At 46.5% G+C, this 71,227-nt stretch overlaps 5 protein-coding genes and 1 long non-coding RNA gene across 6 annotated transcripts in view; 3 read left to right on the plus strand and 3 right to left on the minus strand.

The window, feature by feature from the left end:
- The window catches only part of LOC120648032 (peroxidase 57-like), an 8,520-nt gene extending 5,228 nt beyond the window's left edge, over positions 1 to 3,292 (minus strand). The window contains exon 1 of the mRNA XM_039924815.1: positions 3,164 to 3,292. Coding sequence (XP_039780749.1) covers positions 3,164 to 3,292 — 129 coding nt within the window. The remainder of the gene's footprint in view (positions 1 to 3,163) is intronic.
- A 9,528-nt stretch (positions 3,293 to 12,820) lies between these two features.
- On the plus strand, positions 12,821 to 15,148 carry LOC120648725 (peroxidase 57-like). Its single transcript, XM_039925408.1, has 4 exons — positions 12,821 to 13,045; positions 13,165 to 13,344; positions 13,705 to 13,867; positions 14,715 to 15,148. The coding sequence occupies exons 1-4, from the start codon at positions 12,821 to 12,823 to the stop codon at positions 15,122 to 15,124; spliced, it is 978 nt and encodes a 325-aa protein (XP_039781342.1). The 3' UTR covers positions 15,125 to 15,148.
- Positions 15,149 to 43,012: 27,864 nt separating this feature from the next.
- Positions 43,013 to 44,349, plus strand: LOC120648726 (peroxidase 57-like). Its single transcript, XM_039925409.1, has 2 exons — positions 43,013 to 43,295; positions 43,406 to 44,349. The coding sequence occupies exons 1-2, from the start codon at positions 43,065 to 43,067 to the stop codon at positions 44,165 to 44,167; spliced, it is 993 nt and encodes a 330-aa protein (XP_039781343.1). The 5' UTR covers positions 43,013 to 43,064; the 3' UTR covers positions 44,168 to 44,349.
- Positions 44,350 to 46,902: 2,553 nt separating this feature from the next.
- On the minus strand, positions 46,903 to 53,935 carry LOC120651618 (10 kDa chaperonin 1, chloroplastic-like). The gene is made up of 6 exons (XM_039929185.1): positions 53,636 to 53,935; positions 53,476 to 53,526; positions 48,215 to 48,280; positions 48,084 to 48,131; positions 47,239 to 47,268; positions 46,903 to 47,158 (listed from the first exon to the last, which is right to left on the minus strand). The coding sequence occupies exons 1-6, from the start codon at positions 53,777 to 53,779 to the stop codon at positions 47,090 to 47,092; spliced, it is 408 nt and encodes a 135-aa protein (XP_039785119.1). The 5' UTR covers positions 53,780 to 53,935; the 3' UTR covers positions 46,903 to 47,089.
- On the plus strand, positions 50,838 to 53,108 carry LOC120651619. Its single transcript, XR_005666259.1, has 2 exons — positions 50,838 to 51,450; positions 51,593 to 53,108. It is a non-coding gene; the product is annotated as an uncharacterized LOC120651619 (long non-coding RNA).
- A 5,631-nt stretch (positions 53,936 to 59,566) lies between the features above and the next one.
- On the minus strand, positions 59,567 to 61,572 carry LOC120651620 (E3 ubiquitin-protein ligase EL5-like). The gene has a single exon (XM_039929186.1). It carries the CDS (start codon positions 61,438 to 61,440, stop codon positions 60,274 to 60,276), a length of 1,167 nt encoding a protein of 388 aa, XP_039785120.1. The 5' UTR covers positions 61,441 to 61,572; the 3' UTR covers positions 59,567 to 60,273.
- Positions 61,573 to 71,227: the final 9,655 nt, after the last annotated feature.

Here is a 71,227-nt window from a genome sequence, read left to right on the forward strand (position 1 = left end):
TAATAATCAATTCCAAAAAGTAAGGAAATTTCATCACATAATAAATGCATTTATTATTCTTATCATTATTTACTAAGGCATGATAAAAGATCTTTAAACTTTAAACATAAAATAACAATCATAATCATAATATTTAAAAGTGAAACAATATTTATAATTTAAAACAACATTATCTTAGCCCATCAATTCATCAGGCCCATCACTATGCAGCCCAACACTTATTTCATAATTTTGCATGAAAAACATCAAAGAAATTTGGCCCAAAGCCCCTTTTCAGAGCTAGGCCGATTTCGGTCTGGCCCATTTAGCCGCACAGCCTTCCCTCTCGGCCTATTTGGCCTGTGGGGGCGGCCTGCTGCCTCACGCCATTGGATGGCGATCCAACGGCGGAGGACACGCCCGCGGCAACCAAAACCGCGGCAGTCGCTCGCCCCCGGTAACCCTAGCCCTCCCTTATCACCTCCCCTTTCTCTCTCTCTCTCTCTCTCTCTCTCTCTCTCTCTCTCTCTCTCCTTCCTCTCTCTCACCCGATGGCGGCGGGCGAGCAGGGTCACGGCGCGGTGGCGCGCATGAGCCCCAGAGCGGAGGGAGTCAGTGGCGCGGCCGAGCTCCACTCGCCGGAGCTGCTAGCCGCCTTTGCAGGAGTGCAGTTCCGTCGAGCGCGGCTCGACGGCGCCCTAAGGGCCCCGGCCACACGCAATCCACGGCGGTGATGGGGAGGAAGGAGCAGATCCGGCCAGTGGCTGGCCCCTCAAGGAGGCCGGCGCCAAACCGGTGCGGCAGGGACAGTGAGGCCACTCGGGGCGAAGTGCCCGAGCGCGCACTCGATTCAGAGGTGCCAACCACGGCGGCGCTATGATCTGCGTCGGTGACGGTGGCCCTCAGGTACGTCCTCTGCCCATTATCTCATTAGGGTTAGGGTTACTAATTGGGGACTTGGCTTTGGGTTTGCTTAATTGATCCAATTCCCCACTTCTTGATGCATAAACCGAAGAACCCTAGGTCTTTAATTCACTGGTGCGGCCGGTTTGCATAATTAGGCCAAAGAACTTAGGGATTTAGGGCTAACAGAGACATAATCTCAGCCTAATCGTGATGAACAACATGAATAACTCATGATATTGGACATGAATAACTTGCACAGAACATGAACTAAAGGCAAGACACTACTACAAAACATGGATATAGTAACACCAACTTGTGCTACTATATGTCACTAAAAGTGTTACTAGGTCTCTTGGTAACACATGTTGTTTGTGTTCCTATTCTTGATGTTACTATAGTCTGATCTATTATAACACAAGACATGTGTTCTTTTACATATAAAAAAGTGTTACTGTGATTCTGTAGTGTCACATATTATTTTAACTCTAGTAACACTTCTACATTATGGTAGTAACATCTTGTAAAAATATAATTCGGAACTTTTGGATCATACGGTTTGTAACACATTGGATTTTTATTAAAAAAAAATATTATTATACGCTTGCACACTACTACAGATTCGGCCTTTTGTCCCAGTTCCAAACTGGCTTTTGTCCCGGTTTTGGAACCGGGACATGGCTTCCAGGACAAAAGCCTCGAGGCTTTTGTCCCGGGTGGCAAAACCGGGACAAAATGTCCCTGACGCTAAAAATTTTTTCGCACCCTGTGGGATTCGATTCCAAGACTTCTTGCCTAGCGTATGGTTTCCTTGCCAACTCACCTAAGTAGTACATGTGACTCAGTATAGAATAACTTACTTTTGAACTATCACTTGGAGGGGCCTTTTGTCCCGGGTGGAGCCACCAACTGGGACAAAAGGCCCCTATCCCTCCCGCTGGCCCGTCTAGCCGTTGGATCCGGGACAAAAGCCACATTTTGTCCCGGGCCCAAAGGCAGCCGGGACAAATGGCATGAAACAAAGGCCTGTTCTGTAGTAGTGGCCTAAGCTATAAATGTCAGCATGAAACTTTTTAGGGCACATCACATATTACAGAATGACACAAACCATAAATATCAATAATCGTAGTAAGCTGCATTGATCGTTGGAAGAAAACAAATGTATTACTTGTTTATATTATGTGATAGTACATACACATATATAACGGCATGATTGTATAGAGAAAATGTATAGCAGTGGAAGTAAGGTCGTAGCACTATAAATAAAATGTAAATAGCTAGTATTCTTCTAATCTACTGCATCTTGATCCACTGTTGTGCGCATCAAATAAATACAGATCAACCCTTGATTCAACCTGCATAGAGAAGTCTAGTTGTAACATCGATCATTTTAACCAAAACATAGATATAGATATAATTGGAATGCTACATATGTAGAAAGTTAGCTATAACATACACAAATCGAAGGCCAAATAATTGGTCCTCTTTTGGCATGTGCATCAGCAATGATGCTGTGGCTGGTCATCAGCCTTACCAGTGGCTCATCTTCTGCAATAGGATGATTGATACACATTTTCTAGAATTGGCCCTATCTTGGTTTACAGTTATCCTAGAGCATGATTATCGACTGAATCTCAAGTTTACTAAATTCCATGGATTACAATTATGCAAATAAAGACTTTGTATAAAAGTTATTAATCTTTTCATTAAAAACTTGCTGATATCTTACGCTTAATGGACCGTAGTGCAGAAAAATGAGACATTAATATAGTAAGTGCATGTGCGTTCATGTAAAGCTAATGCGGAGTAGTATTTGAGTTCATAAATTCATTATACACATAGTACCTAGAAATACACTGATTAATAGTGTAAGAATAAAAAATTTAGAAAAAATAAACAAGTTCGTAGTAAATCACCATCTCAAAGTGCAGGAAACAGACCATCTCAAGTATTCATAAATGTCTTTTGTAACTACCAATTATAATACTTCATTAACCATAATATATAATATACGGATCAAGCCCTCTCGGCATCTTTAGTCTATATGCCACAAAAGGATACATAAGCGCATTAATTTAACACACTCCCTTGTACTCCCTCCGCCCCAAAATACAATTTGTTTTGTCTTTTCTAGGTTCATATATACTAATATGCATCTAGATACTGTAGCATCAGATCTGGTTCGTTCGCGGGAAAAATAGATGGCTCAGATCACGTGCAGTCCTTAAGTTAAGCGACTGCATTTGATCTACGTCGGGGCGGACGATGGGGTCTTGCGCACGAACCAGGACTTGACTATGCCCCGCACCACCGCCTCCACGTCGGTGCCGTTGCATTTGCCCTTGTAGAACCCTTGCTGCAGCTGGGCGCTGCCGGCGGTGGCCAGGGACAGCATGGCGACGGCCGCCATTACCGCCGCCGCTGCACCACTGCGCGCCGCTGAGGCCATACCGATCCTTTATTTGACTAGTTAGCTTATACTTTACTAATTTGCTCTATGGAGTAGTCCTGCTCAGATCGGTATGGTGAGAAGGAAATGGAGCTTGGCTGCCTATTTATATCCTTGGGAAGATGATCGATTGACTCACGACAGGGGTGATGCGAGCTTAGTAGTTTATATACTGTTTTCATGGCCATGGAGATCACGTATACTCGCAGCGCAGCCTCGGTCTTTCTTCTTTTTTTTTAAGGAAAGAAAAGGGCAGTGCTAGAAAGAATGATGCAATATATGATTGTCTGTTTTTTTGTTGTTGAATTGAGCTGGAATTCAGGGTTTTAAATTTGCGCGCTGTCCGATGTTAATTGACCAGCATATGCGCTAGATAGATACTGCATTAGTGGGTTTGCACTAACCCACTCACACGAACAGGATGCTGAACATCATCGTGTAGCAGTACATACGTACTCTTCAGAGCCGGATATTTTCAAACATTATTTTTTTCACGGTTTTTTGAAATAAGCAATCTGCATTCAAAATTCCTGAAGACAATATAGAAGAAAAAAGTAGTTGATAGCATGCACTTTACATTTTTTTTGTCGTTCTTTTAAGTTATCCTGGGTAAATTAGTCCTTCTATTCCTTGTAGGAAACATGTATATACTATTACTATTGTAATATGAGAAGTGGAGTCAAAACCGTGTATGCGGAGAAAAATGCCGCTGATTTATATTCACGTTCAACCGAACAACAATCTGAACCATTCAATCTGGATAACTCATCTTTTGTTTGCATCTGCACAGCTGTTGGACAGTGTTTAAGTTTTCTTTATTTGTTAGACAATGTTTGCTCAATATGTCAACTAAAGAAGAGGGACAGAGTTAGCCCAACGGGTTGGGTTGCGCTATAGCAAAGCCTGCGACCTGCCCGCCGGGACTTGACACCACCACCGCAGCACCGCCACCCTCGCTGCTCGCTGGTGCTCTTAGAATGCGTTTGATTGAAGAGTGAGGTGGAACAGAATAATTTTATTATATTCTTAATTTTAGAGATGGAACAGTTCTATTCTTATGTTTAGTTAGGGAGATGGAATAGTTTCATTCTATCGTTTGGTGCACGTCCTGGAAAGTTTGGCTTGGACATGGAGGTGAGGTGGAACTCTACCTACCTCATGTTTAAGCATGTCGTCCTTATAAGGACACATGTAGTGTGTTCCTCCAAACTCACTATCCCAAGGGAATGGCGATCCTATGCTCTTGACTGAAGAACATTGGTATGTTGGTGAGAAGATCTTAGAAATTCTTGAACTTTGGTATGATTCAAATTGCACTCTCTGGTGTTTATTATCCTACATCTCTACTAATACTGCATCATATAACTCTCATTGCTAGTCACCTAAATACTTGTGAGAATGATAACTTGCTTAGAAATGTTGTAGTCCTTGTGAAGATAAATACCTGAAGTACTGGAGAGACATTCCCATCCTTTATTTTGTTGCATTCATCTTGAATCCTAGAGGTAAATAAGGAGTTTCAACAATATAATGTTTTAATGCTGTTAGCTAAACTAACTGGTACTGATTATTCTACTTACTTCGCTAAGGTAAGAGTTGAGCTTGCAATCATATTTAAAAAGTATGATAGTAAGTTCGGTGCAGTGAGATTGCAGATTTCTACACAACAACCATCTTCTGGGTAAGAAGAAAACAACTTGCGATAAGATTTTTGCATCTGATGGTGCTGTTGCTTCAAGTTCATCGACTGGTATTGGTACTGGTACTTCCTCCACCTCTCCCTCTCTAGCTAGAAGAACCTCAACAAGTGCCTTGTTGCATGTAGCAAGCACTACTGTTGGCCTTGGTATTGGATTTGAATTGTCTTCATATTTAGATAAGGACACCGTGGCCTAACATGAAGATGATGATTTCAACATCTTAACCTGGTGGCATGAACACAAACTAACTTATCCAGTGCTTTCAATCTTAGCTAGAGATGTTTTGATTGTTCCTGTTTCTACCATCTCTTCAGAATTTGCATTTAGTCTTACTAGCAGGATGATTGAAGAAAGGCGGCGTCGACTGGCCCTAGAGATGGCGGAGATGCTCTCCTACATCAAGGATTGGGATGCTGACGAAGCAAGGGCCCAACACTCAATGGAGAACAAGGATCTTGAAGCTTTATTAAGAGAACTTATCTTGATTTTTAAACTTGTAATATTCATGCTGGTGCTCTAACCGTACTGTAATGTGATTGAACTTGAATTATATTTCACTTGAGCTGGGCCATACTCTTTTCTATCTAAGGTTTTCTCATGAGGTGTGAGTTTTTACCTAGGAATGAGGCAACCATCGCACTAAGATCAATAATATTCAGTATTTGTATAATCTCTTATCTCTATGCCTTTGTGTGATCTGTCTTTGTTTCTTTTTTCCTTTGAATTTTAAATTTATTTGATCAGGTATTATAAAACTGTGTGAACGATTGGTACATAGAACATGAGTTGAATGTGTGGTGATTTGTGGCATAGTGCCTGACCGGCACGGGCACGAAGGGCCCGGCATGCCGAGTGTCCCGGCCCGGCCTTTTTATGGGGGCTTATGGTCGTGCCTAGGCCGCTAAGTCAGCATGCATGCGGCCAGACTAAGTCATCGTGCCGGATAGGGCCGGGCTGTATCGTGCCTGAGCTGAGCCGCGCTAGGGCCGGGTAGTGCCGGGTGGCCCGTTTAGCCAACTATCTCCTGTCACCCGCGGCTGCCCAACCTCGCAACAGTCCTGCAGCACAAGCCCTCGCTGAAGTCACACCTACTCGCCCCCCTCGTGCTCGAGCCTTGTTGAAGCGAATCTTCTTGACCTTGCCGCGCTCATGTCTCGCCCTGACTGTGCTGTGAGGAGGGTCTCGCTGAATGCCGGGACATCTTGTGCATCCCCTGCCTCATCCTGCGCACGTAGCTGGGGTAGCCCCCAAATGCAGGAGTGAGAGAGCGGCGCTGGGCATGCGGTCTAGCTCGGAAGGGGCGAGTACGGACTGCAGGAGAAAGGAGATGCCGAGATCTCGAGATTGAAGGCAACAGCGTCAAACTCGGATGGACTCGTTCGGCTAATTTTTTTGAATAAGTTCATCCCGAATCTACTAGGAATACTCTTTATCTAGGATGATCCAATTCTCGCCTTACTCCAACCAAACACTATGAAAATTGGGATAAAATAGCTTCATTCCAACTCATCCCACCAACCAAACACTACCTTAGTGGCCTCGCTATATCATTTCCTCCCTTCGTACTTTATCAGCACCCGTTAACCTTCACCGCGCGCCCACACCGCCATGCCTTGCCGTCAACATGTAGATCGGCCCTTGTGCTGTATGTGGCTCCAATGGCACTTAGTTGCGTTGCTACATCGTTTCCTCTCTTCACTCTGTTGGCGCTTCGTTGGCTCACGCCACTAACTACTCGTGCCACATTGTCACCATGCCTTTAGCTCCGGTGGCGTCTTTGCTGCTTCGCTGCACCTGCACTGATACGTTGCAGTCGCCGCTTTAGGCGGCATACGCTGGTGAGTGGAGACCTCAAATCCCCAATAACCCATAGTCCTAAGACGAGTAACGGTGTAAGCACTAAGAATAAGAAAATTTTGAAAGTCGCTAGATTATGAAAGCAGTAGAACTGTCTCTGAAATCGGTACAAAGCTTTCTGCCACTTCTGTTTTTCTTATTGAGATCACAATTATGGGAGATAATTGGAAAATGAACCCCAAAACAAGAATATACTACTACACGTCAGCACGTTAGGGTACCATCAAAAATAGAGTAGTGACTCTGTTTCTCATGGGCTCTGTTCAGGTGGGCTGACTCCGGCCTATATATATCCCGGCAAACGGGCCTTTAGGGCCTATATATTCCAAGTAACAAAACGGACTTTTTATCTTTCAAGTAATGTGATCACCAAGCCCGATACCTGTCCGGTCCAGCCCATTTCAATCAAATTTTCTCCCTCTTGCGAGTCCGCGTGAGATTCCTTGTTGGGCGTCCGTTTGACTTGGCGACTCCGTGGCACATGACAGTGTTGCTTAACCTGCAATGCTCTTTGACTTGTCCAGCAGCTAGCAGGTAGGTGTGGCTTAGATCAGAGGCTTGAACAGATCCAGCGCATGAGAATATATGTGCGCAGCTGATCGCTCCGGTTTGTATGGCCATCACCAACTGAATGTCTGGTTGCTTCAACTGCAGAAAGCTTTTCTCACAGCATGCCTCAGGTCAATTCAGATCAAGGTAGAGGTAGGTAGGTAGGTAGGTAGGTAGAGCCCTAGGATATATAGGAGAATAGCTTCCAGACTAGATAACATATGAATTGAAGCAAGCTGCAAATGGGAACGGTAGCTAGTAGAGGAGGTATCACTTCAGTTCACAACAATGGGATGTTAGGAACATGCCCTGCCGTCTTCTACCCATCTGTTGTAACATGCCTACGGTCGATTTATCTAATTAAGTTTGGCTCAAATCCTGAATCCTCGTTTGTTCTTAATGGAGAGGATTTATCAGATCAACCATGGTCGTCTCTAGAGCCATCTTTCTTTTTATAGAAAAAAAGTAGTACTAAAAACATAATCACTTGCTAGCTAGCTGAAAGTTCTGCAGGCAGACTTTGGATGATCTTCCTGCTGCGTACGGTGGCATCAACTGGCCGGCCAGGCTGCATGGTGCTGTCGGCTCGCCATGAAAAGGAAATGCTGGAGGTCCGAATGAAGCAAAGTTTTCAGCGCAACTTTCTGTTTAAAGAATCCTACGGCTTTCTGAAAGATTGAGAACGAAGTCAGAAAAGGACACGCTTTACAGTGCAACAGCTAGCATGCGATGATTCTATCCTTGAGTTGGAGAGGAACTCGCGGCAATCTAGGTGGTAAACGTGACCAGACCTTGAACTACTTCAGAATACGATGAGGGCTAGTAGCTATAGACTCACAAGTCACCTACAAATCAACCACAGGCACAAAACAGGCCACCCCTCTCTCTTTGGGAGCTGCATAATGTATACGCCAGCGCATCGGAAGGGTCGGTCCATGTCTTGAATCTGAGCACATGCCCAGCCAATGGAGCCATTATTTGATCATATATCACATGTTTTGTGGTTACTGCTGAGCTACGAGCGAGACCTCTCTCTTCGATGAATGCGGAATCCATATGTAACCATTTGACTACAAGGATTTTTTAAAGCATCCTTAGATAATTAAAAAGTTCCAAGCGAATGCATAGTTGCATTAGCAGTAAGGGCTTTGTCTGCTCAAGTGCTTATTAATCAGATCCATTAGCTACTACTTGCATAGTGGGGTTGTAACACCCTGCCTCGCGGACAGTCCGCTTGGGGCAGCGGACGGTCCGCGACGGCCCTGTTTCAACCACTCCGAGACCGAGGTTCGTTGGTCGCCGCCACATGCCGACCGTCGAGCTCGTCCCTGCCCATCCCCGTACGCCGCATTGAAGTCGCGCACCGCCCTTCACCCACCCCGCGCCCAAGCCCTCGTTCTCTCTCTCTCTCTCGGTTCACTCTCTCTCCCTCCCGACGCCATGGACGACGTTTGAGCGACTCCCGTTCGCCGGCCGATTCCGCGAGCTCCCCTCCATGGATTTCAAATCCACCGCACCTGAAGCTTGACCACCTCCATAGCTCCCTCCTCAACCCCTCCAACCACCGCCACAACCCCCACCTCGCCGGGAATCTCGGATTCCCCGGCCGTCAGTTCGAGTTTCGCCCAAACTCGACCTCACCGTGGAACTCCATCGTCCAGGCACCGTTTCTTCCGTCCAAGGGCTCGAATCGACTGTAAGTGAGCCACTCATGCTCGTGCTCCCCTCGTTCCTCCACGTTCATATTGTTTCCACGCACGTTCTCGACGAAGACATTCTTACCGCCACGGGCCGCACGTCGCCGACTAGGTTCGGCTTGATCTCCTCGTGTGCGTCACCCATGCCCGTGTGCGCCTTTTCGAGTAGATGGATCTCCTCGCGTGCGTCACCCATGCCCGTGTGCGCCTTTTCGAGTAGATGGGGTAGTGCTAGCCTCGCCGTCGGTCGGGCTACCGTCGGCGGGAACGGCGCGCCGCGCCGCCGCGTTAGGCTCACTGGTGGCGGCGCGCGGCGTCAAAAGACAGGAATCGCGGACGGTCCGCCTAGGAGGGCCGGACAGTCTGCAGGTCAGGATAGAAGTTGTCCAGAGACGATGTTGTCTCTGATGGGTTTTGCAGAATTTAACTGCGGACGGTCCGCTAATGGTGAGCGGACAGTCCGCCGTAGAGTTCAAAATTTGTCCAGAGACGATGTTGTCTCTGGTGGGTTTCGCAGGGTTGAACCGCGGACGGTCCGCTATTGGAGAGCGGACAGTCCGCCGTATAGTCTAAAATTTTGTCCAGAGACGTTGTCGTCTCTAGTGGATTGACAGAGTAAACTGCAGACGGTCCGGCAAGGAGGGCCGAACGGTCCGCCGGTAGGATTAGAAATCTGTCCAGAGACATTGTTGTCTCTGGTGGATTGGCGTAGGTGTATTGCGGACAGTCCGCTAAGGGTGAGCGGGCAGTCCGCCAACCAGTATAGAAATTCTCCAAAAACATTGGTGGTTCTGGTGGGTCTGCCGAGTTGAACCGCGGACGGTCCGCCACTTGGGCGCGGACAGTCCGCAGTACATTTCATTTCGAAGTAGTAATTATATAGTTGGATTGCACTCAATTATTTTATATGCATTCGTGTAGCATCCGCAGTTGAGGACGTCATGTATGATGTGATTGCAGCACCACAGGAGCAGCCGGAGCAAGCCCAGGACGAGAGACGTGAGAACCCGGCCCAAGGCCCGTCTGACCCCAGTTCTGAGCAGCAGCCCGAAGGCAAGCCCCGGTGCATGCTCTATTATTTCAAATTTATGACACCTATATATATTTCTATTACTTGTGCATTAGGTTTAGGAATTATTTGAAACCCTAGTTGCATGATCCCTAGGTTCCCTGGAGTTATACTAGTATGTATAGGACGATAGAAATGTTATGCTTAATAAGATCTCGGTAGAAGTCGAGTGGTTTCTGGTCACTCGCGAGATATAGGATATCTCGTTATTTTGAGTATATGGAATATTAGAATAGGTTAGAGAAGGAAAAGAAATTGGAGACCGGGCGGGGAAAGGCTAGCCCCGTCTGTGTCAGTTAAGGACCGTTCGTTGTCTGGCCCTGTGATCGAGTTTGAATTGTACTAACCGCATGCCGGGAGTAGGAGGTAGTCGAAACCGGTAAGCCTAGTACTGCCTCGCTCCGAAAGTACAGAACTTCTACCCACCCCTTAGGGTAGTCGAGTGGCCGCGGAGAATTGGGATGCAAATGTTTACTTTTTGTGGTCTCTCGTAGAGCTCGGCTGACTATATGCAGGTGGGGCAGTTCTGTAGTTCGCGGCGGGGAGGAGAATGGTTGGCTCGTATCGTCTGACGGGACAATTGTGTGCCGTGTTGGTTAGGTCCACCTTGCAAGGTTAAAACAGATCGATTCGCCGTCAGTCGCTCTCGGATATGAGCACCTTGATCGCAGCACCGCATCGTAGTAATGCTTTATGGAACATAAGTGATGCTTGGAAATTGTTTATCTTGAATTAATATCCTATGTTTGATATGGTTGCTTAGAAGATGCAAATACTAGTCGATGATTTAAATATATAGAATATGGAGCTAAAAGTTGAAATTAAGGATTCACTTTAGAGGCTTTTATGCAAAATAACCACCAGCCAAATACCTTGCATGTCTAGGTATGTGAGTTAAGTTATACCCACTTGTCGGGTAAGTCTTGCTGAGTATTAGTTGCTCAGGTCTTTTGTTGAAACATTATTTCAGGACACACAGACGTAGACTTCTGTCCATGCTGCGTTAAGTTCATCCGTCGGGACGCGGAGGGATGGGAGATTGTGAAGCCAGACTCTTAGTTAGGGGACTCCTCGGTGTACATTTGTGTTAGTTGTAGGTCTTTTCCCCTCTATTCGAACCTGAGTTTCGGTAATGTAAAGGTTATAAATTATGTATATATTCAAATTTGATTTGTAAAACTTATGGCAGAGTCTTGTGGATATTGCTGTATTTTCAATTATATATCGTGTTTGTACCATCTGCGCTCATCTTCGCGTAGGATTATCGGTGTTGTTTCGATTGAGACGTGGGCTGAGAAAGGGCTGTCAAATTAAACCATTGTGCTAATGCGCCCGATGTGTTCAAATGACGGCCATTACGCTTAATTAAGAGTTTTAATTTGGCGGTTCCGTCACATGGGTCATGTGGTTTTGGTTTTATTTTGCTGATCTGGCTACGGCGATGGGAATATATACTGCATATGCTATGCAGAAGGGATTAGCTAGATAGCACGTACATGATCGATCGATCGATCGACTATCATTTGTTCCTTCATTCGCGGATCTTATGCGTACATACAGTACATGGGTCAAATGATTAGGGGATTTTGCATCAGATGTATTCATGTTGAGGCGCTGGTGTCCAATGAGGTGCCTGGAAAGTGCATCTTGGGAAAGGGCACCGGTGAAATGGAGAGAAAATGGTCAATGGAAGAGCATCAACCAGTAGGAAAAAAAAACAGGACATTGTTATTATTATTATTATTATTATTATTATTATTATTATTATTATTATTATTATTATTATTATTATTATTCCCCACGCGATTGATCTTATTCAGCTGTATTACGCCGGGTATTACTAGTGCTATGTTTGCACCAAGATCTAAGTTGTTAAACTATGGGCATTTTTAAACGAATTAATTAGGGCAACACACACACACATATAAGCATCAAGTGTGGTAGTATTACAGCTGGATTGTTAGTCGTTTTAGCAAATAAATCTAGATATATACATATACATAGTTTTTTTTATTGTATGTCAAGTTATAACGTTTATCTAGTTTAGAGGTACTGGGACTGACGATGGAGCAGCTAGTACTCCTGCCAAGCCGGCGGCACCGGCGGCGTGTGGCGGCACGGCTACTCAAGCGCAAGCGCACTGAGCCCTACGTGCACAGCCAGCCGCACAAGATCCAAACGACGCCGCACGACTCACTACGCAATCTCACTCTGTCCCCCTGGTCCGCGCGCGATATCTATGCCATGCCTTGCCAGCTTCTTCTCTGCCAGCAGGTCCGATCCTGCTAGTCTGAGAGCTAGTCCTCGACCTATATAGCCCACCACCATTCTGCGTGCGGCTTCTTGAGTCCTCGCTCATCACCTCAAAGAGAGAGAGAGGCAGAGGAGAGAGAGCGAGAGAAGAGCAGAACAGAGCTGGAAAGAAATTAAAGAGAGGAGAGAGAGAGAGAGAGCCGCCCACCAATAATCTCCCTGCCGATCGAAGGCCTGATCGAAGTGCTATAGGCTGCACTGTGCTGTGCTGGCCTGAGAGGATACAGTTCTATTCTCTCTCCAGTACGGTCAAGATCGAGTACTCCAGCTGTAGAATAGCGCAGCCACCGACGGCCGACCGGAGATGCAGCCGGCCCGCTCCGCCGCGCTGCTCGCCGCCTTCGTCGTCGTCGTGCTGGCCTCCGCCGCGAGCTGCCGCGCCCAGCTGGCCAACAACTACTACGCCGGCAAGTGCGGCAACGCCAGCGTGGAGGCCATCATCCACGACGCCGTCAAGGCCCGCCTCGCCTGGGACAAGAGGATGGTCGCCGGCCTCCTCCACATGCTCTTCCACGACTGCTTCGTCGCCGTACGCACGCACACACCACTACTGCCTGCTAGCTAGCTAGTTAGTAGCTTCTTCAGTCGTGCCATCAGTTTGATTTGATTTTGTTACTGATGATGATTTGATTCTGTTACAAATTAAAGGGGTGCGACGCGTCGCTCCTGCTGGACGGGCCCAACACGGAGAAGACGGCGCTGCAGAACAACGGCCTCTTCGGCTACGATTTGATCGACGACATCAAGACGACGCTCGAGAATGCGTGCCCCGGCGTTGTCTCCTGCGCCGACATCATCGTCGCCGCAACAAGGGACGCCGTTGGCATGGTGAGTCGCTCACGCATTTAAGTAATTTAATTTGTATGCTATGCGAGCTGTGATGAGTAAAGCAATGCCGATTGGTTTTCATTTTGAGGAATAGAAATGTCGAACAATGGCTTCATGTTCCTTGGCACTTGCCTTTTCTTTTCAATTTGCTCTCTTGTCAATCTCACTAGTGCAAATGTTGCTTTTGCTAAGAGGAAGAGAATAATGACTGTAGTATCTAAACCATTAGGCTATATATATACATCACACTGCCATTAATTTGTATTGTCTGTTTTACTTCTATTTCAAGGAGTGATCTGTGAACAAATTATCAATGTTTCTAATTAATATATAATTAATCTATCTGTGCATCAAGTACAGTGCGGAGGGCCGACCTACCAAGTGCAACTGGGAAGAAGGGACGGCATGGTGTCACAAGCGTCCATGGCGAGCATTCTACCAGGCCCCAATGTCGACATCCCCACCGCCATTGATCTATTCTCGAAGAAGGGCCTCAACAGCTTCGACATGGCCATCCTCATGGGTATGCCGCTGCCTACGCCGCTACGCTGCCATTTCTTAATAAATCCGATGACTTAGAAAATTAACAAAAAGCCGCTACTTAGCTTGTTTTAATTACTAGCCGTATATTTATATATAGTGCTGCTGAAAGTTTTTACCATGACCCATGTGTCGTCCTCTTCGGCTACATCACCAAGACCGTGGTTTTACAAAGTTAGCCTCCTGACCTAGAACACAGCTAAGCTGCTTATTGATTCAATGTGCATAGATCAAGAGGCTCAACACATGGAATGTCACGTCCACCAGTGTTGGCATACATAAAATAACAGTTTGGCATATTTAGATATGCGTTAGTTTATTGACCTGCGTGCAGGTCCTAACGTTATACTAGTAGGAGTACTACGCGGATATATATCATATTTATTACGTTTCCCCTCCTTCCAATGTACCATTATGATGACCTGCCAGATTCGTACTCATATATGCGCTAAATCGATCAGGTCGACAGATGGAGATCTCAACACATTTGAAACGCATAAATAAATAGGTGAAACTAAGCTTTAGTCCGAATTTGGCAGGTTCTATATATGAACTAATGAACTAGACTTTAGTTGGGATGAAACTAAACTTTAGCCCAAAGTTTAGTCCACCTGCAGTTTGGATCGCCTGACGGACTAAACGTTAATTAATTTAGACCTAAAGCTTAGTCCATGGACCCAAACGGGATCTAAGAACTAAGCACAACGCGCCAATAATTAATAATCACGACCAACACAAAGCTACTAGGCAGTGGGCACAATGCAACTTATAGCTAGCAGCTAACAAAAAAAGTTCGGTGATCCAAACATTCTTGTTTTTTTCCATTACAGGCGCGCACACGGTTGGGGTGACACACTGCTCAGTGATCCACGACCGGCTGTACAACTTCAATGGGACGGGGTCGCCGGACCCGGCCATGGACCCGCTGTACGTTTGGATCCTGACGAAGTTCGCCTGCCCCCAGGGTCAGACCTTCGACAACATCGTCTACCTGGACGACCCCTCCAGCATCCTCGTCGTCGACAAGAGCTACTACGCGCAGATCATGAAGCGCCACGGCGTGCTCTCCGTGGACCAGGCGCTGGGCGACCACAGCTCCACGGCGTGGATGGTGAACTTCCTGGCCACCACCGACTTCTTCCCCTCCATGTTCAGCTACGCATTGAACAAGCTGTCCGCGCTCGACGTCTTGACCGGCAACGCCGGCGAGATCAGGAGAAACTGCCGGAGGACCAACTGATAATGATCTGGCAGATAATATACACAAAACTAGGTTAATTACCAGCAGTGCGCTAGCTAGATACTGCTGCAAGAAACAGAGAAAGAAAGAGGAGAAGAGCATATATACATGGCAAACTAAAATTAAAAACGTACGATATGATCGAGAGCATTGTCAGTGATAGCATATGGTCTTATACCATAGTTAATTGAGTAAAGATTCAATTTACTGGAGTAGTACAAGGATCAGTTTCTCTTTTTTTTCGCGTGTGTACTTTGATTCTTTTGTACGTGGCTCGTATAAAAATAAACGTTCCATGCATGATGTAACATTACACTAGCTTGTCTTTTTTCCCCATAAGAGGGCATATATATACAGCACTAGTTTATATTAGGATTTTCAAACGAGAAATATTTGGAGTTCCAATATAATAAAAGGAGAAATTGATTTTCCTAGAGTGCTGCAATAAAAATAAAAAGAATGTAAACTTGAAGGTTTCAGGCTTTCTCCCATCAGTTTCTTATAAAGGGTTAATATTCAGATGCGAGCATATATAATTAAGGCGCAGCAGTTAGGTCAAATGAGCACCTTGGAGAGAGCGTCAGCCAGCCTATGACAAAGCAGGGTAGAGTGCATCCCGAGAGGGCTTTGCCCCCTCTCCGGGATGCCGATGGGCTCCTGTTTCGTGCAGCTCTCTCTCTCTCTCTCTGCAAGCTCTGGAATCTTCGGCCTCACGGAAGATCAGGGCAGTTTCTTATTATTATTAATTCCAAGTCGCCTTGAACCAGCCGCCGCCTGCGGCATGGCATCCTGCTACAGTGCCAGCAGCAGTATTCCCTCCGCTTCTCTGTACGTCAATTTTCCACTTCTCACCTCCCCTTTTCCATGTGTGCTCGCCGTGACGCTGCTGCTCGGTGACGGCGGCAGCGTGCTCACCACCACCTTCGGTCACCAGTGGAGGCTTTGTGGCTCCCTCCGCGGCCGCTGCTCCCGCCCCTGTCAGCCACCTAACTGCCTCGTCCACGGCACGGCCTCCCGGCTCCCTCCCCCGGCCCGTCGGCCACCAACAGGGCCTCGTCCATGGTGCGGCCTCGCAGCTCCCCCATCTGCAACCAGGAAACAAAAAAGAAAAACAAACCAACCTAGGATAAACTAGATGGCTTCATATACATTAAAAAGAACATTGGAACCGAAATGGCTCGGCTTTATATACCAACCTAGGAGATGAACCCAAATGGCTTCCGAATATACAAAAAAACCTTCTGCAATATGCTTTGAGGTCATGCAGAAAATCTAGAGCCCGTTTGGTTGGATGCCAATTTTTACCTAGCTAAAATCATGGCAAGCCAATATCACGGCTTGCCAAAACTATGGCGTGTCGAAGTGCGGGAACTTTAAATATTTACTAGAAAATTAATGAACCTAATTTTTTTAATGTCCATCATGATAACTTCATTAGATTCATGATTCACCATCACTTTTACAGTATAATTTGGTGCATTTTAGTTGCTAGTCATTTAAGTATTCATCATGTATTTTCTCATTTTAGATTGTCATTTTCTGAGAGCTATAAAAAAACTGGAACAAGTGTGATGTGAACGATATAACCTGTCACAGTTTATTCGTTACCCATCCTTTAATGGTCCTTTATTCCTTACAGGATTCCCCCACAGTAGTTGATCATTTTTTGATTTCTTTCTCTGACTTCATTCAACTGGTTTTTTCGGATTAAATACAATAAGTGATGAGGATAAAAGTAACCCGTGCTACTAAACCACCGGTTACAGACTAAATCCTCGTTAGCAATCCAATACATAGGCCGAGACAGCGAATGTCAGCCCAAAACACACAGGCGGCCCAACACCACTAAAGGGCCCGCACCCTGACGAGGAGCGAGCTCGTCCGACCTCTGGAGGATGGTTCGCCTCGCCCGACTCCTGCGTGGGAGTTCCGCCTCACCCGACCCTTGCGGGAGCCGCCTCGTTCCGCCCAACTCGGGAGAGGCCTGCACTGCCACATAGCAGCCAGCCGACCCCAAGCCAAAGGGGGACGACGTCCCCCAGTCAATGAGGGGTCCGCCACTGAGCGGTCGCGTTGGACAATGAAGGGCATGACCACCCACGATGATACCCACTCCCCGGTACGGACCGTGATGACAATAGAGGTGACGGGGCGCTGCCCAGCGGCGTGCAACGGGAAGCGCGCTGACCGACAAGACAAGGATGAGACGGAGCACCCACTCCCTACGGAAGGAGACGTCATCAACAGTCAACCCCCCATCCCGGGCAGCCACGACCCGAACAGTGCCAGAGATGGGGCCGCACGACCCGTGTCGCCATCAGTCAACCCCCCATCCCGGGCAACCGGCGACGAGGGAGAAGGGGGTCGGACTTCATCCGACCCCTAGGCTTTCCTTTTATCTTATTCCACTCACTTTTGTATCCGACTCCTCCCTCTCCCTTGAGCTATAAAAGGGAGAGGGTGTATCCCTGACAGAAGGAGGAGGGACTCCGAGCGGCTCCACGCAACCAGAACAGACCCATTTGAACCACACTCACTCGCACAACAAGAGACTTGGGAACTCATCCCTCTCTCGCCCGTTTATACCCCTACTGCAAACTGAGTGAAAGAACACGAGCGACCCAAACTGGACGTAGGAACATTCAGTCCGAACTAGTATAATCCTTGTGTCTCCCCTTGAATTATCATCTGGACCCGTGACGTGCACATGTTAATAATCTGCTCGCCGGCTATACGGAACGCCGAGAATAAGGTTGGGCAGAGAGTAGGTTAGTACAGACAGGAGAACTGAGGCTGGGAAGGTGATAGAGAGGATGCGGTAGAATAGGTGACTAGGAATAGGTCCCGATTACAATTTTCTCCACAGCTATCTACTCAATTCCTTCTACTTATACATACTCACACGTGCACGCACATTACTGGATTTGGCCCATCTACACTATTTAACCTGATCTGAAGTCTGAACCAAGGTGATTAGAGTTAGGGTGACTGGCATGCCTTTTAGTTACTATTGCCTCCAAGGCTTGTGGTCCTGTCAGTGGCGTCTGGAGTCGCTGATAGAAACACTGTCATGGCAAAAATCTTACATCAGTGGTGTCATAATAAACCTCAACGCCTTTGGGGACGTTCTTGAGTTATGTCAGAAAGCCCTTGAAGTTTCAGAGCGGTAGAACTTAAACAATACATCAATTTTCTTTCAACTCTTTTATTAGAAATTTCCTTTCAGCACCTTTGAGCAATACATAACATAGTAAGTAACAGGATGGTTATACTCTCGGTTAAGTAATGGCTTTGTTGTATGTCATGCATCATATTTTGCTTAAAAAATTTACTGTATATATCTTGCTAGGATGTTTATTATGAAGCATCCTGTTTGGCATATGTGTTTGCTTTATCGTCCCAGATAATCATTTTGAGGTAAAATGTGGCCAGGTTGACTTGTTGACTGTTCATACCTTTAAAGGTTAGTTCAAAAGATAATTATTAATACAGACCACTTAGCTGAAACTGTGCAACACTTTAAAGCATGCTTTCGTTAGGCCAACTTCACATTTGAGTTTGAGAAAGTGAAAAGTTTGATAGCTTTGATGAGTTTGTTTTTCCTATAGACAACCTTTGGGTGTCCAACATTTCAGATATAGTATCATAATACACTACTGGATAGTTGCCTGATATAATTCTTGTAAATATTATTATGTTCTTTTGGCATTTCCCCTTGAAACAGTTAGCAAAACTGTTAACAGTACCTCTGTTCTTCTATGTGCAGGTACTGGGTTGATAAAGTGTAGCTTGGAGTTCTGATGTCAACTCATGACTATGGTATTTTGCAGCTACCAAGTAAATTTAGCATTGTAGTGACCCTTTTGTCTGTCTTTTGCCGCCTACTTGTATCTGGAGATGACGCGGCAGCTATCTTCATCTTGTTATCTAGTATATTGGTAAGCTTAATGCCTAGCAAGGAGACTTTTAGTAGTAGGTTTATTCACTACGGGAAACGCCTCAGTTGCCGTGTGCCCTCTATTTTGCCGTGAGCCAAAACGCGGGCACACGGCAAAAGGCTTGTTTGCCGAGGCAGGCACACGGCAAACGGCCCATTTGCCGTGTGCTGGCCAATAAAGCACACGATAAACTAAATACACACGGCAAAATTTCGTGCTTGTCGAGTGCCTACTTTATGGCACACGGCAAATAGGCCATACGAGGAGGAATGACACATGGCTCTTGCATTTGCCGTGTGCCCCATCGCGGCACATGGCAAACCCAAATATTTGCCGTGTGTTTTTCTTTTTTGCCGTGTGCCTTGGTTGCTGCACACGGCAAATCATTTAGAAATTTTTTGATTCTACACTCCGTACTTTTTGTGGTGTCTATACATTTTACGTGGGACTCTAAATTAAGTTTTTGTATTTTTCTCTGCTAATTTAATATGTTTAACTACTTTATTTCATATAAAGGATTTGTTGGGAATAAATCAAATTTGAACTGCAAGTATTATTAGTAATGTAACATAATTAATGAAAAAAATGGCATTCATGTTATGGAGTTCAATGTGAGGCCATATCCTGGAAATGAGAAAAAATTTCGAAGATCTTGGTGACGAACCATGAGCATGAACGTCTGGTCCTATTGTTTTAAAATTGTAAAAAAAGCATTTGAAGTCTAAAAATCACAAGATTTGTTAGGACATCATGATTTCATACGTGTATGCTTAGATAAAAAAAATTGGGAAAGATTCGCACAAGTTGTCACGTACGCTGCTTACAACTTGAACCATTTCTGTAGAAGATCCAAAGAGTTTAGAAGTAGTGATTAAGATTTCAATTCAAAGTGGCAGGCAAAGTGAGGTTTGACTTCAAAAAAAATTTATATGCAATGGACAACTTAATTTATGTCATGCTAAATTTTGGTTAATTTTCGGATCTGTTTGATAATTCTTATTTTTCTTGCAAGTAAACAATAGCATGTGATATATACATTGAAATTTAGGTGTAACTACATGAAATAAAGATTTTTTTAGATAAAATCATGAATCATGAATTGTTGAGTGATTTTGCAAGGTATTTAAAGTATTTATTCAACCAAATTTAGGTTATGAAAACATGAAATAAAAGCATATGTAAAAAATGCAAAGAAAAAACAGAAAATAGTGTTTGCCGTGTGCCATTGAGCAGAGCACACGGCAAAGAACTGATTTGCCGTGTGCCCTGGATCCTGGCACACGGCAAAGGGGAGCTTTACCGTGTATTTTGAATCTAGGCATACGGCAAACGGTCGGGTCCCAACGGTCATGTACTTTGCCATTTCTTCTTGAACTATCGTTCCGACAACCACTACCTCCACGCCACCGCCACGCCGCGCTGCCGCCCCGCCTCCACGCTCGCCTGCGCCGCCGCCCCGCCTCCACGCCGCCAGGCCCGGCGCCTGCCCGCCCCAGCCCCGGCGCTCGCTCGCCCCGGAGCCCCCCACACCGCCCGGCCAACGTCCTGTCGCCCGGCCGCCCCGTCGCCCGCCTCGCCGCCTCGGCCCCGGTGCAGAAGCACCGCGCCGCCACGCGCGACGCCGGGCCGTGCCGCGGCGGCCCGCGCGCCCCCGCCCCGTCGCGCCGTGCCCGGTGCTCACCTCGGCGCCCCAGGCCCGGTGCCAACCCCGACGCTCCGGCGGCGGCGACGCGAGCTCCGGCACGTAGATAAGGTAATCCCCCTGTTAATCTGCTGGCCTCAGCAGCTAGCATGCCTCAGTACTGTGTGGACTGTCTCAGTGACTGTGGTAGGAGTAGTGGTTGTTGCTGCTAAATTAGCTTTTGCATTGTGTTGTGTGCTGTCTCGTTTGTGGTTCGCTGATGCTTAAGTGTAACTTCATCTAACGCGAGCTCCGGCGGCGGCGCTCCGGGGCGGCTTGGCGACGGCGCGCAAGGGCGCTCCGGCTGCGGCGCTTCGGGGCGGCTTGGCGACGGCGCGCAAGGGCGAGGTGCAGGTCGGTGCGTCGGCGCGAAGAGAGCACGAAGCGCAGGGAACGGCGGCGAAGCCCGGGACGGCTCGAGCTCCGGCGTGGCCTGCAGGCGGTGGGCTGTTTTTTATTTTTATTTTTTCACAAAATTATTTGCCGTGAGTCAAACTAGCACGAGAAAAAGCACACGGAAAACCTCGATTTGCCGGCCGCTGTATGCCGTGAGGATTTTGCCGAGTGCAACACACGGCAAAGCTTTTGCCGTGTGTAAAACGGGCTTTGCCGTGTGCATGCGGCACACGGCAAACAGAGAGCATCCCGTAGTGATGTCTGTCTGCTCGACATGGTGCGCGCCCTTGTTTCCAGCTTGTGGTAGGATCATTATCGAGAGCCTATGTCTGTTCTTGGTAAACTAGCTATATATAAATATGAAGATTAAGTTTCCCTGATGAGTATATGCATCCTTCTATAATTTATTTTTGAAATCAAGGTCACTGGAAAGTAAATATTAAATATGAAATATATGGTCTAAAATAACGGTCACAAAGTACTGCTATCCATGGTACATTTAAGAAACAACTATTAAATATAAATAGTAGAGTCAATATTTCTATTTAGGAAGGGCAAATTTGGAATGGTTATCCCAGTGTATTCACTCTGGCATAAAGATGGGCCGGAATGGAGATACAAAACATAAAAGGAATTTCATTCATTACCTTGTAAGCATATCTTTTCCATCTTAATACTAATATTCACTTGTATGATACAGAAGTTCTGGTCATGTGGCCATTCCCGGTGGGGGTTTCATAAGAGTTTCATACACATTAAATAGGGTGTTATGTCACCATTTTAGATGATGTGACACTGATTTAATGAGGGGAGAGATGAAATGAGTTTCATCTAGATGAAACCATGCATGCATGGTTACCAACACTTGATGAGTCTTAAAATTAAATAGGATGAGAGCCTATGAAATAGCAAACATGAAATAATGTATTGTGGGGGTGAGTTTCATCCATGGTTTCATTTGTGTTTTGGTGATGTGGCACTCTTGGAAACAACAAAATTAAACCACCCATTGGGATTGGCCTATATGCAGCTCAACATCGTGCGTGAAAACTGTGCATATTTGTGTAACATTATACTCTCTCCGTTCCAAATTATAAGACATTCAACAATTTTGAAGAGTCAAAGTTTTTTTATGTTTGATCAAATTTATATAATAGAACAGTGACATTTATTATATAAACTAAGTACCATTAGATTCTTTATTATTTATATTTTTATAGTACATCAATTTGATATCATAAATCTTTATATTTCCCTCTATAATCTTGATCAAACTTGAGATTGCTTTGACTCTTCAAAATTCTTGGGATGTCTTATAATTTAGAACGGAGGGAGTAATTAAATACTTTTAAACCTAGCAATCAATAGAACATGGGCAATATCTGTTAAAGAAAAATGTTATGTGCCAATGTACAGTGATTAATGCTGCTTCAGATACTAATAGGACAAAATTATACTGCAATAAACTTCTTCCTGTGTACAAAAGATGAAATCTGAAAATTGACGCATACAACATTGTGCTTTTGCCATCAGCATATGCAATAATTCGAAATTTCTATACAAATATAATATTCCATCAGACTGCAGTCTAATTCGGGAATTCGTACGTGGCAATATAACTCTAGGAACAGATAAGAGAAAGTACGTAGTTTAAAGAGTTGGAAATGAAAAAAAAATAGATTTGGTACTGTCTACCATCTTGACTCATGATTCGCCCATCTGTACATGTTGGTTTGATCTCCATGTGTTCCGTGGCCTAGGATCTATGCCAAGCCTTGAAAGTAAACAGATTATATTTAAGTCTCTATCGCATCAAAAAGAATCTTACAATTTTAGAGTATCAAATATAATTTGTTTATAAATTTTTTTGACATCTGAGTGCTAATTTGCAAGACGAATATAATGAGCCTAATTAATCCATAATTTGCCACAGTGATGCTACAATTTAGCAGTTTAGATTAGTCTCGCAGTTTAGCCCCAGGATTTCGCAGTTTTGAAAGGACCTCGGATGTCGCCTAGAGGGGGGTGACTAGGCGTTTCAACAAATTCTGCAAATTTCAACACTTAAACAGGCTGTCAGCACACAGACCGGTCAGGCAGACCGGTCAGACCAGTCTAACACTCAGAAACCGAAACAACACAACCAACCAGTCAGACCGGTTGGGGTGACCGGTGAGACCGGTCACACGCAGAACCTGCACAAATTAGAGTTTCTCCCCTCCTCGAGCTCTGGCACTAAGACAACTTTATGTAGTGTTTCTGCAAGTGAATTTGAATGTATTACAAGTCCCTGCACACACAGAAACAACGCACCAAATTAGATCGATACGGAATTATAAATAAAGTGCTAGAACTCAAAGTAGTGAGGCAAACCACAATAGAGACACAAGAATTTATTTCCCGAAGTTCAGATTCACTACCGTGAATTCTACGTCTCCGTTGAGGAAACGTTGAGGAACACGTTTGTCGGTGTCCTGACCCAGCGGTCCGGACCCAACCAGTGATGCTGCTGCGTGTTCCTCTTCCCAGATGTTGATGCAAGAGGCAACACAGTAACGCACGGCTTTATTCTGGTTCCGGCCGTGGGGCCGTACGTCTGTAAGGATCGATGGACCAAGAGGGGGGTGAATTGGGCCTTTTTCAATTTCTAAAACAAGGTAAAGCAACCTTAACCTATGCAATACTAGTAGGGCACCAATTCACCAACCGGATAACTAAGCTACCTACACAAGCTAAGAGAGATAAAAACAAAGTAAAGCCTAGCAAGGTAGAGCTAAGTTATGATCTCTAAGTCAAGCACATGAGTAAATTGCATGAAAGAAAATGCTTGAATAAAGAGAGTGGACAAGAGACGACCGGATTTTTTCCCGTGGTGTCGATGTGTTGGCACACACCCCTAGTCCACGTTGTGACACTCACTAAGAGTCTTGTCACCTCCCATGTCATCGAGACTTGGGCGCTCACTAAGAGTCTCCGTTCACCATCCCGGCGTGGTGGAGCTCAAGCCACGTACAATCTTCTTCTCCGAGCTCCCACAATCCTTGGCAAGCTCCGCGAGAAACACCCCGATCACCAAGATCGCCTAGGTGATGCCAATCACCAAGAGTAACAAGCTAAGGCCTTCACTTGAGCAAGAACCGATCACCAAGAACGGATGCACACTAGCTTCTCTCTACTCAAGTCCTTAATCTTGCTTCTTGATTGATTGAAAACACAAGTATGTGAATGATGAAGCTCAATGTGGCTCTTGACTATAGTATGAGTGTATGGATGTTGCCTGGTGTCAAGAGTGGGCGAAATGACCCATTGGAGGGGTATATATAGGCAGCTCACACAAATAGAGCCGTTGGAGAAAAGCTGCCAGAAAACTGCGTAGCGCCGGTTAATCCGACGTCCCTCCAATAGTCATCGTCGGTTTAACCGGTGAATGTAAACTGCCACTTCTGAAAACTAGCCGTTACCACTTGGGCAGATTAACCGACGTATCATCGGTTTAACCGGTGAGTGTAGTTGTCCACTGATCAACTGAAAAACCAAGTCTCTGGACAACTGCACCGACGTTAACTCAAACCTATCGTCGGTTTAATCGGTGAGTACAACTTTTGAATTCCTCTAAAAAACCATCTCACTGGTCAATTGCACCGACGTCTTGATTTAAACAGCGTCGGTTTAACCGGTGTATAGAACTTGAAATACCCTGGAAAAACCAACTCTGGACTAATGCACCGACGTTAATTTCAAACACGTCGGTTTAACCGGTGAGTTGAATTTGTCCAGACTCTGCTGACTTCGTTTAACCGACGTATAGAAAATTGAGAGCGTCGGTTAAACCGGTGTATAGACTTTTTCTGATTTTGTCTTTTCTGATTTGAGTCTTGAATGAAATCCAAATATTCTTGAGATATAGTTTGAGAACCACTTATTTGAACTTCTAGAAACCTGAGTGACCATAGTGTGCATCCATTTTCAAATGATCATGTCCATGCTCAAGTTACTTAGCCTTAACCCCTCTTAATAGTGCGATCACTACAAAACTATAAAACCTATACTAACCTAAGTGTCCTTCTCAACCTTATGACACTTAGGACTAGAAAGATCCTTAGTCTTGACATAAAATTGAGTTGAATACCGAGATCGCCTTTTTGAATAATGAAATTGAGGGGCCTCTTTTGACATATGACCAAATGAGCGATAATGATCTATTTAGCTGCACAAACTCATTAGTCACAATAATGGTTGTCATTAATCACCGAAACATACCTTGAGGGCCTAGATGCTTACAATCTCCACCTTTTTGGTGATTGATGACAACACAAACATAAATAACGAGAGAGCGAGAAAGATAAAGCAAGATAAACACAAGCAAACTCGAAAGCAGGACCAAAGAGCTCAACGGCTCAAACGAAATCCATAGATATGTCTCAAAGAACAGCATACTCAAGCGACAAATGTACATATCCATGAATTAACACCAAATGTGATACAAAGAATCAAAGTCCTGATAACTACGAGCTCTCTCTAGCTCTACCCTCCCCCTAACTCTCTCCCCCTTTGGCGTCAAAGCACCAAAAAGGCGAGCTACTGGTCCGGCTGTCGTGGTACTGCAAGGAAGCGGTCCGGGTCATCATCGTCGTCGTCGTCGGACGGTGTACCCTCGGTGACAGACGGGAGCTGCTGGTCAGAACTGCCTGCTGGATCTGAAGTGACTGGGGGTGTAGCTGTGGTAGAGGCTCGCGTGCTGGCACTGCCTGGAAGAGGGTCCGTAGAAGTAGTAACCGGCTCAGCAGAAGATGTGTCAACATCTGAAGTAGTGAGTGCTGAAGCTGCCGGCTGTGACGGCTGCTGAAGCAAGGAACCCTCTCCTCCTCCCTCTGAAGGTAGTGTCTGTGGTACGACGGGGAGGGCGACTGACTGGACTGCTGAAGGAGACTCCTGGAAGAGTGAAGTCGCTGGCAATGGAGAGAACAGTGGACGACAGGCAGACCCAAGTAATGCGGACATCGAGAACGTGGTTTCCGGTGTCGCTGAGGTAGCTGGAGCTGCAGTAGGGGCTGGAGCTGGTGTAACGGAAAGCTGAGGTGCTCCAACACCCTGAAGGCCTGGCTGTCCTGGCTGCTGCGGGGCGAGTCCGGTGTGAGAGTAAAGCTGTGAGATCATCCCGAACATCGGCATCATCCCCTGCTGCATCTGCTGAAACTGAGCGTCTGTCCTCTGTGAAACTCTGTCGATAAGCCCGACAAAACGCTCCTCGGTCGCAGCCCGCTCTCGGGCGGCCTCTCTCTGTATAGCAGCAAGCTGAGCCTCATGGGCTCTCCTGGCCTCCTCCTGTGCAAGCCTGTCCTCTCTCTGCTGAGTCACGAGCTGCTGTAGAAGTGCGGTGAGCTCGGACGGCTGAGACACCTGGGACTCAGAGACTGTAGCAGGTGCTGGTGACTCTGGAGCTGGCTCTCTAGACCCCCCTGCCTCGTGGTCGTGACTAGCTGGGGTTGCTGCAGGGAAGTACTCTACGTCCTCGGAGGAGTCTGACTCAAGCTCAGACCAGTGTATCTCATCCTCTCCTCCGGGAAGCTGTGCCTCGGTGGCAAGCAGTGCCTCGTCCTCCTGTGCCACACGGGCCTGTGCCTCTGGTGACAACTGTGCCATGGCAGCTCTCTCTGCCTGTCTGCCCCTCCTCCGGTCCTGTGGAGCTGTCGGTCGGTAAACTGGGAACCGGGGAGCCTTGTCGTGACGGTAGGGAGCGCTGATGGGTGACTCTGCTGGCACAATCATAGAACATATATAGCTGATCCAGTGTGCAAAGGGAAACTGTCGCACCACACCCATCCCGTCTGTGATCACATCCTCTATCTCAGCCAGAATAAAGTCAACTATGTCAAACGGCTCGTGAGTGAGGATGTGTAGAAGCAGGAGCTGCTGCAGTCCTGTAAACCCCTCTGGGTAGCCACTCCTCGGTAACAAAGTCCTCCGGAGTGCCATGTGTACTGCGTATGCCTCTGGGGTCAGCAGGCTGGGAACTCTGGCGTAGGAGGCAGGGAACGGCTGGCGGAAACACTGAGAGATTGCCTCATGAGAAGGTGCAATCCCGCCAATCATCGCTCTGCGCGGTGGATCTGCATCTCCGTAAACCATCTCGTGCAGGGAGACGTCAACTAAGTCAACTCCGAGAATCCCTGCCATCGTCGCTCTCGACAAACCAAAGACCTGGCCTCCATAAACAAAGTGTACTGCTCGACGCTCGGGAGCAATCCAGGCCGTGGCATAGAAGACTCTGACCCAGTCCTCAATATATCTGTTCTGCTCAATCTGGAGTAACCTGGGCAGGCCCCTGAAGTGAGCGAAGTGCTCTCTGACATCTGCTCCCCCTGCGGCTGTCCTCAGAGACACCCAGTCAAGCACTCTGTGCGGGAAGATCCTGTGACCCCGCCTCTGGTAGGTCTCGTAGAAACTGGCCTGAAGAAGCGTCCAGAACCTACGGTCGACTCGGCTGTCACGGGTCACGGGGAACCAGTCCTCCTCCTGAACACTCCACCTGAGCCTCTTGACCTTCGCCGCATTGGCCTTGGTCAAGTTCTGGAGCAGCACACCTGGCTCCAGACGCACAACAATGTCCATACGGAACACTGCGCGCTCGGCCTCTAGGGCCTCGGCTCTACGAGCTGCTGCTGCTGCTGCAGCTGTGGACCTGCGAGGCTCCTGTGGCTGGTGACCTCCTCGCGTCCTCGGTCCAGTGCGACGCTCGGTCGCTGGTGAAGTCTCTGCTGCTGGGGATGTCTGCCGAGTGCGGCCAGACCGTCGTAGAGTCGGTGACTCCTGTGTGCTCTGCCCCTGAGACTGCTCAGACTGCTCTACCTCTGAATCTGAATCTGCAGCTGTATCTGACTGATCTGTCTCTGCTGCTGCTGCCGTCGCGGCTCTGGTGGCCCTGGCACCTCTCACTCTGCCCATACCCCTGCCTCTGCCTCTGCCTCTGCCTCTGGGGTCCTCCCTGATCTGGAACGGACGAGCACGGCCTGATGCCTGCTCCTCGGCGGCCTTGGCCACCATCTCGGCCCTCTCGGCCTCCTTCTCTGCACGAGTCCGCTTGCGAGCGGGCTTCTCGACCACAACTTCTTTCCCTTTCTCTTCTCGCGACCCATCTCGAACAAGCAATTTGTCGAGCACCTGGTGAGCGCTGATCGGGTGCTGCTGCGGCGTGAAAGGCGAAGGCGGCGCGGCTGCGTGGGCTGCAAGGCGTGTGGGAGAGGCGGCGTGGCTGCGTGGGCTGTGAGGAAAGCGGTGGTGGCGGCGTGAGGCGCAGGCGGCGGTGATGGCGGCTGCAGGCGGCGCAGAACAGTTGTGCGGGTGGTGCGGCGTGGCACGGCGGTGCGGCGAGCGTGCGAGAATGGCGCGGGCGCACGTCGGCGGTGGCAGCGCGGGCGCACGGTGGCGGTGTGGATGAACGGCGGCGGCGCGAAGGGAAGGCGGCGTGGAGGCGGCTCTGGAGCGGCGGCGGCGTGAGATGAGTCGGGCGAAACAGAGGAGGAAGGAGAAACCGCGGCCCGCACAAGACACATATATGATAGGTGGGACCCGCGATTTTCTTTAACACCGGTCGATCCGACGTGTAGGGTTTGAACGCCTGTTGATTGCGTCGGTGTGGTTCACCCGAGACTCTGCGAGATCTGTTTTTGAACGCCGGTTGAACCGATGATGCCAAAAGTGAACTCGTCGGTTGATTGATCAAAACGCCGGTTGATTGCTTGGTCTGATCTGCAATTATGATCACCGGTTGATCCGATGCTCTGACTTTTGTATACGTCAGTTAAACTCCTGAAACTGCCTGAGCTGAGACCCAACTTTAGTAACGCCGGTTAAACCGATGGGTAGAGATCCTTTGAACGTCGGTTTATCCGGTGAAGCCAAAAACCCCACACTCAGCTCACTCTTCTATGCTAAGTCCAATAAACTTATAAAACTCAAATAAACTCAAGTTAATGGACTTGCATAGGCGACTTTACCCCTCAAAATAAATAGGATAGCACACTTGCTTAAATAAATTTCTTTTTAAACACAAGAAAAAGCCGCAAGAGAGACAAAGCGCCAAAAAAAATGTATGAGCCATGTCATAGGAATATTGAAGATAGAAAGCTTCAAACTCATCATGACATTGCTCACTAGGTAATAACGCACCTAACACTTTGCTCTTTTCACTTTTCATGAATTAAGATCTTGTATATCAAAACAAGTCTCATTTTCATCAAGTGATCTCCTTTGTGACCCTTACGCATGCAATGATAATGCAAGCTACAACCACATGCGAAAGTAAAGTTAACATGAAGTGCACATCTATATGACAAGAAATGCATAACAAGAAATTAAGATCTATTTGTCAAGTTTGAACCCACGGGAAGCTTCTTCATGATGAGCCTTTCTACAAGCCTAGAGGAACACAAGTGGACCACCACCTCTAGCTAAACCCTTGCTCATCACTATCTTACCATGGTTAGACAAGTGTCCTATATGTATGCATTTTTCTATATGACATGGCAACTTACATGACGTTTGCCGCATCTAACACATTAAGCTCATTCCTTAGCCTAACAAAGGTACTCTCGTCTAATGGTTTTGTGAAAATATCCGCCAATTGCTCCACGGATCTCACACCTTGAAGAGATATGTCTCCTTTGGCTTCGTGATCACGCAAGAAGTGATGGCGAATATCAATGTGCTTTGTGCGAGAGTGTTGAACCGGATTCTTGGCAATTTTTACGGCACTTTCATTGTCACAAAGGAGTGGGATCCTATCTAGTTTCACACCAAAGTCCAAAAGGGTTTGCTTCATATATAGGATTTGGGCACAACATGCACCGGCCGCTATATATTCCGCTTCCGCGGTGGACAAAGCCACGGAATTTTGCTTCTTACTCGACCAAGAAACTAGAGAACGCCCAAGCAAGTGGCAACCCCCGGAGGTACTCTTGCGATCCACACGGCTTCCGGCAAAATCCGAATCCGAGTATCCCAAGAGATCTAAACTAGCGCCTTTGGGGTACCACAAGCCTATGCTAGGGGTGTGCTTGAGATACCGAAGGATCCTATTCACAGCCGAAAGGTGTGACTCCTTTGGGTTAGCTTGAAAGCGGGCACACAAGCACACACTAAACATTATATCGGGCCTAGATGCGGTAAGGTAAAGCAAAGACCCTATCATAGAATGATAGAGGGATTGATCAACCGATTTACCGTCCACATCCAAGTCGAGATGCCCATTGGTTGCCATGGGTGTCTTGATTGGCTTGCACTCATCCATCTTGAACTTCTTCAAGATATCTTTAGTATATTTTTCTTGATGGATGAATGTCCCTTCCTTCATTTGTTTGACTTGAAAACCAAGGAAGAAGGTCAATTCGCCAATCATGGACATCTCGAATTCCCTAGACATCATGGTAGCAAACTTATGGCTTAGTGAATCATTAGTTGAGCCAAAGATAATGTCGTCAACATAAATTTGACAAATGAAAAGATCCCCGTTGACGTCTTTTGTGAACAACGTGGTGTCCACCCTCCCGATCTTGAAGCCTTGCATGATTAGGAAGTCACGAAGCCTCTCATACCAAGCCCTTGGAGCTTGTTTGAGCCCATAGAGTGCCTTGTGCAACCTATAAACATGGTTAGGATTCCTTGGATCTTCAAACCCGGGAGGTTGCTCAACATAAACAAGTTCGTTAATAACGTCATTTAAGAATGCACTTTTCACATCCATTTGATACAACTTAATGTTATGATGTGAAGAGTAAGCAAGAAGGATATGGATAGCTTCAAGTCTTGCGACCGGAGCAAAAGTTTCACCAAAATCCAAACCTTCGACTTGAGAGAACCCTTTTGCCACAAGTCTTGCTTTGTTGCGTATCACCACCCCATGTTCATCTTGCTTGTTTCGAAAGACCCACTTGGTGCCGATGATGTTCTTGTCTGTCGGAGGAGCTTCGAGGACCCAAACTTCATTGCGGGTGAAGTTGTTCAACTCATCTTGCATGGCCATCACCCAATCCGAGTCCTCAAGCGCTTCCTCTACGCTAGTGGGTTCAATACAAGAAACAAACGAGTGATATTCGCAAAATGAAGCATGTTTAGAGCGAGTTCTTACTCCCTTTGATGGACTACCAATGATTTGACCAATTGGATGATCCTTGGAGATGCGACCATGCTTCACTAGCGGTACTTGCGTGGATGCTTGTTGGGGTGGATCATGGGTGACTTGTGCTTGTGGTGGAACACTTTGCTCTTCTTGTTCTTGAACTTGGGGTGTTGGCGTTGGCACATCTTCTTGAGGTTGTGTATCATCTTTTTCTTGATCTTCATCCACTTGGGGCGCCGTGGAGGTGCTTGGTGTAGATGAGGAAGGTCCTCCCCCTTGATCATTGTCTTCATGCACCTCTTCCGGCTTGATATCCCCAATGGACATATTCTTCAAAGCTTCATCAATCTCCTCATCACCTATATTTTCATAGCCAACAACCTCCTCTTGGGAGCCATTAGATTCATCAAACTCCACATCACATGTTTCTTCAACTAACCCGGAGGTTTGATTGAATACTCTATATGCTTTGGAGTTCGATGCATAACCAAGAAAGAAACCTTCATCACATCTACTTTCAAACTTACTGAGCCTTTTCTTCTTGTAGATGAAGCATTTGCAACCAAAGACTCGAAAGTATGATATATTTGGTTTCTTCCCGGTGATGAGCTCATATGGAGTTTTCTTGAGGAGTCGGTGAGGATATACTCGGTTGGATGCATGACACGCCGTGTTGATTGCTTCCGCCCAAAACTTCTCGGACGTGCCATAATCATCCAACATTGCTCTAGCTAGGGTGATGAGTGTCTTGTTCTTTCTTTCCACCACTCCATTTTGTTGAGGCGTGTAGGTGGCGGAAAACTCATGCTTGATGCCCTCTTCATCGCACCATTCTTCAATCTTCATATTTTTGAACTCGGTGCCGTTGTCACTCCGGATCTTCACAATTGGGTAGTTGTACTCCCTTTGAGCTCTTCTTGCAAAAGTCTTGAAGATTTCCGGAGTTTCACCCTTATCGCCTAGAAACATAACCCAAGTGTAACGTGAAAAATCATCAACAATTACTAGGCAATAGAGGTTACCACCAATGCTCTTGTATGTAGTTGGACCAAAGAGATCCATATGAAGTAGCTCGAGCGGCTTGGAGGTAGACAACATCGTCTTGATGGGATGATGTGTTGCAACTTGCTTCCCGGCTTGACATGCTTTACATAGCTTGTTTTTGTCAAAAGTGACATCCTTCAAGCCGGTGATCATCCCTCTCTTGTGGGCTTTCTTGAGGTTGCTCATGCCAATATGAGCAATTCTTCTATGCCAAAGCCACCCAAGAGAAGACTTGGTGAAGAGACATGTCATGGTACTTGTTTGCTTTGAAGAGAAGTCCACTAAATAGATGTTGCCATGCCTAAACTCCGTGAATACCATTGACTTGTCTTCTTCAAGAGTTACTACAACACCATTCTTGTCAAAGGTACACGTTAGTCCAAGATCACACAATTGAGCAATAGAAATAAGATTAAAACTAAGTGCTTCTACAAACAAGACATTAGAGATAGATAAATCTTTAGAGATAGCTATTCTACCCAAACCTAAAACTTTTCCCCTTGAGTTATCACCATAGGTGACATGTTCATGATCGCCGGGGTCTTCAAGGGAGGTGAACATGCTATCATTGCCGGTCATGTGTTGAGAGCAACCGCTATCAAGTACCCAATGTTTTCCACCGGCTTTGTAGTTCACCTACACACATGAGAATTCACTTTTGAGTTTTAGGAACCCAAACAAGCTTTGGGCCTTGCACATGTGTGACAAGAGCTTTTGGGACCCAAAGTTGCTTGGGGAGCTTCTTCTTTGACTCCTTAGCAATTTTGCCAATAAATTTGGCCTTCACTTTGCCCTTCACTTTACTCAAGAGAAAATGGTTATTTTGAAACATTGATGAGTAATTCTTAGGTAAAGTGGGAAGAGGACGTGATGGTAAGGTGCACTCCCTAGTGTGGTGCCCGGTGACTTGGCAATGTTGGCAATATGAACCAACTTCCTTGATGAAGCTTATCTTGATCTCCGGAGAAGGAGTAGTGCCTTGATTTGGTTCCGGAAATGAACCAAGACCTCTCTTGCCATAGTCACGTGCATTGTTGAAGAGAATTTCCTTGTGGATGTATTCTCCTCTTGAGAGCTTCTCCACACTACTCTTGAGGCTAGCTACTTGATCCATCAACTCCTTTTCCCTAGAAGGAGCAAGCTTGGACACAATATTAGTGGCATTTGCATTAATGAGTAGGTCATCACATGAGGTAGAAGCATTGACCTTTTCAATAGTTTCATGAGCAAAGTTCTCAAGACTTGGGTCAATTACTTCATAGGCAAATTTAAGTTCTTGATATTTGTGAGCCAACTCCCTATGCTCTTGTTTAAGCTTTTTGTGGCTCTCTTCAACTTGCTTAGCAAGTACAAGTGACTCATTGTGCTTTTTGAGCAAGTCATTGTACTTGCCAAGCAAGTCGGAGTGGGCAAGCTCTAACTTGGCATGAGTGCTCTCAAGAATTTTGACTTTGCCCTTTTCCCTCTTGATGACGGATGTATACTCATTAATGAGGTTAGTGAATTCATAAGGATCAAGCTCTTCATCACTATCATCTTCACTATCTATCTCACATACCTTGGTGTTACCTTTTGCCATTAGGCACATAGGAGGCGGAGGTAGTGGTGGTTCTTCATTGGTGAGGGCGATGGTGACGATGTCTTCTTCATCACTTGAATCTTCGCTTGATGAGACATCGGTCACCCATTCTTGTTTTTCCACCAAAAAGCTTCTCTCGGTGTGCCCTTTCTTCTTTGGGAAGAGCTTGGTCTTCTTGTCATGACTCTTCTTCTTTCCAAGCTTCTTGTTCTTGTTCTTCTTCTCATCTTCTTCATCATCGCTTGAATCATGGCGATGTTTGCCTTTGTTGTCCTTCTTTCTTTTGTCCGGCTTGGGGCAATCAGGAGAGATGTGTCCTTTTTCTCCACAATTATAGCAAGTTTTGTACTTAACATCTTCCTTATACCGGAACATCCTTCTTTTGGGGTCAAAGTTGTAACCCTTCTTGTTTATCTTATCGCTCAAGCGTGTGAACTTTCTCATCATGAGAGCAAGTTCCCCATCTTCTTCATTATCGGATGAGCTTTCATGATGATCTTCTTCTTCATTGCTTGAGCTAGATTCTTGCTTGACCATCTTGAGCTTGCGGTGCTTGTTGGCCTTGGTTTTGAGAGCAATTGATTTGCTTGTTGTTGGCTCTTCGGTCATACCAAAGATACTCATTTCATGAGCGCGAATTTCGCCCACAAGCTCTCCCACTTCCATTGTATCAAGATTCTCCTTTTGAAGCATAGCATTGATAATGTTGTACTTGGGCTTCGGAAGGAGCATGAGAATCTTGCGGTTGATGGAGCCACTGTCAATTTTGGAAACTTCAAGAGCATTAATGTCCTTGACAATGACATTCAAGCGAGAGTACATATCATTGCAATTTTCATGAGCTAGCATTTTAAAGGAATCATACTTAGCTCTAAACAAGTGATATTTTTGCTCACGAACTTTAGTGGAGCCTTCATGAATTTCAATGAGCTCCTTCCAAATATCACTTGCTAAGTCCATGCCATTAACTCTAGCAAAGACTTCCTCACTAATGGCCTCGAAAATTGCATTTCTAGCCTTGGCATTCCATTTTAATTGTTCGGTGGTGGGAGTTCCGGTGAACCCGGTCTTAGTGGCCAACCACACTTCGGGGGCAATCGCATCAAGGTATGCGGCCATGCGAACTTTCCAATAAACAAAGTTCTTGCCCTCGAAGTGAGGCGGCGAACCACCCATCTTGGCCATAGCTCTAGGCGGTGAAGCCTAATGATCCAAATGAGCAACGAGGCTCTGATACCAATTGTAAGGATCGATGGACCAAGAGGGGGGGTGAATTGGGCCTTTTTCAATTTCTAAAACAAGGTAAAGCAACATTAACCTATGCAATACTAGTAGGGCACCAATTCACCAACCGGATAACTAAGCTACCTACACAAGCTAAGAGAGATAAAAATAAAGTAAAGCCTAGCAAGGTAGAGCTAAGTTATGATCTCTAAGTCAAGCACATGAGTAAATTGCATGAAAGAAAATGCTTGAATAAAGAGAGTGGACAAGAGACGGCCGGATTTTTTCCCGTGGTGTCGATGTGTTGGCACACACCCCTAGTCCACGTTGTGACACTCACTAAGAGTCTTGTCACCTCCCATGTCACCGAGACTTGGGCGCTCACTAAGAGTCTCCGTTCACCATCCCGGCGTGGTGGAGCTCAAGCCACGTACAATCTTCTTCTCCGGGCTCCCACAATCCTTGGCAAGCTCCGCGAGAAACACCCCGATCACCAAGATCGCCTAGGTGATGCCAATCACCAAGAGTAACAAGCTAAGGCCTTCACTTGAGCAAGAACCGATCACCAAGAACGAATGCACACTAGCTTCTCTCTACTCAAGTCCTTAATCTTGCTTCTTGATTGATTGAAAACACAAGTATGTGAATGATGAAGCTCAATGTGGCTCTTGACTATAGTATGAGTGTATGGATGTTGCCTGGTGTCAAGAGTGGGCGAAATGACCCATTGGAGGGGTATATATAGGCAGCTCACACAAATAGAGCCGTTGGAGAAAAGCTGCCAGAAAACTGCGTAGCGCCGGTTAATCCGACGTCCCTCCAATAGTCATCGTCGGTTTAACCGGTGAATGTAAACTGCCACTTCTGAAAACTAGCCGTTACCACTTGGGCAGATTAACCGACGTATCATCGGTTTAACCGGTGAGTGTAGTTGTCCACTGATCAACTGAAAAACCAAGTCTCTGGACAACTGCACCGACGTTAACTCAAACCTATCGTCGGTTTAACCGGTGAGTACAACTTTTGAATTCCTCTAAAAAACCAGCTCACTGGTCAATTGCACCGACGTCTTGATTTATACAGCGTCGGTTTAACCGGTGTATAGAACTTGAAATACCCTGGAAAAACCAACTCTGGACTAATGCACCGACGTTAATTTCAAACACGTCGGTTTAACCGGTGAGTTGAATTTGTCCAGACTCTGCTGACTTCGTTTAACCGACGTATAGAAAATTGAGAGCGTCGGTTAAACCGGTGTATAGACTTTTTCTGATTTTGTCTTTTCTGATTTGAGTCTTGAATGAAATCCAAATATTCTTGAGATATAGTTTGAGAACCACTTATTTGAACTTCTAGAAACCTGAGTGACCATAGTGTGCATCCATTTTCAAATGATCATGTCCATGCTCAAGTTACTTAGCCTTAACCCCTCTTAATAGTGCGATCACTACAAAACTATAAAACCTATACTAACCTAAGTGTCCTTCTCAACCTTATGACACTTAGGACTAGAAAGATCCTTAGTCTTGACATAAAATTGAGTTGAATACCGAGATCGCCTTTTTGAATAATGAAATTGAGGGGCCTCTTTTGACATATGACCAAATGAGCGATAATGATCTATTTAGCTGCACAAACTCATTAGTCACAATAATGGTTGTCATTAATCACCGAAACATACCTTGAGGGCCTAGATGCTTACAACGTCCAGCAAAGGGGTGTGCGAGAGCACTGTACTGTCTTGCACCGGGGGTGCCTGTTGTAGGGGGTACAAGCGAGGCGAGAGAGGGAGGGAAGCTCCCAAGTCTCTGCTAAAGGGGGAGTTGATTGAGGCGAGTACCAATATCGGGGCTCAGAAGAGCGTATGTGCTCTGTGAGTAGTGCTGAGCGTTGTGTTCTACCGAATGGACTGACCCCCTTAAGGGAAAGCTCGTCTCCTCCTTTTATAGACACAAGGAGGGATGGTGTACATGCACAGGGGATCGTGGAAGTCGTCGTCTTCTCCCTGAATCGCAGGGGTGCAGTGGTCGAGCACTGTGGGAAGTACTGTGGGGTATGGCGCCGGGCGTGGCAGTCGTCCTGGGCATCGTCCTTGGTCTTGTGGAGATCGCGCCAGTGTCCTGGCGGCTCCAGCGGGCGGCGTGGTCATTGTTGTGGGGGGTACCGTCCTCCAGGCGTTGCGTGGCAGCGTTCCGAGGGTCCTACAGGCCAGGATCTTGTCCTGGTCGAGGCCGGAGCCGCTTCCGAGGGTCGTGCCCATACCGTTCGAGGGCTCCGCAGAAGGGAAAGTACGAAGGAGGTATGGGGAGTTGGCAGTATAGTAGCTGGAGCAGTGCCGAGCACGTCTTGCACTGCGTCGCAGGTTCCCACAGTGTCGTCACAGCGTTCGGGATGGCGGAGCAGTGACTGGAGTTGGCGGACGAGACTCCAATCACAGCCACTGTGGGGAATGGCGGCCTAGCACCGTCTGACCCGGGCGCTGTGGAGGAGTGGTTGGCATTTAATGCCTCCGTACGGCGGGCGGGTGAGCGGAAGGGCCGTTTGTCCTTTCCGTCAAGGGGTGGCCTCGAGCGAGGCGGAGATGATTCGCCCCTCTGAGCGTAGGCTCGCTACCCTCGAGCGAGGCAGAGGCGCGGGACGCGGTCGAGGGCTTCGGCGGGGAGCCCTCGAGCGAGGCAGAAATGATTCACCCCTCTGAGGGTAGGCTCGCTACCCTCGAGCGAGGCGGAGGAGCGGGGCGTGGTCGAGGGCTTCGGCGGGGAGCCCTCGAGCGAGGCGGAGATCACCCCGCGGGTCCGAGGGGGTGCGGATGGGCCGCACTGCGTACGTGGGCTGCATGTTGGGCCTCTTTGAGTCCTTTCCTTTCTTCCAGATTAGAAGGAGGCTGTAGTCCTTTGTGGGCCCGGTTGCCGAACACGTGTTTGTGTTTTTAGAGCGATTTTAGTCCCCTGATTAGGGTGCCCCTAATCATGGTACCCGACAGTAGCCCCCGAGCCTTTGGTCGAGTCAGGGGATTCGGCCAAAGGGTATTTCGGTAATTTTATCCCTTGCTGTGATCGATCGGTGCTGCGCTCCCGCCAGGCGCATCCGGGTTTTTGCCTGGTGGACGTGACAACTCGTCGATCGGGGCCGGGCCGGCACACAGGGGCGGCGGCGGGGCGGGGCGTCCGGCGCGGCGGTGAACGAGTGAGTGAGAGAGTGAGAGAGACCAGAAAGAGAGAGCGTGAGTGAGCCAGAGAGTTAATAAGTGCACGGGAGTTCGCCGTGTGTCCGATCTAGGACACACGGCAAAGATTTTTTTCCTTTTTTTTCAAATTCATCTTTGCCGTGTGCCACAGATCTTGGCACACGGCAAACATATAAATTTCGCCGTGTTCCCAAACCTGGCCACACGGCAAAGACTCCAATCAGATTTGCCGAGTGCCAAAATTCCGACACTCGGCAAAGCCTCCAGCAATGTGAGTGCAAAAGTGATGGCACTCGGCACCCAGATTTGCCGAGTGTTTTGGCCAAAACACTCGGCAAAGGGCCTGTTTGCCGAGTGTTTTAGCCAAAACACTCGGCAAGACTGTCTAAAATTCAATTTTATTTTTGTTTTTAGTTTCAGCTCCTGCAAATCAAACACCTCACATATCACACATATCGCTCAAATATCACATATATCACACAAATGTCTCAAATATCACATATATCACCAAACAAGTCCACATATCACACATATAGTCCACAGATATCATCACAAGTCCACAAATCAAACCAAGTCGACCACCAAGCTCACAAGTGTCACCAAACAAGTCCATAACAAATCACATACTTTGTAGCATACAAACCGATACTCTAGATGTACATGCATACAGATCAGGCAACAGAAATCCATCTCACAAGACCTTTCCAACAATTACATCGATATAAGACCCGGCAAAGCATCTTGCTGGCTACCGCGACCTTGGCTTCCTCCTTCCAGCTGGCTACTGTGACCACTACTTTCTCCTTCCCTTGGAGTATTGCCATAGTAGTTGATGGTGACGACGGGGTTGTCGTGGTTGGTGCTGGAGAAGCAGCTGACATGGGTCGCACAGTTGCTACAGGGCAGGCACCCACCTAACCAGTTAATCATCTTGGAGAACTTCTTCCGTAATGTCAAAGGATTTGGTGAGAACTTTGATATTTGAATGGATCCACCAAAGCAAACACAGACAAATTTCACCTGTGGATCTGGGTTTGCTGATGTAGTTGTAGGTAGAATGCGATGATTAGAAATGCATGTACAGATCTGGGGTACCGGATTCGCCCGATGTAGAGGAGGTGGTGGAGGTGGCCGCCCCACGGTCTTGGATTTGGAGGAGGCGCCTGGGAGGGGGATAGCTGAGGCCGCATACCAGAATAACTGAGTGGTCAGACAAGGCTGAGTCCCAAGAACAAAATAACTGAGTTGGGAGAATAACTGGCACAAATTAATTATTGGAGTTGTGTATAATGGAACTGTATGACAGTTTTAAAAGAAATGGAACTACATGACAGTTTTCAAAAAAAATAGAACTGCATGTAGAAGCCGAATTTCTAAGCAATCCTATTAGGTAAAGCACCTGTACACTTGAAAAATATGAAATTAAATACTGAAGCTTGTTGTTGTATTTCACTAGTTTGTTTCACCCCCTTTCTTCTGAATCAGTGTGCTATGAAGTCTAAATATGTGGTTTTGTTTGTGGAAGCAAGTTCAGTGATTCAGTATCACCTTGCTTACTGCTTGTGGGACTATATAGTCATTTCTATCTTCTTAATTTGTTACCGTATTTTATCCTCCTCGTATCTGTAAGGACAATTTCTAATATATCTCGATTCAGAGATTAGTTATTTTATTTGTTTTGCATTTACCCTCTAAATCTTCCATCTTGGATCTGGACTTTTGTTTGCCTAGCTGTGCTGGATGGCATAGGAATGCTTAAATATACGACTTTACAGCTATATTGTGTCATGGGCTTCCTACGGTGCTTGAATGTGTCTTTTTGGCGCTTTGCCTTTGTTCTTGTTATGCAATTATTCAGTAATTGAAATCATAAAACAAATTTAGTTCAGAAAACAATAGAGAGAGAGATTGATGTGTACCGCGGACGGTGGCGCGGCAGTACGAGAGCCTGGGCCTGGCGGCGCTGGACCTCCTCGCGGGATGGCGTGGCAGGAGGGACTGCGGATGGCGCCGGAGGTCAGGCGCAGGAGACGGCGGCGGGCGGCTCTCCAGCAGGGACGGGCGACGCGGGACCTCCTCGCGCGGGCTCCAGCAGCGACGACGGGAGACGCGGGACCTCTAGCAGGGGCGGCTCCTGCAGGTCGACGGCGCTGCGCGCCACGCAGCAGCAGCGGGGCGGGGCCGATGCGCAGGGGCGGCGGCGGGGCGGGGCCGCGCCGGCGAAGCGGGGTCGGGGCAGGGCCGCGGTGGCGGCGCGGCGCCGGGGCGGAGGGGCGGGGCGGCAGCGGGGCGGGGCCGGGCTGGCGCACAGGGGCGGCGGCGGGGCGGGGCTAGGCTGGCGCACAGGGGCGACGGCGGGGCGGGGCGTCCGGCGCGGTGGTGGGGAGCGAGTGAGCGAGAGAGTGAGAGAGACCAGAGAGAGAGCGTCAGTGAGCCAGAGAGTTAATAAGTGTGCGGGAGTTCGCCATGTGTCCGATCTAGGACACACGGCAATGATTTTTTGCCGTGTGCCACAGATCTTGACACACGGCAAACATATAAATTTCGCCGTGTGCCCAAACCTGGCCACGCGGCAAAATATGATGACGTCGACCGGCCGTGATCGACGGGTCACGTGGCGCTATGTTTGCCGTGTGCCTTCAAGTGGCACACGGTATAGATGTAAATTCGTCGTGTGCCTAAAGGAGGCACACGGCAAAATGTGACGTCGTTGACCGACCGTGATGCTCTGGCCACATGGCCCTATCTTTGCCGTGTGCCGCTCTGAGGCATTTTGTCGTGTGCCGAGGTTAGGGCACACGGCGAAGCCTCCTACCGCCGTGGGCTTTATTTTGGCCGTGTGTTCTGTATTTGGCCCACGACAAAGGTTCTCTTCGTCGTGTGCCCGATGGTTTGCGCACGGCGAACTCTTAGGCACACGGCGAATTACCGGTTTCCTGTAGTGCAGTATCGGCAGCATGTGTAGTCATACTGTTGTAACGCTTTTTTTTTTTTTTGCTTCATACTTACATATGACCTTCACTATATTGCTTAGCCAGAAAAATGGTCAATTAGAAAAAAGAAATGTGGGAGAGCTGTAGACACGCGATCTTTAAGTCTAGCGTGTCTAATGCTATTCCAAATCTCATGCATGGTTGGTAGTAGGTATGAATTTTGATATAAGACTCAAAAACATGTACCATTCTCTGGCATAGAACAGTGGCCAATTTTTTAGGCAAAAAACAGCGAATCAACTCCATTGAAATGGGTTGGATGCATACTTTAATTTTACATGACTAACATGTCAATGGTCTGTCTCCCATGACGACGTGCTTGATTGGGTGGGCATCATATCCGTGTGGGCGGCCGTTGATAAGCCGGATCCTGGCTAACCTATCTGACTCTTCCCCCCCGAAACCAAAGGCACCAGCAAAATCTCAGCTTGCCAAAGCTGCCACCAGAATTTGGGGATCACAGACTCGATCAAGGGTTGCAGTATATATCCTGTTATAGCTTAAAAATGGTCCAAGAAATAATTAAATAACCCTGAATTTTAGTTCATATATCAAAGCCTGCCATGAAATTACAATGTTAACGCCATTTTTTTAAAAAAAATATTAATGGTTTACACAGTTATGTCAATGCATAATATGACACACCTTGTGCATAATTATTCAATTTTGAATAGCTGCATATTGTTGTGTTGACCGCTACTAAAAAAATATTAGTAGAATGTTCTCGTCCCTCCTCTATCACTTTGCATATATGGCTGGTTGTGTTGTGGCCTGACATCTTAGATTGCGAGGAAGTATACTTTCCAGAAGCTAAGGGCCAAATTAGGAAATTTTATCTACTAGCTACTCCCGCTTTTCGTTCCAAAATGTAGGTCGTTTTGGCATTTCTAAATTCATAGTGTTTGCTATGCACCTAGATATAATATATATGTAGGTACATATCAAAAATTATGAATCTAAAAATATGAAAACGATATATATTTTGGAACAGAGGGAGTACAAAATAAAAGTTCATGATGTTGTATACGTTCTCATTTTCCTTGCATAGGTGAATTATCCTGCCAACCATGATGTATAAATTTCTGCTTTGCTTCCGTTTATTATGTTAAAGAGTTTTTTTTAATGAAATTGAAATTGAAGAGAGCTAGATCTTGTATCAAAAACAGAATGAAAATGTAGAGGAATATGACTCCGAAAGGACTAAAGATACAGTTACTGAAAAGACTAGAAAGGAGGGGGGGTGAATGAAATGGAAAAGAGGGATCTTGTTTCGGAAAGTGATGGAAAATGTAGAGAAATATGGCTCCGAAATCTGAATATTACAGCTGCATGCTAAGCAATGGTAGCTGCTGAGTGGATTGGTGTAAACCCACTAACGCACAACCATTCTTGCTAAATTAGAGTCTTGAATTCTTTGGCTAGTCGACCAATTAATAGAACAAAAAGAATGCCCATATACTGTACTGTCCTTCATTATTCCCTCACGAATATATCCCCCCTTCCTTTCTGTCACAGCTAGCATTGCAAGCTAGCAAATCCTTTCCACTCTTGAAAATTAAAATACAAGGAAAAAAAACAGACTGCGAGCCTACGTGATCTCCATGACCACGGTATGGACGACTGAGCTTGATTATTGCGATGACATCTCCCCCCGATCACCTATAAATACGCTTAGCATGCGCCATTTGCATCTCACCGCGCTGATTTGAGGAACTAAGAGATCTAGCATTAGCTAGTAGCCTAGGGCCAGTGTTAGCAAGCCAAGCTTTATCTGAATTGCTATGGCGGCCTCAGCAGCGCGCATGAGTGCGCCGGCGCTAATGGTGGCTTTGGCCGTGCTGGCCTTCGTCGCCGGCGGCAGCGCGCAGCTGCAGTACGGGTTCTACAAGGGCAAGTGCAACGCCAGCGACGTGGAGGCGGTGGTGCAGGGCATCGTCAAGGCCCGCTTCGCCCGCGAGGCCCCCATCGTCGCCTACCTCCTCCGTCTTCAATTCCACGAGTGCGCCGTCAATGTACGATCGAACCCCCAGCTAAGCAATCAAGCTACTCCGTGCATTAACATGGATCGCCGACTGTTACGAAGGGGTCGTGGATTAACATGGCAAAGAGATTGTAATTGCAGGGGTGCGACGGCGGCCTGCTGATCGACGGCCCCGGCTCGGAGAAGACGGCGGCGCCGAACCTGAGCGTCAAGGGCTACGACCTCATCGCGGCCATCAAGGCGGAGCTGGAGAAGAGGTGCCCCGGCGTGGTCTCGTGCTCCGACATCGAGATCCTCGCCACCAGGGACGCGGTGGCGCTAGCCGGCGGGCCGGCGTACGCGGTGCGCACGGGGCGCCGGGACCGCCGCCAGTCCCGGGCCTCCGACGTCAACCTTCCGGCGCCGGAGTACACGGCGGCGCAGGCCGTCGCGTACTACGCCAGGCTGGGGATGACCGCGTACGAGACGGTGGTGCTGCTGGGCGCGCACACCGTGGGCGCCACGCGCTGCAGCGCCATCAAGAACAGCCGGCTCTACCGGTACGGCGGCAAGCCCGGCGCGACGGACCCGAGCATGGACCCGGGCACCGCGTCGGTGTACAAGAAGTGGGTGTGCCCGAATGTGACGTCGTCGGACGGGAACACCGTGTTCCTGGACGACCAGTGGAGCGCCCTCAAGGTGGACAACAACTACTACAAGAACCTGCAGCTCCGCCGCGGTGTCCTCTCCGTTGACCAGAACCTCTACAGAGACGGCTCCACACGTTGGATCGTCGACCAGCTCGCCAACAATGCTGGCCTCTTCCAGGCGCAGTTCGCCAAGGTTCTCGCAAAGCTCAGCGAGGTCAACGTGCTCACCGGCACGCAGGGGGAGATCCGCAAGGTCTGCAGCAAATTTAATTGACCGTCGGATCATCCGGTTCTCCTTACCCATTTGTTTGTTTAACTTCCCTCTTGGTTTGATGAACTGAAATGTTGTCGTCTTCTGATTACATTTTTGTTTTATTCAAGTTGCTTTATTTCGATATGATGTTCAATTCATTTCATTTGAATTCTAAGATTTTTGTAATAAGTAGTAATAACCTATCTTACATTTCTAATGGATGAATGTATCATCATGAGAATTTGATGAAATGTTGCCTCCTCATTATTCAAAGGTTTTATACATAACATAGGAAAATTTTGAATTACACTCTCGAACTATCGCAAAAGTTTAATTTTCAACATTCAAATACAAAACCGAATAACATAGATCATCCAACTATTAAAACATGACAAATTTGGTCATTGGGGTGGTTTCCAAGATGGTTTTATATTTTAAAAAAATTAAAAAATCTAATTTCATTTAAAAAATCAAAATTAATTCATTTTAAATCGAAAAAAATATGAAACTAGTCCCAAAATTTTTCTAAAACCAATAGACATAACTGCAAGCAACCAAATATTATGAAAATAAAAAAATTATATCTCAATAACTGAAAAGTATCATACTAATAGATAGGTTATATTTTTAGAAAAAAATTTATACATATTTCATTTTTTTATTTAAAATGAATCTTTTAGTTTAAATTGGAATATTTTATATTCTCATAAAATGGAAAAACACCTTCAAAACCACATGAAGGACCAATTTTGCTCAGTTTCAACAGTTGGATGGTCTTTGTTATCCGGTTTTGTAGTTAAAGATTGAAAATCAGACTTTTGTAGTAGTTCAAGGGTATAAACCAGATTTTTCCCTTATACATAATATGTAACAACATACGTGATGGGTGAATATATATATATATATATATATATATATATATATATATATATATATATATATATATATGATCGTGCTCTGTAAAGGAGAAAACAAAGCGAACTAAGCTTGGTAAAAGGTCTTAAAATTTAACCTAGATAATCTAAGGTCAGGCTCTAATCTTATATAATTTTAAGTTAAAAATATATAAGAGCCAAGTTAGATTGTGAAGAGATCACTAGGGCCATGATCCGTTACCACCGCTGCGTAGCTCAGCTGGTAAGGTTCCTTATCGTGAAACTTGTCTATCCATGTTTAAGTTCCAAACTCGGCATGAGTGCTCGCATTTTTCTAGATTTAATCGGCGTTATTCTTCAGTGGTAGATGACGTGACTGTCACCAACAAGGCGTCTGTGGTGATTTCATCAATCTCGAGGATTTGCTGCCTCAGTTGCTCGGAGGTGCTCATAGGAATAGGGTTGCGTGCGTGTATTCATAGGGATGAGTGCCGGATCAGTCGCTCGGAGGTGCTCATAGGGTAGGGTTGCGTGCGTGTATTCATAGGGGTGAGTGTATGTGTGTATTCATAGGAGTGAGTGATTGTGCGTGTATATGAGCTCTGTGCTGTATTTTGAAGAGAGAGAGAACAATGTCTGTACTGTATTTTGGGGAGAGAGAGAGCGCGCGCGCGCGCAAAGGCGTGCCTGATCACTAATGGCCGAGCATGGTTGGGACCAAGGTGTTGTAGCAATTGAGACAGACGACCGTTCAGTCATCTGGGGCTTCTTCCGTGTTTAGACGAAGAGCGGCAGTTTAGAACAATTGGCTGTAGAAACTGAAGGTAGCAACTTGATCACAGCAGGCAGAAGCTACAATATATACATTTGCCTTCTTCCATTTCTTGCCCAAATTGTAGGTATGAACCAGCAGTCAATAATAATCTATACTCCCTTTGTTCAATGCAAAATACAAGTCATTTGAGTTTTATCCTAAGTCAAAAAAATTTAACTTTGAGCAAGTTTACTGCAAAAACACACCATCATCTTTGACATGAAATTAGTTTTGTTAAATGTTTGGGTAGTGCATATATTTGATATTATAGATGTTAAACTGGGTCGAAATTAAGGAAGTTTGACTTAGAAAAAAACGCTAGTAACAGAAGAGAGTAGCAATTAGCTAGGAAGATAGCTTTCTTCTGCTCGTGCAGCCAGCCGGTCACCGTGGCCGTGAAGCACTAGTGTGGCCAGCCGGCAGCAAGGCACAGTCACGGGCGTTGAGGCAAACGGGGCCAACGGCAAGTTAGCAACGCGAACGGGGACGCGGCACAGCGGCGGCACTGCCGCCCCAGCCCGGCGAGAGCTGACTTAGACCCCGGGGATTAGTGAGTCGGACGCTTAAGAAGATACTACTGTACGTAGAGAGGGGTAAAGAGCCGTTAAAGTGCTAAAACTACCCACCTCTGCTCACAGCCCTCGTATGAGGATCCTTAGGTCTTAGTTTCCTAAATTTGCACAAAAAATTTGATTTCCATATAATACGGTGGATCAAGTTGAGCCGTGAAATGACTACTAAGACGACTAGGGTGGCCATAACCCATTATTACCCTCTGTACGAGAACTTGGTCAACCATGGTTTGGGGATAGACCTGCGCTTTTCCAAACAAAATGGTGCTCGATTATTGGTAAACAAACTCTAGCTGAGCAATGCGGAGGGTCAAGAAACGTCTACAAAGGACAAAAAAAAAGTAACTTCGAACATGTCGAACACATATCTCTAGTAAAATAGGCGACGTTTCTTGAAGTGTGTTCAGAAGCACAAGCACCAGCTGAGCAATGAAAGCACTCCAAGTTCCGTTGACATAGCTTATATAAAATCTGAACAGTTAATGGGGGGCGTACTGTAAAGGAAAGAAGCGTAATTTCATTACTGCTTATGGCGGTCAAAATTCACTGGTAACTAACACTCATCAGTTTGTGGAATTCATGAACATTCAAATGGCATACAACAAAGTTGGGACAAAGGTCAAGCCCGTTCACTTGGAGGCTTGGTGCACTGTCGCCCAAGTCTGAAATTTTAGGGTAAAATTCATTCAACAACAGCTAACAGATCCGATTCCCGGCAGAAACAGTGCTTCTCATCGGTACCTAGGTCCACCTGCAGATATCCAAAATCAGAACATGTAGGACTAAGAACAAGCCCACGAAATATTTTCAGGTAAGCAGGAATCAGTTTACCTCATAAGCATTGATATCTGAAAATAGAACCTGAAAAATCGCAAACAGAACCAGGTTAGTGTGTTCTGTGAGATAGACATCTTACTTGGGTAAAAGACTAAAAGTAACATATAAGGAAGGATTGCGCCAACTGTAAGAACTGATACAAGAAACAATGTACTCTATCCCTAGCACTAAAGCAGGAGTGCAAAATAGACCAGGAGAGGAAAGCAAAATAAAGCAGAACTGATACAAGAAACAATGTACTATATCCGTATCACTAAAGTAGGAGGGCAAAGTAGACCAGGTGAGGAAAGCAAAATAAAGCATGTGTGTTTTCAGATTTTGCAGCGCATCATGCATATATAAGGAGATTGCAGCTGCAGGTTAATTCTATTGACAAATTTAACAAATCTTCGATCTTGTTGAGCGATCAGTAGTGGCCTCTGTTATCTTTTGGTCTCTATAAAGGGTGAATGAAACATCTCGGCAGACCAGTATATAACAGAAGATTGAATGTCTACAAATGAAGAGTGCAAAATACATTTGTCTTCACAGTTACAGGTCAAACCATCAGAATAAATAACCTTCACTGAAGATATTACTCATTAATTTATTCAACAAAATTTATTATTCTTTCATTTACAGGATAACAGTACAGCTCATACGTCCAAGATTTTCATCAAGTTCCTTCATCGTAAAGATTATAGAAGACAAGAAACCAGAATATGTGCATCATGTAATAGAACATTCTGTAGTATAAACACACATCACATACAAGAAAAAACAATGCTTCTTGCCAGCAAAAGTGAGTGTATGTGCAAGTGTGCATGCATCAATAGGTTATGTTACAAAATGCTGCTTACCTTCTTTCCAGCCTCAACTTCACTAACATCAGAACCGACCGATAGAATCTAACATGAATAATACAATATTGTTAGACTGTAGCCTGCTGAAGTTAAGAATCACAGAAACCGATAGTGACTTGAGATCTCACCTCACCCATCAGATACCTCTCAAACTTAACAGCAGACTTAGGTAGCAATACACCTCCAGCAGATTTCTGCAAGTATAAAAAAATTTAGTTGGAACAGCTAATTATATGGATGTATCAACTTATAATAACTTCAGCAAAGACATTTGTATCCAGTATCATAGTTCCACAGGATTAAACAATCATTCTGCTATAGACAAGTAAAAATGCAACGGTTGCTTCTAATAACTTCTAAAATAAAGGGGCCATCCTAGACAGCACATAACATGTCAATGTAACCATACTTAGGAATAGGAAATGCAAAAAAAAAAAAAAACTGTTGGATTCACAACAGCTGAACATAACTATGCAGTATTGTAAAATCTCTATACAGTGCACAAAACAGAACACTGCAATTACAGTGAAAATGCATGCGTCTCAGCTTCAGTGAACCAATAAAACAGCTTAGCACATAAACATGACATTTCCCTGAGAAACCAAGTGACAGGTGGTCCTTCCAAAGCCAAAGTAAACTAATTTGGATTAATTTGGAATTTTGTTTAGCCACCTTAGTACTTAACCCCATGTGTTTGATCAAGTTTAAAATTGAATTAACTGAAACGTAGCAGTTGAAAAGTGGAGCAAGTATAAAACTTTGTTATAACTACCAACAGCAAAATGGGTGTCCCTAAAGCCTACATCAGTATACCAAACTTTTTACAACATCAGAAAAACTTAAATGTAACCATCCTAAGTGTAACAGCCCAAAATCTCACACAAATAAAAATTGTTTGAATTCAAAATTCATTTTCAAAAAATATTTGAGTTAAAAAAAACTATTTTTAAAACCTATTGCAAAATTTATCTTTTGTGCTCAACTCCTTTTGTCATCTAATCTCCATCTTTTGCCTAATTTCATCCAATTATTTTCTCCCCTTTAAACCCATCGATGCAGCTAATTTTCTTTGCTTCTCTAATCCATTTGCTCTCTCCCTTCGTGTTGTACGCTTGCACAGGCAAGCTGCACACATGCACAAAGCCATCCTTAGCAGCACGACAGTGCTCCATCAGGTGCTGCAGCGACCGCGCCACGTCCACTGCAAGGTAGCCAAGCCATGCCCCCTGGCTGTGCTCGTCCTTGCTCCGCTCCCACACGATGCACGCGGAGTACGCCGCCGTCCTCGTGTCCCTGCTCACCGTCCCCGCGGCACTGCCCGTGACCGTCCACGTCTCCCTCCTGCTCTACCTCTCCATCGGTGGATAGAAATATCGGAACAAGCAAACAATAACAGCAGCAAACTCTCTCTCTCTTTCTCTCTCCGTCGGTGGACAAAGGCCACAAGGCAGCAGCAGCACAGCACACATGCATGCACACACATTTAACACTCTTCTCTCTCACTCATTGCACGCTCACGCACACACTGACACACAGCACAAGCACGCCTCCTCTCTTGCCTGTTCTCTCTGCTCGGTGAGCAAGCAACCAAAGCTAGCGTCGCTGCTTCTACTCCCTACTAGCAATCGCTAGCAGCCAGGCAGCAGCTCCCAGTTTTCTCCTCAACAGAAGCTGGCCGCAGCAGCCCAAGCTTTCTTTTCCTCGCTTACTCCTCTCACCAAGCAAGCAACTAGCACCTGCCAGTAACAGTCCAAGCTGAGTAGAGCACAGTAGCTCCAGTTCCATCGCCACCACGGGAAGCTCGTATCGGGAGCACCACCAACGCGATGACCGGAAGCTGCAACGCCGCTGTGCCAACCACGTCGACGACCACAAGCATAAGGAAGCCGAGCCGGAGATCGACGCCGACGCCGAGTTGCCGACGGCTACGACGAGCTGACCGGGACCACGAGCCTTCGTCACGCCGGCCACTCCTACACCGTCGACCCACGGTGAGCGCCCTAGTGCTGCCGGCATGAGCTACGGCCACCGATGACCCCCTCCGTAGAGCCTAGGATCTCTGTCCCGTGTTCTTGTGCATGGCCTCGGCCATGCCATCGCCCGCGTACGCGCATCCCTGAGCCCAGCCCGCCGCAAGGCCAGACTTTCCTTTGGCCTTGGCGCGTCGAGCCGACCCACCTCGCCCCACTGTCGTGGCGCCGCCGCCGCTGTGCCATGGCCCTGCTACGGGGTGGAGGCCACGCACTCGAACCAACCTGCCCGGCCGAGCACACCACCACACCTGAACACAGCCGCCGGCCTTCACGGACTGGGATGCTGGAGCCTGCACATGTGCCATGGCAAAGCCACGGGCTCGCGCACGCGAGCACCCCGACGCCAAGTCCCGGCCTTGACCCTTGTCCTTTGCCTTCTCCTGCACCGAGCCGAACCACGCCGATGCCAAATAGCAGCATCGACGTCGCCACCCACTTCGGAGGCAAGCTGGACTACGAGCAAGGAGGGGAAGACGACGCTGTCCACAACTTCACCTTCCCGGCCATCCTCGACATCTGCGCCAGGCCACACCTCTCTCCATCCTTGTATGAATAGAGCCCAGCCCAAATGCACTACTCACGTCCACACACAGATAGACCACGTAGCACCTAATGTTTATGAGCACGTCACGCACTTAATCAATGATGATTTCCATTTTCAGAATTTATTAACAGCTAATCTTCCAAACTCAATATCTCACACATATGAACTCCGATTCCACGATTTCTTTTTCCACAAATCATCTAAAATCGTGCTCTATCAAATAGTGACCTTGTTTTTGTCTGCTGACTACTTTGGCTACCACCTTGCACATGGCACGCTTTCATTCGGTGTAACGGATGTCGAGCCGTTCATCGGATGAAACATTGCCATCTCGTCGCCACGTGCCAACATCCGGCTCCAGGGTACCCCTCGCGGTGCCGTTCCTTTTCGCTGAACGAGCGACAAGCGTGAACCGCACTCACGCACGTCCCGACACTCTGGCCCCACAATGAGACAGCACATCACTATCCGGCAGTTTTCGGCGCCGCTCCGCGCTGCGACACTACGATGCTTTGCCACCCGCGCCGGCTTTGCCGTCTCGTCGCATGTGTGTCGGCAACGCCGCTCCTCGCTACAGCGTTGTCTCTGTTCTCGCACCAGTACCCCGTCACGCCGCTGTCGACCACTGCCTCCTCTTGGTCTATAAAAGGCGCATTCGCGTAGCTCCTCCATCACTCCCAATTCATTTCTGACCAACCCGGCTATCTTTCCAACCCGAGCTCACTCGCCCTATCTTTTCCGCCATTGCTCATCGCTTACTCATCCTGACGAGCTCATCGTACTCTTGGTAAGCATTGTGTGCTATCTGGCCCGATTCTTCTTCCTAAAGTTATCTAAAATCAAGTTTTAACTATCTTTGTTAATTTTATAGTTTTTGAAGTTCGGTTTATATTTATGGATGCTTTGTTTGTTTGATTTGTGCCGCGTAGTAGTCGCCGAGAGATCACGAACAACGACAAGAAGAAGCCTGGAGTCCGGTGCCGCGAGATAGGAAGTTCGTAGCACAAGCAGGAGCCCGGAGTACGTACCGCAAGCACGAGGACTAGTACCGCGAGCCGGAAATCGAAACGCGTACCGCGAGTTGATCTACCAGTTTGTTAAGCGAAGGCAAGTCCAACCTTTTCCCTTTTGATCATATTTATCCCAGTTTTTAAACACAACCCGTAGAAGCCTATTTAAAAGTGCATTCAATTGGTATATGAAACCTTGAAATATTTTACTGCTTGATGTAGTTAAATACCCAATTGAAAGGCCATACCTTGCTATTGTTTAAATCCTGATTATTCCTTGACAACCTAAGATTTATCACTAAACATGATTAGCTCTGTTTAGATGGATGCCTTGATAAATAATACTAGCATGCTTAGAATTTATTTATGCAATATTACTCATTGTTATTTATCAAATGCAATTATTTACAAATGAGAAAAATGGGATGGTTGTTTTAAAAGGTGAGTTAAATTTATAAAGTATAATGAATATTATGATGATGGTGGTGGTGATTACCCAGAGATGGGGCGGAATAGGGTCCATGCGTAGGACTACTGGAGATTTGACTCGAGCCTGTGTGGTTCGGTCTTGTAGTTGTCCGCCTTGTCTCGATTAAGGACCGGTAATTGGCAAGATTCTAGTCAAGTATTACAGTGCAACCATACGACTAAATGGGCACTGGCCTTAGCTTATTAAGTCAGTCGGCCCGAGAGGATGCTACCGCCCAAGTGCTCAAGGAGCTCGTCGGTGTTGGGGTAGCTAACCCGGTCAGATGTATGGAGGCGAGGCGCTCCTACAGTCTATCGTGTAGCATATTTTGGGTCCGGCCGATGTAACGGCTTTGTCATGTTAGCTTGCCGACACATCTAAGGAATTGTGTATATGCGCGCTAGCTACGCGCTGGCATCAAAGCAAAACATGTCGTATGGGTAAAGTATACAACCTCTGCAGAGTGTAAAACTATTCGAATAGCTGTGCTCACGGTCAAGAGCGCTTGAACTAGACAACCGGTTTTAGAGCTTTTAAAATCTTTTTGATAAAATGGGAGTTGGGTCTGATTTTGGAAATGTCCGGCAAGAGTGTCGTGGGCTACTGCGGACAGAGTGTCCGGTAGCATTAAAATTTGGACTCACTTCTTTTTATATATACTCACAAATACGATTATATTACTCTTTTGCTAAAACGCCTTTACAAACTTAACCTTGCATGGGTAAAAATCTGCTTTTTGCAAAATAAATCTCAGCCAATTCCTTGTACTCCATTATGCATGAACTTTTATCCCCCTCCGTAGGGCGGGGTTGGACTTGCTGAGTACTTTTATACTCACCCTTGCCTGCGTTTACAGATCGCCAGAGAAGTCTATCCGTAGTCGTCGCGTCCGCACCCGACTTGCCTGTGGCGTGGGACATCACGATGCTGAGTTGCGATGCTGAGTGCTTCATCAATGTTGTTTTAGCTTTAGCACTAGCTATCTTTTTTTCTATTCTTTTATTTTGGATTGAAATTCATAAACCGCTGCCATACAAAAGGTAATGATCCATTCTGCCGAAATGTGTGTACCAGCCTCCTGGGACTGGAATTGTACCACATGTGACTCCTGTGTAAGCGGGGGTCGCGACACTAAGGTTTCTAAAACATCAATCCATAGTACACGGTGTTCACTTGCAAACTAGAATCACCGCACTTAAGGATTCTTCAAACATCTACGAACGTTTGAAGTAGGAGCAACGCACTGACAACTACCATAGTACCACGCAAGCAATATATACTAGCAAAAATTAGCATTGGAAAATTTCATGACTAGTTGATGTAGAGGAGAGACCTCAGGGATCTGCTGGAGACGGACGAGCACCCGGTCGGACTGCGGCGCCACCTGACGAACAAACCAACACAAGAGTCAGACCTCAGAACCCTACCCAAAACCCTTGATTGCTTGGAGATTCAAAACCAGAGCGCATCATCTCTGCACCGAGCCCATCTACCTTGGCAGGGTCGTACTTGAGCGCGGCAACGCGCAGCCCGGCCCGGCGGGTGGGGGCGGCGCTCAGCGGCCGGCGGCTGCAATTGCTGCCGGCGACGAGGAAGGGCGAGGCGGCGGCGGCGGCGGCGAGGAGGGAGGGCGCCATTGGAGAGCGGAGGCTAGGGGGAGGGGACGCGGGAGCTTCTAGGACGACGAGGGGGTTGGTTTCGTTCCGGCCTTCGGCAATCGCCGGGGGTTGGTGCGTCCCGTGTTCCTTATCTTCTTGCCTTGTTCGGGAGGATGGAATGGGATGGCTTTCTTCTCGATGCTTCCGTGGTGTCTTATTGGGCCCTTATATTTGCTGGGCCTGTGATTTTGGTTAGAGAGTAGAGCTTCCATTTAATTTGGCCCGTTACACAAGTTACTATTCCCTCTGTTCCAAATTATAAGACATTCCAACGATCTTGGAGAGTCAAAAAAAATTTATGTTTGACTAAATTTATATAATAGAATAATAACATTTATTATATAAATTAAGTATCATTGGATTTTTTATTAGTTATATTTTCACAGTACATCAATTTGATATCATAAATCTTTATATTTCTCTCTATAATCTTGATCAAACTTGATATTATTTTGTCTCTCCAAAATTCTTGGAATGTTTTATAGTTTGGAACGGAGTGAGTACTGGGGATGGCAGCAAAACTCTCGTCTGCTTTTTACAAAGCATATTCTGCATGTTTGGGAGGGCTCCAGCTCTCCATATGAAGAGTGGAGCCGGAGCTGGAGCCGGCAGAGTTGAGTTTTATGGCTCCGCCTGTTACACCTTCTTGCAGGAAAAGTGATTCCTACTGCTTTCACAGTCTCTAGACGGAGCCACCCCCACCTTCCAAAACATTTAGTAGGGCTCTAGCCGGAGCTACCGAGGGAACCGGAGCTAGAGCCTTCCCAAACAGATGGATAAACTTGCTTTCAGAACATTTCTCGTTGACAATGATGCTGGACAAGGTCAATTGTAAAAACTATGCGTCGCCTGGTTAGTCTTAGATGATATATAAACGACTAATCAATTAAATAGTGGGTCATTTTAGTGGCTGCCTGTAATGTAAAGTTATCGACCACCAGAAAAAGCTACATGCGTAGCTAGACCGCTGGACACGCTCGCTGTACACACACATGCAGCCGCTGCTGGTCTCCCGGGCACGTACCGCCCGGGCCGCGGCCGGTCCTACGCATTGATGCGCCGCTCGGCTGGCTCTACTGCGCGCGCTACAGGCGGCTTCCCAGCCAGAATTGGGCTAGTGGGCTGGGAGGACCAAGAGACTGCTTGCTTGCGTGGCCCACGCCGGCCCTACTCCGCGCGCTCGTATAGTAGGAGTATACTGTTAAGGAATAATGATGCTGGCATGCATGCTGCTAACATTCAATCCAGATCTGGTACGCGTACGTACCGCGCCGCTCTGTACGGTGCATGGTGTATAGCCACGCATCCAGCATCACACTGCTTGCTGCTGCACCGTAAGTTCGTACCAACTATTATTAGCACAGAAGAGATAGACTGGCGTCCCTGTCACGATCGAATTATCAGCACGTGAGTTTCGATCGATCGAGTCCTAGCTAAGCTAGCATGCATACACGGTCATCGATCAGTTTTCCTTGGTTTTCTACCGACGACACGATCATAATAAAAAAAGAATCCGTCACTAATTAACCACCGTAGTAATAATAAACTAAACTAGCCGCGTTAGGTTGGGGATCAGTAGCGATACATATATACTACTAGCTATAGGTTGCGTACGTGCCAAACACACCACCTGAGAGATTGTTTATGCCTCGCCCCGGTGCTAGCTGCATATATACTCACAGCGGCGTCATCTATCGGATATACTCGACGACGACGACTCGTGGATTCGTGGTCTTTGGTCTACCCGCGGACGCAACGCGATCGATGAAGTTGCGACGAAGATCTCCAGTTTATAGTATTTCTCAAAGATAGCCAACGGATACCAAACCGGGTGGTGCATCAATCAATGGCGATCGGCAAAGTTGGCCCCAAGATCTTACTTGATTGCCAAGGTTAGTTTAGCTTATTAGGGCTGCGTGTGCAGCTGAACCGCTGACAGGGATGTAACGATTTTCTTTTCTTTTTGTTTTTGGGCGATTACAAGGATCTGTCATCCGTCTCTTCATCACGCCGGTCAAAACGGGGCCGATTTAACAATGGGCTAGCAGGGGGAAAAACTAGGTGACACGTACAACATACATGCCTCAGCTTATTATTATTGTTACGCTAAGCTGCTTTCTATCTTCTCGTGGATTTGAGTAGGCGCGTTGCATGATGCGTGCGTAGGCGATGATGCAAAAGAGTGGATGGCAAGTGCGCGCGGCATGCATGACAGCATGAGCATGACGGGGAGCAGTTAGCTAGCGTCGCGCCGCGCCGCACCGCGGAGAGGAAGGCGTGGGAGTCCGGGATCATATCGAGAAGAAAAAAGGGGATCAGCTAGCAAATATCGCCCGAGAGACCGGGGCTGCTGGATAGAGTAGTATAGTATGGAGTGGCAAGAAATTAACAGCGGGGCTTGATTATGACAGCGGACGGTAGCGCGGTAAGAATGGTTTTTTCTTCTCTTGTTGTTTGTCTCGACTGATGCCCGCGTAGCTCTCATCATGCGCGCAGGTTCAACAAAGTGCACTACCCACGCGTTCACACCTCATAGCATACGCAGTTGTATGCAAATGATACGCCTCTCCAGACGATATTTTTCATTTGCTTTTTTACAACCATGTGCAAAATGGGATTATTATTGCAGCCTGTGGGGCATGCTTTCTTTATTTGTACGGGCCATTGAATAATCGAGTAGAAACTTGTTCAATCGACCTTATCCAGGTTTCGAAGGAAAAGAAAATCAGATGGAGATCGAGATGTATCGAGAACATGTTTAGTTGGCACATCCAATTTGCCACACATTCTTCGTAAGTGTGGCAAGAAAAATAGGCATCTGAACTTGGACAGAGTTAGAGCAAGTATTATGGGTCCTAGTCAGCAGGTTAAATAGCTGTCTATGTCACAAAAATCCTAGCCGGAAGAGAGAGAAAGGAGAAGAGAGAGGAGGGCGGGCAGCTGGTTACTCGCCGGCGGCCGGCGTGGAGCAGCAGAACCAAGAAACTGTCTCAGCCCAGAAAGCGGACAACATGCATGCAGTGAGCGATTTTATTATATGGGCATTCTTTTGCCGCTGGCGGTGAGTGACGTGGCGTGCTCATGTGCCGGCTGCCGGCGATTTATATTAACCTTGCTCTTAAACAAGAAAAAAAATACTAGTACATGACATGTGGGCTAACTAGGAAGCAAAAAGTTAAACATACAAGTTATAGTGGTCACCTAAGATTTGGTGCGGCGGATTTTAGTTGTCAAACCAAACATTCATGCCCAAAGATAGCGACCAAGAATTACCTATTGGATACCATCATACCCAGTGGCGGAGCCAGGGGGTGCAAGGGGTGCTCAAGTCCTCCTACCACCTTGGTTTCCATAGAAGCCCCCCAAGCCCCTCCTATAAATTTTGTGGAGGAAGAAGAAGGAATGAGAAAATTTTAAAAAGGAATGAGAGGAGGGAGGAGGAAGAAGTAAAGGAGAGGCCCCTAGCTCTCGATCCTGGCTCCGCCGCTGATCATACCAACTCTAACTTTGTACTGCATGGCCTAGTAATTCAGCTGATTATTTTTTTTTTCATGGAGAAGAATAGATCGATTGCTGCACCTAAAGCTTTTGCTAAAGAAAGACAGCATCCAAGTGGTGTGCGATACTGTAAAAGTGAGCACTATATATAACAAGTGACTGTGTTCATCGGCTTTCAAGTTTCAACCACTAGTTTGGCCACAGATGTCCCACTGGCTCCCCAGTCCCAACCGAGGTGATTTCTGATTTGGCCCGTTGAATTTTTGCTGCCCGACAAAAGAAGATAGGATCAGTCCTCCGTGTCCGCTGAGGTGCCTGCGCTGCCGATGATCCCCCGCACCACCAGGCATCTCGCGCGCGTGCGAGGTAAAATTATACTAAACCTCTCGCAGGCACAGCAAAAATAAATCTCACAAGATTAGCTCCCTTTTTCCTTTTTACCGCCGCAAGCATCAGCTGGTCCACTCCACATGTATAGGCATGTAGCGCCAGTACAGTTCAGAAAACAGTGCCGTGGGTCAGGCCGCCCATGAGAGGAGTAAAAAGGGAGACCTGCTGTGTTGTGTGTATGCAGCAGAGTTGCATTGCACCACCCAGTAGTGTGTGTGATCGGTCGCCGGCCACAGTTCCTCATCCATGTAAGCTTTTTTATTTGACTCGACTGAGACCCTGTTTATTCCAGCGCAAAAATTTTTTGCGTTGAAGTCTTACTAATTTAAAATACTAAATGAAGTCTATTTATAAAACTTTTTGCACAGATGGATTGTAAATCGCGAGACGAATCTAATGATGCTAATTAATCCATAATTAATTAATAATTAGCGAATAGTTACTGTAGCATCAATGTTGCAAATCATGGATTTAGTAGTCTCATTAGATTCGTCTCGCGATTTACAGCCCATCTATGCAAAATATTTTGTAAATAGACTTCATTTAGTACTCCATACATATGTCGAAACTTTCGATGTGACGGTTTTTTTGCGTTTAGGGGTTTATGGTGTGGGAACTGTACATGGCGAATACAGCAGCATGGGTCACGCAAAATGGCTCATCAAAAGGCCAGGGGAGACATATGGATCACGAGACGAAAGGAAAGTAAAAAAAAAGAAAAGGGAAAGGAAAAGATGAGAAAGTAGGAAATTGCAGCTGCAGAGTCCAGAAGCAGGCCTTTTGCTTTTTTGGTCTTGTCTCTTGCCCCTGTCCCCCCCCCCCCCCCCCCCCCCCCCCCGGCCCTTGGCCTTGAGGAAGCAAGTCAAGGCATTAGTTACACAGTCAGTGCTCCTAGAAGCTAGCTGCTACTCGTAGCTCGCTACTAGCCAGCAATGCAGTACGGTTCACGGCGCTTTCCCTGTCCCTCCCTTGCCATGCACCCGCTGTTCACCGCTGGCACTAGAACAAGCAAGAAAAAACTTTTTTTTTGAAAAAACAAGTAAGAAAAAGCTACTAGTAGTAAGCAGCAAGCAAGCATGGACTGCAGCAACTAATATTATCATATCCCCGTTTCCTATTGGTGTGCTGCAAGAAAAGCTAGGAGGGGTATAAAGGAAGAAACAGGGAGCCTTGGCTGCTGAAGCATGCAGCTCATCAGATCAGAGCTTCAGAGCAAGGACAAAGCCTTCCACCACCAAAAGCGACACGAGCTCATCCCCCCCCCCCCCCCCCCCCTCCTGGCTCCTCGCGGTCACAGCAACAAGGACGAGAGAGACAAGCAGGCAGGTACAGTCAAAGCGACGCCTTTTTTTTAATCGGATTCAGAGCGATCACCACCCCGTTCGATTGCGTCTGCTAATGCTAACTGGGATAGCGAAGCGCACGGAGCCAACGAGCAAGTGTGCCGCCGTGCGATGGTAATGTTTATTACTAGCAGCTAGTAGCCGGGCGAGGAATTGAAGGACATAGGCCAAACATTGCAAGGGGACAGTGGAGTCCTTTTCCCAGTGGGGTTGAGGAGCAGCTAGGACTAGGAGGAGGGGGGAAGTTCTTGTAGGCTTGTGCGTAATCTCATGGACCACCAATCTCCGTCCATATCCTAACCTCCTCTCCCAACTCGATCCCATGTGCAATGCGTTGCGTTCCACTGGAACCAAATCCCCTGCCCTGTCCGTGCTGCCTCATGTAGCCATGTACAGTGCGTTGCTTTTCCTAAAAAAAAAATGAACAGAGAGTAAAACCTACGCTCCCTTCCGCATGAGAAGGACAGAATGACATTGTGCATCAATCAGCCTAGATAAACCTCAACGTAATTCACATAAATGACGAGTCTGTTACTGCCAAAATTTTGCTTCAACTTTGCAGATGTGCACATAACAAAGCCTCCCCATCTCATGAGATGAGAGGACTGCCCCACTTCGCTAAATCCACCACCTTGCTAATTTGGACGAAATTCACTGTAAAAATTTGGACGAAATTTATTGTAGTAATTTTCAACCGAAGATTAGAAGAACTAAATATAATCCGATGAATTTTGAGATCTAAAAAAACCTATATAAAAAGGTCAAAGGCCAATCCACACTACATACGTACATCCACAGAATCTAATCAAAATGCGGCAAAAGTCCTGGAATTCTCCAAGCTGGAAAGTTTTAAATTTTCCTTCGATGGGTCGAGAGTGAATGTGCTGTGCTGGGCTCCTGCAAAGTCCCCAAATTCATTCCTCCTCATTCTTCCCGCCGACATTCTCCAATTCGGAAGCAGTTTTGAAACCCGCAAACGGCATCTCCGTCCTCGAAATCCACCCACTCGCCCCAAAAAAAAAAAGAAACAAAAATAAAATAAAAACCCCCGCTCGCATGCCGAAAAGAAGAGCCAGGCACCCCGAGTCACATTTCGATTCGTTTCACGAAGACGAGGAGGAGGGCCCTTTCGGGAACAGCGCCGCGCCGGCGCCGCCGGCCGCGGCCGCCACCGCATGGGCGGCGAAGCTAGCTTCAACCGCGTCGCGTGGACTGAATGCTTACAGCGTACGAGCGTGTCCGCTAGTATGCGCCCGTGAGCCACCGCACGAACCCGTAGAACGACGCGCTGCCGTTGCCGTCCTCCGCCTCCCGCCGCCGCGCCGCCGGGGCGGCGCCGCCGTCCATGTCCCACCACCACTCCGCCGTGGCCGCCGCCGTCACGGTCCCGGCGTCGTACCGGCTGCTCCAGCGCCCGCTGCTCCACCGGCTGCTCCAACGGTTGCTCCACCTGCTGCTCCACCGCTCCGCCGTCGACCTGAACGACGCCGTCGGGGTCAGGCCCACGGTCGACGACGATGGCTGCCCGCGCTCCACCGCGGCGAGCTGCTCCTGCTGAGGATGCTGCTGGGTCGGCGGGTCGCTGGACCCGGCGGCGGCGCGCGGGCTCGGCTTGAGCACGACCTGGAGCTCCTCCTCGACGAGGTACTCCGACGACGCCGAGTTGGGGAGGCCGCTGGGGAGCGGGTACGCGCGGACGGCGGCGGCAGCGGCGTCGGGATTGGAGCGGCGGCTGCTCACGCTTCCGAGCTCCACTCGGAGGAGGTCGGTGAGCGGCGGGTGGGGTAGCGCGATGGAGGCGCGGCACAGCGGGCAGGACGGGTTGCCGCGCAGCCACGGGTCCACGCACCGGGAGTGGAAGGCGTGCCGGCAGGCGGGCAGGAGGCGGAGCTCGTCGTCGTCGCGGAACGCGCTCTGGCACACGGCGCAGTCTCGCGACGACTTGGGCACGGACGCCAGCGACGAGGACAGCGTGAACAGCGGCAGGCGCGCGATGAGCCGCTCCGCCGCCTCCGCCTCCGCCGCCGCCGCCTTCCCTCCGCCCCCTCCGTGGCCGTCGGCGGGCGCCACGGACGCCCCCGCCGCGGGGCGCACCACGAGCGGGAGCGGCGGCGCCTGGCGGGACGAGGCGGAGGAGGACCCCGCAGGCCCCACGTGGCGGCACAGGTGGCGGATGAAGTAGTGGATGCACAGCGACGCCAGCAGCATCACCACCACGATGACCGCGATGATGAGGATGCTCGGCGAGATGCCCGCCACGCCACCGCTCCCGCCCCCTCCCGCGCTACTCCCCCGCGCGTCCCCCCTTCCGCCGCCGCCACCGTCGTCCGCCAGCCGCGGCACCGCCGGCACTCTCCGCTCCGGCAGCGCCGGGGGCGGCGGCGGCGGCGGGACGACGGCAGTAGCCATCAACGCGTGCTTCTCCCACCCGGGAGCCCTCTCTCCTCCTGCTGGCGCGGCGGGTGAAAGGAGGCCGGCGTCGTGCTGTTGCGGCTTGTCTGTGGCTTATAAGTGTGGTTTTGTCCGGTGGCGGCGCTGCCGGTGGCGGCTTGCCATTTATACTTGCGCACGCAAATTTGGAATTTTTTATTTTTAACCTATTTTTCAATTTTATTTTAAAAATAACCCATCCGGATATATATTTGCAGATCTAACTCTTTTGGTCGCGCCGGTCTACGTGGCGTGACAAAAACACGCTGTCGCGCCACATGCATTGGCGTGACAAGATGTACCACGTTGGCACGCTTCGGAGCGCTCGAAAGGGGTCTGGCAGCTCATATTCCACGTGTCAACCTTGTCACGCCACTCCCACCGGCGTGACAGTACAGCCTTGTCACGCCACCCCCGCTGGCGTGACAAGGTCTAACTTTAGAAAAATCATATATTTTTCATACGAACTTGGATGGAGATGATTTTTATACGAAAATTGTAGCTCTCAACGAGATCTACAACTTTGTAGTTTTGAATTTTTTCATTTGAAGTCATTAAGATGGTTAAATAATTGATTTAAATTTTTGACAGCATATTAAGCACTTTACCTCTATCGGATCATCTCTATCTTGACATGTTTATCATGGTTCTACAAATTAAGTTCTGTATAATGTTTGGTATATGAAATAATATGGACTAAATAATAATAGTTTGATAAGAGATACAATGAGAAATCAAACTATATCATCCTTATGTATGAAATATAATGCAACACCCTAGATATTAATTATAGCTATAAGCTAGATCAAGTATTTTTTTGAAAGATTAAGATCTTAAAATATGATAACAGTTTGAAAAAGATACAAATGTGTAAGTTTTATACTAGTAATTAAGTGGTTTAGATGAAACGAGTACTTTGTTGTTCTCCATCTTATGGCCTTCTTTTCACTATATCTCCTTTGGTCAGCGCAACGCTTATCGATTGAACTGCTTGGTTTGGCTAGCCAAGATCATCGCTCAAGGTGCCTCCATGGTCCCACCACTCTAGATATATATTATATTAATAAGCATGTGTTGTTATAGAAAAAAAAAGAGCCACCACGTTCGTCGAGAGGGTCTAGAAATTTATACATTAATCTAAAAGGGAGAAGGATTTACACCATTGGATTTTACGAATAACTAATGATCTAAACTGACTCAGGAGGCCATATCATATACAATTGAAAAATATCTAATTTCATAATTAAAGAATTAAAAAATAGAATATAATTATAGAGTCCATGCCGAATACAAAAATTCGTCAGACTTTCCCACCCAATCAAGACTACGCCGTATGGCACGTCTAATGGGTATCAAAACAGGTTGATCCTGATAGATGGAAGTAAAATGATGGGGCATGATGATGGGGTCAAAACAACATAATATATGGATGCAAAAGAATGACACAATTATTGATTGTTTTATATGCTTATTTGTATATGGGCTTCCAACAACGTCAGGGACCGTAAGAAATTCGGCACAACGGTAGTAGAGAAGTCTCCATACAGTGGTGGCAAAACGGTTGTACATATGCACATGTAACTTCGGAGTTGATTTGTACAAAATAGATATAATGTATATGCACGTAATTTGATAGACAATGTGAAAATATGTATAATAAGACTTAGTGATGTATAGTGGTTGAAGAACAAACTCTAGGGGAACAAACAAAATAGCCAGCTACAACAAAGTATTTATAATAAAAAAATAAAACATAGCAAAACTAACCACGCTATTAGCATGGACCAACTCACAAGTTAAAGCTATAATTAATAATACCTAGAGTGTTGCATTATATTACGTACTCAATGATGATATAGTTTGATTTCTCATTGTATCTCTTATCGAACTATTATTATTTAGTCCATATTATTTCATATATCAAACATTATATATAACTTAATTTGTAGAACCATGATAAACATGTCAAGTTAGAGATGATCCGATAGAGGTAAAGTGTTTAATATGCTGTCAAAAGTTATAATCAATTATTTAACCATCTTAATGACTTCAAATGAAAAAACTTAAAGCTACAAAGTTGTAGATCTCGTTGAGAGCTACAATTTTTGTATAAAAATCATCTCCATCCGAGTTCGTATGAAAAAGATATGATTTTTCTAAAGTCAGACCTTATCACGCCAGCGGGGGTGGCGTGACAAGGCTGTACTGTCACGCCGGTGGGAGTGGAGTGACAAGGTTGACACGTGGAATATGAGCTGGCAGACCCCTTCCGAGCGCTCCGAAACGTGTCAACGTGGCACATCTTGTCACGCCAATGCATGTGGCGCGACAGCGTGTTTTTGTCACGCCACACAGACTGGCGCGACCAAAAGGGTTAGATCTGCAAATATATATCCGGGTGGGTTATTTTTAAAATAAAATTGAAAAATAGGTTAAAAATAAAAAAAATATTCGCAAATTTGTTCAGGGAGGGAGAGGGGTGGATAGCCAGCCAGCCGATAGATAGCTTGGCTTGCTTTAGGAGAGGGAATGAGAGGGGACCAGGTGTTGAAGTTGGATTCTTGTGCGATTAATATTTTTTTTAAGAACAAATGGCACATATTTTAGCAGAAGGTAGTGTTAGGTTTTCACACTTGGGATTTCTGGGGCCCAAAGATTTTGGCTCGCCGTTAAATGCGCCGCTTGCTTTTTTTCTCTTTTGATTTTAATGAAATATCTAGTCAAGAGTTTTATTCCCTGGAGAATAAAGGAGCGACAGATGGCTATTTTCAATTTTTAGAGGAATATGAGAGTTCCCAAATTGCAGTATACTAGGCAATTGGAGACGAAATGATTTGGTTTTCGACTTGAAGTTACTGGGGGGAAATTCATCGAGAATTATGGTTTTATCTAGGAAAAAAAGAGAGATGTACTTCATGACTAAGTGCACCTGCTCCTCCTTTGACATGAGCGGCATATATTGCGTACATCATAATAAGTTGTATTTAACATGTCATAGGTTGCGTGCTTCCTCCATTCTAAATTATAATTTGTTTGACTTTTTTAATCCTAAATTTGATTATTTGTTTTATTAAAAAAAATGCAAACATAGTCAAATTTAAATTATTCTTGAAGAATTTTTATTAATAAAGTAAGCCATAACAAAAGTAGTGATATTTTACATAATTTTTTAAATAAAACAAGTGGTCAACACATGGAGGCAAAAAATTCAAACTAATTATAACTTTGAACGGAGGGAGTACACGATTATAACATATATATATATATATATATTCAACCTTATCGATTTGTCATGGTTTGTCCTAGATTTGAAGTTTACCGAGAAAAAGATGGTAGGCTGCTTTCTTGAATATGCTCAGAAAATTACACCCAGCCACTAACTAAACAAATAAAGCATAATTTCGCTAAGGTGGGTAACGCGATATACAGTAGCTATGCAGCGTAGAGTCATAGAGCCAAGTAGTTGTACTAGGGGTGGTTAAGGGCTCTCAAAATACAGTGCGCCGCGCCGCGCCGCGCGGCCATAACCAAAACAAACACCTTGTTCGGCTGGCTGGCTGGCTGGATGGCAGGCTGATTTCGCGTGAGAGGAAAATACTGTTGGCTGGTTGGTTGGCTGGTGGCTGGGCTGATTTTGCGTGAGAGAAAAATACTGTTGTGGCTGGCTGAATCCGGCTGAATCCGCCAGCCGAACAAGGCAAAAGCCGGTCACGCCTTGTACGCGGTCTTCGCCACGTCTCCGTCAGCGTACAGATCAGCACGTAGCGTCCGTGCGTGGGGAACCTACATACCTAGGCAGGCAGGTCATGCCATCCCGTGGCGTGATGGAAAACCAAACCACACTCGCGAGCTGCCCCGTTTGGATTGGCCTCCCTGGCTGCGCAGGTGCGGTTTCGCTCGCTGTGTAATTTTGGCTTGAAAATTTTTGGATCCTTTGACCTGCCCTTGATCGAGGCCTCGGCTGCTAGTGCGACGCGAGCGCGACGCGTGGCAGGCTGGTGGTTGGGCGCAGGCCTGGCCTCCTTGCTATAGCGGGCGGCTGCTGTGCCGGGGGCCCACGGACCCGCGGCCGAGGGAGGACGATCGATCGAGTGGCTGGCTGGCGGCAGTCCGGAATGGAATAGGATCCGGTTCCCCAACGCTGTCGCCCCTCTTGCCTTTTATTTTTTCCCCGTGTTCCGTGGGCAAGCAATCGAAACGACTGAACTGGCTGGCCGGTCGTTCTCACTGGGTACTAGTATTTGCAAAATCCGGAGCAGCTGAGCATGCCAGTACGTCTCTACTTACTGCTACATGCTCCATGTTTCAGTTTCACAAAATCTGGGAGGAACCCAATCTGGAATAGCTGCAAGTAGAACAGAGTGTAACTCGCTTGGTGACATGATTATTAGGAGGACATGAACCATGGTCGAGAGCTTAATGACCGTATCCTCTCCTCTCTCCCTCCCTCTCGGGTGCCATGCATGCCACAGGCCTAGAGCGTGCGAGCAGGAATCATTGGTCTAGTCATTAGGCGCTTCGCCTGGAGCAAAAAGAGCTCGGTAAAAAAAAAGAAAGCTGCCGCTCCAGACATGTGTAGTACTAGTAGCAGTATCTCCCACCCCGATGCGCTCTTCAGCGGGGTTCATGATGAGGCCCATGAGCATGGAGCCAGTCAGATGGACCATATTTCTTCAAAAAAAGTCAGATGGACCATCGATGCGAATGGGTATGGCGCCGCGCCAAGAGACACGCTGCGCGCGCACTAGCCGTCTGCTCTCGCATCGCATTGCGCCATTACAAGTGGAGCAGAGCAGAGCAGAGGACTAGTGATCCCTGATCCTCCCCTTCCCTCCCGGCCGGCGGCCAGTTCCTGCTCCCTCTGACTCCGAGCGGCCGGCCGCTTCCTTGGCCGGCGGAGACGGAGGGGCCGGGCTATACAGTCACGTGCATGCCCGCTGCCGGCCGAGATCGATCTCTCCGTTCTCAGGCCATGCTGCCATGCCCTGCCAAGCACTGCTGCCCTCGAGACCGGAGTGCGCGCCCCCACAACACCGCTCTATACTCTCTCGGCGGCCGGCTCGGCGCGGCGGCGCCTGGCGTAACTGGCACGAGGCCGGTATGAGGAGGCTGATGCCGGCCGCCGCGGCGCGGCGTGGCGCGCATGATGCGTCAACAGTGGCAGCCCGGCCCGCCCCCGGTGTCTGGTGAGGAGGACAGCGCGCGCGCGCGGCGGCAGAGGAATCTTAGCTTCATCGATCGCCTGGCAGCGGCAGGCATCAGGGCATCAGTGCGTGCGTGCATGCATATGGTGTGGACTCTCGTTTCCGTTTCCATTCCCTTTCCTGGCTTCCTCGTGCAAGTTTTTTTTATCCTTTTTCTTTTCTGTAAAAACTGAACCTTTTCTGTAGCACTGTGATGCTCCTAACAAGCAACAACACGCGGTTCTACCTGAGACTGAAAGCATGCTCTGACAGGCTCGGATCGCGCCTGATTCGATTCGCGATAGTGCCCGCGTATCATGAGGATTGTTACACATATCTTTGATTAAGGGTTTGCTTTGCTTGCGCTTTAATCCTCCTGCGATGCCGTGAATGATCGATAACCATTGCTATATATACATTATTACTCGCAAATAGTATATATAACAGTAATGCAGTTTTTTCTTTTTTTTTCCAAGGTGCTCCGATGCGATTCCCGCTGCTAATATCACTGTCAACGCTGCTTTAGCGTTTAGCTAGCTGATGTGCGAGCACAGACAGACCGACAGACACCGCTTTTGTCTTGGAAGTATCGAGAACGCTAGAACGGCATCGTCACACACTGCGAGCGAACCTGAACATCGATCATGAGGAATCCGATCCTCTCCTGTGTTAGTACTAAACTTCTTGGACCTAAAGGTTCAGGAAAGTAGCCGAGGCAGCATGACCTTCGCCTTCGCTATGCTCTAGTGTTGAATTGACGGGATGCATCTGAATCAAATCCACAAATCTGACGCGGGAGGATCACCAGCGGATCAGTCGGCGGGAGTTGGTCTCCCCAGCTGATGACCGCTGACCTTTCGTCGATCAACAGCTGCATGGGGGATCGGGCAACGGGGGAGGGCCAGAGGAAGAGGCGAGATTCAGAGATGACGCGACGTGGACAGCTAAACCCTGCTCCTCGATCGGTGTTACGACGCGAGAGGCCGTCCTTTCGTGTCTGGTTCTTCATCTGAATCAGTTTACCGGTGACTAAATCGTTCTAGTTTTCTTTCAGTCATCATGCATCGCATGACCCTAGCTAATCTTTAATTTATTAGCTGCAGTGATGACGGTCTCAGCTTTTGGACGGTGATGACGCGAGATACATAGAAACATACAGGTTCTGGAATAGAGGAACAGAAAGAGCTATAATAATTCAGCAACTTTAGAAGCGAAGGCGTACAGATTTTCTGCCGTACACCATTGTCCATTCAGATGAAGCAATCGGCTGCAGAAGATCTGAACAAGCTCGCAAGCTCTGGAGCCAACTACTTGGCCATCCATCCATGTGGAGTAGAGAAATGCAATGCTAATCTAAAGAACATAGAAGTGAATTGGGCAGAGTCTCAGTAAACTCTGAATTAGAATAGAAACTAGCAAGTGGCCCGCGCTAATAGCGCGGGTAGCTAGTTTTTTATTTAGTTTTTTAATTATTTACATTAAAAAAACTCAACTTGCAAGGGTATATTGCCTCTAAGCATTAATGTAAGAATCTGAGCATTAATATAAAAATAAAAAGACTTCACGTAGGTCAAGAAACCTTCAAACCTCTGCCCCACCCTTATCTAGGGGTGGGGTAACCCATACCGTTACTTGTGTGAGAGCCGGTCGGGATCTATTCCATGGGCTTTGGCTTGTAGACAGGCGAGGATATTTTTTCACCTCAACCTAAAATTCGCTCTCACTGAGAGTCGAACCCATGACCTAAGGAGTGCTAGTGAGGCCAGGCCACCAAACCAATCCGTCTAGGCACCCGTTCGCAAATTTTTTTACCTCTCATCTGCTCTTGCTGAATACTACCTGCAGCTTTCTATGCATAGGAGTTCATACCAACCATCAATTTTTATGTTAGTTTGTTCTATATTATAGTTACATATTTTATTACTTCAACCTATAAAATCTAAATTTGAGGATTGAATTTTAATATTGGGTCACCTTGAATATGGATGCATATTGTATATGTTTGTATTTATACAAAGTTTTTTATAAGTAGTTATGAAATATATTTATATGTATGTGTTAGTGATGTTTTCTAACAGTCTGTAACTTAGATGTTGAAGTTCGGTTTGTATCTTGCAATATTTTGATTATTATTTAGCGAAAATATATCTAGTGTAGTTGTTAGAGCACCTAAGTAGCATCTAGCAGATCTAGATCTCACTCATCATAGGAGCGAAATAAAAATGATCATGGATGAGACAAAAAAAAGTTATGCTAAAAAATAAGTTGGGGCCTCATGTTGACTTTAGTAAATAAATGTTATGCAAAATTTATATATGTGTGTGCTATATGAATGCATATATGTTTTAAATCTTTTATTCAATCGAATCTATTATTATTTTTCCCAGTTTGGTCACTGTATAATTTTTTATTTGTTTTTAGCCCATATGACTGCATAAATTGGCCTACTTTGGAGTTTTGCCATCCCGGTGATGGATAGTTCCATATATAACTTTGTTGTTGTTTCTAACTCTTCTTTTTTATCTTCCATTTTCTATAGCTATTTCTACTGATTTCTCTGTATTCCATTTTGTTCCTCGGTATAGTTGAAATCAATTAGTGTGTTTCACGTCCGATGCATCTAATGGAGAAGTTCCCTGTTTAGTTCGACTTAGTTGCTGAGTTTAGATTGTGCCTCATGGCTTTTGTTTTTCTAAGCGAAGAGGACCAGCGACAACATTTGTTCGAATCATTTGTTCTGTACCGTAGGCAATCGACTTTGGGATAGATAAGCAGGGTTCTAGGCCTCTTGCTACGGCTAAAATAACTCTGGTTGTGGCTTTTCTGATGGAGCAGAGAGCGGCTTCTCTTATGGATATAGAGCCATTTTGAAAATTGTTCGGTAGAACAGGTTCTCCTATTTTTTTCATGAATATATAAAAGATGTCAAATGTCCAACGTGTCCTGGCTATAATTTTATATTATCTAGTAATATATAATGTGATTTCATAATAACATAATTTCATATGAAATAACATAGTAGTGACTAATGATATTAATTAAAGACTAAACCAATAATTCCACTCTGTCCTTTTCTTTTCTCCTCATTTTCTCGTTTTTCCTACCTTCCTTTTCTACTCTCCTTTTTCTATTTTCCTTATCCGTTCAACTTTGCTGCTTCTTTATCCTTTTCTATTTCCTTTCTCTATACTTCTTTAGAGGTATAGATCACATTTGTGTTCCATGCCTAGCGTTTTTTCATGTACTTATAAAATATTAGATGTGGATAATAATGTTATGAATTATTTATACTATTTGATTCCTCACACGATTAAGTCCGTGATTTTTCCCCATGCATCTATTTACGTTGGGCTAATAAATAGTCACATTTATTTGTAGGTTTCGGTGCTTTACACTTTATCCCAGCGATTATTACTTGTATGGAACTATTTGTATACCCACAAAACTGTGAATCTTCGTTGACCACCATCAGATTAGTTTGTATAACTGAAGTTGTTCAGGAATGCAACATTTATGATGATAATCATTGTTTGGAGAAAGCATTGGTTCTTCAGCAGATGTTTCTCTCACATTAATTGGCTTGCGTATTTATTGGCCCGCACTGACAATCATAAGGTGCTGATGGTCTTGCAATACATTGCATATCTAAAATATGTGCATCGTCACTATCTTTTTCATCCCTATCTTGATGTTTGGTTGCTCACTTGCTCCAGAAGAAATGGACTGTTGAGTTTGGCAATGGTTTTGAGTAGAATCCAGTTTGCTTCATGCAGTTGCATGTACTACAGTACGTTCTTGAGACTCAAAAAGTTGTGATTTGGAATCTCGGGAAAATACTATGGTCGCGCTGTAGTGCAGGGCGCTCTGAAGATTTTTGAAAGCAATTATCTCTTTCTATAATATAGATACAATACAACTATGATCGCGCTGTCACGCTTATGCTACTGCCGTATTTTTTTTAAATATTTTAGGATGGTTAATGTGAGACATAGATGGAGACGTGATTTTTTATGTCATGCGGACTCTGTATTTAACTTTAATTGGATATAGACACTTTTGAGTAGTTTAGAATATTATATTTATTAAATTAGACATAGACTCTTCTGGCCAATTTAGACCAATAGATCTTCATTAAATCCAATAGTGCAAATCCTATACATTAATACTATTTAGATCTTCATTAAATTAAACTTTATTTGACGTAGAATTCAAATTTGGTTTTTATTATTGCATTTGACATATACTATTTGTTCAGCTATTTTCCTTTTTAATATGCTTCTTAATCACTCTACACATCAACTATAATTTTTTTTGTTTCTAGTTCTTGCATTTATCTATTTATTAGTCATATTCAATGCCAATTTTTTATCATTTTAATTTTAATTTTGCTATTTGGCTAATATGATTTTTTTTGTCGAGTGATAATTCTAATTTTCTTAATTCTATAATTTCAAATTTACCTATTTAGTAATTGTATTCAACATGGTCTCTTTGTTGAGTTCTAATTTCTTTATTTTTAATTCCGAATTTAGCTATTTACTAATTTTATTCAGCATGGACTCTATCGTATCCTAATTTTTTTA

This window comes from Panicum virgatum, chromosome 9K (genome assembly GCF_016808335.1).
Source record: "Panicum virgatum strain AP13 chromosome 9K, P.virgatum_v5, whole genome shotgun sequence".
Classification (NCBI taxonomy): Eukaryota; Viridiplantae; Streptophyta; class Magnoliopsida; order Poales; family Poaceae; genus Panicum; species Panicum virgatum.

Bases quoted from the DNA above. Each gene is read 5' to 3' on its own strand.
- LOC120651620 (XM_039929186.1), bottom strand. From the start codon at position 61,440: ATGGCTACTGCCGTCGTCCCGCCGCCGCCGCCGCCCCCGGCGCTGCCG.
- LOC120648726 (XM_039925409.1), top strand. From the start codon at position 43,065: ATGGCGGCCTCAGCAGCGCGCATGAGTGCGCCGGCGCTAATGGTGGCT. The intron at 43,296-43,405 runs GTACGATCGAAC...TTGTAATTGCAG, and splicing joins TCCACGAGTGCGCCGTCAAT to GGGTGCGACGGCGGCCTGCT.
- LOC120651618 (XM_039929185.1), bottom strand. From the start codon at position 53,779: ATGGCGCCCTCCCTCCTCGCCGCCGCCGCCGCCGCCTCGCCCTTCCTC. The intron at 53,527-53,635 runs GTAGATGGGCTC...TTTGTTCGTCAG, and splicing joins TCAAGTACGACCCTGCCAAG to GTGGCGCCGCAGTCCGACCG. The intron at 47,159-47,238 runs GTAAACTGATTC...GGATATCTGCAG, and splicing joins CAGATATCAATGCTTATGAG to GTGGACCTAGGTACCGATGA.
- LOC120648725 (XM_039925408.1), top strand. From the start codon at position 12,821: ATGCAGCCGGCCCGCTCCGCCGCGCTGCTCGCCGCCTTCGTCGTCGTC. The intron at 13,345-13,704 runs GTGAGTCGCTCA...CATCAAGTACAG, and splicing joins CAAGGGACGCCGTTGGCATG to TGCGGAGGGCCGACCTACCA. The intron at 13,868-14,714 runs GTATGCCGCTGC...TTTCCATTACAG, and splicing joins CGACATGGCCATCCTCATGG to GCGCGCACACGGTTGGGGTG.